Genomic DNA, 61,139 nt, shown 5'->3' on the forward strand with positions numbered 1-61,139 from the left:
ATGGGTTTAAAATATTTTACCCTATATGCTGTTCCCGTAAAAGGATCGCTGACGCTTCCACCTGTATATTGTTACTAAAAGAAAAATTTACCTGTAATATATTTATTCATGTTTAACTAATAAAGTTTTTATGATTTTTATTTACTCGCCGCCATGCCCTCCGATGGACATATCCTGTATTCGTGTTAGAGTTGAAGTTTGCCAACCATACATGGCTATACATTATCTTTACATACTTCGGTATGTGACATAATATGAAACTAAAACCAAGAAAATATTTCAATTTATATTTTAGTTATACGAATATTAATTGCATAATTTTAAAAAGTCTAGATTTTATGTAACTCTGTCCAATTCATAATTCGTCGATTTCTATTTCGTTACATATTTAATTATACATTAAATTAAAAATGATATATTTTTCATACCACAGTGATTTTTTGTGTTTTAGAACTAAAATAAGAAAAAAATATTTTTTTTAGGTTTTGTAAGAATTTCGATAAATCGTCTATTAGCATCTTCCTATATTCCCTACAAAATTTCCAAAGTTCAGTAGTTGTGGGTTCGATGTTCAATCGGAGGAATGATTTTCATTTATAATTAATTTTATTTTCGCCGTAAATTAATAAATATAATTATTAATTGTTAATTTACGGCGCATAACCTAAAATGTAAGAAGTTATGCAATTGCACAACATTTTAAATAACCAATTGCAGACGATTATAAACATATAAGGATTTTTTTCAGCTTCCCGCTGTATCTTAAGCTTAGTCTCGAGACACTCCACTCTCAACTTTCCGCTGAATTTTGGAGGCATTAGGTGTTGAGTGACGTAATTCAACACAACGCTTTGCCTCGGTACCAGAGGGAAGAAATGACAATATTAAGTATTTCATTTCCTCAAGTGGAGCTAAGAAAGGAAAACATTAAATATTTAATTTCCTCAAGTGGACACCCAAAAACTGTCGCGCTTACAGTGACACACTTGTGACTGGCCTCACAGGATTCCATAATCAATATTTTAGCATAACTTTATTAAATCGACTTGAGATTTTGACTTTGTAACTACGTTATAAAAGTTATGAAGCTTAAGTGACAGTAATATGGTATCACCGAGCTGGTCTGATGATGGAGCCAAGACCAAGCATTCCCAGCATATTCTTCACTTATAGCATTCGATATAGTAATGTATATTATTAAACTTTTTGTTATACTATATTTTTTTGTATATATTCTAAAACCGCCTACATAAATGAGACCTACACCAAAATAAAAAATATGATAAATAGTTACAAATGAGAAAGTCAAAATCCACTCATCTCCCTCTAAAACTTCTGCGGAACACTTTAATCGGCTTTGACATGACGTCCACTAACATTAATAATAATATAGACGATATTAATAATATTTTTGTTGTAGCGAACATAATCATGATATTCATATAATGAAAAGGAGGCACACGCACAGGTCTAGAATATACGACAGTTGTGAGTTCGATTTCCACTCAAAAGTATAAAAAGTTGACATAAGGGAATTAGACCCTCGTGTCTTGAAAACCACTACTTATATAAATTAAGGCATACATTTTTATCAAATTACAAAAGAATTGCATTCCAATACGACTTTGAGTTCATATTTTTAAACATTTTACCTAAGTGTTATAAAGGTTCGATATTTATCTTATCTAGTATAGCTTCAAACCTACTGGATATATCACTTTAAACTTTCACTCTCGCCGAGATTGGCGAGATTGAAGCACGTACCGTTAAATTATCTCGAATAATAATTATAACTAATATGAAATTACAGCTGTTTTTTTATTGTATAACAGCTAACTAATTAAATATATACATAATACATACTTCCTCTTATATTATTAAAACGAATGTGTAAATATACAAGAAGTACCCATATTAAATTAATTATTTATGTATTGAAAAGAGAGACCAGTTTCCGGTAGAATCGATGGTTGCATGTTCGATTCTCGCCTAGGGCAATTATTATTGCCGTTGAAAAAAAATAAGTAAACATAGTTATATTTTTCAAGAAGGAATACTCGAGGCATTAAAAACAGTAAATGATTTTAGGAATTTAAATCTCGGCTTCACACATTCTCTCTGAACGATTATTCATTTCAGAAATAACTAACTTATCAAGTTAATAGGTGGATGTGGGTATATATTTGAATTATATTTAAATGAGAAGCATAACTCAACGTCGAGCAGCTAGACTGTGCGAGTTGAGTCACGGAACATAACGCCGTGATTAAATTTAATTAATAAAATATTCTAAATATAGCGTTTTTCTCTGGGTATTTATTACATGCACGAATATTATGTTAACAGTGACATATGGGTAGTGTATTAATTATACCTGTTTCTGTTTACCACAAGCAATTAATATTACTAGCTGACCCTTTGACACATAAAATACGCACTTTATGCAAAATTGTTCATATATTGTCAAATATATTAATATAGTAGTGTGTTATATTTCGCTTCGCATTGTATTCCGCACACAGCAGGGCTTTCAGGCGGAATTTGGGAACCTAGTGTTATGACACTTCCGTTTCTCACTTTCCACCGTATTCTAAAGGCATTTAAGTTGATTGGCGTAACTCAACGCCGCTCTTTAATACTATTTATTCCGACACTAGATCGAAGAAATGAAAATATATAATATTTCATTTCCTCGAGTGGGAATCGAACTCAAAACCAGTCGCGTTTACAATCACATCACTGCGCTACGACTGGTCTCTTATATACCAATATATTAAAATACTAATTAATTTGACATGCTATTTATTCCGCCATGTTAATAACAACCGTCGCTATGCGACCGTTGCTTTGCAAAGTTTGTTGTTAGAAAACGTCACCCAAAATGAGCTTGCTTAACGCATCTCTCTATGGAAAACTGAAAATAATTTCATAAATATACCTATTTAACAAATATTCGTATAGTTCAAGCGGGCGTAGCCGAGTTCGGGTCCACTAGTTAATAATAATTTTAAACTTAAAGCTAATAAATGATAAAAAGCTATCAAAATTAAAAACGTAAACAAAACAGAAAGCCCGATGACGTAAAGCGTAACCCGTGAAGCTGAAGCATAGACGTTGCGCTCGCGCAGAACTCAATCAGTTGACAGTCAGATGTCGAGAGTGGCAATGAGTGTTTGTGTGTTGTGCTATAGCTAGTGACTATTTAAAAAAGTAAGCTTTTATAAATATATTTTTAATATTATTTATTATTACTAACATTAAAATTTTCCCGTATAATAATATTTTATGACGTGCACGGTATAAGAACTTAATTTTAAAGTTCTATAATAATTTTCTAATTATCTAAGATAATATTTTTTTTATTAAAATATTTATTATATTTTAATCAAATGCTTCTTATTTTTCTTTAATATACAATATATTGAGGTAAACAATTAATGAATATTATTATACTTTTTTGTTTGACGTTATAAAACATTAAGCATATATAATTGTCTATTTGGTGCAATAATTAGTGCTTTATAAAAAGAGGACACTAGCAAATAAAGAACAATAAATATATACAACTTAGTTTTAAAAAAAAACTATGGTACTATCACATTAATATAAATAACCTAGAATAGATAAATATATATATACCGATAGTAATCAGTTCTTAATACTTCACTAATTTTAGTACGTATTTGATGTTTATCAAAATGTTAAAATATTTAAGTTTGTAACGAAAATTTTTGAATAGAATATGTCCAAGCTTCAACGATTTGGCTCTTAAAGCTAAACAAAAAGAAAGTAAGATAGATAGATTTACATTTCCTCGAACGCTATATAATACACCGGAATAAAATATACGCTACTTCCTTGTATTCAAAGCTATACATAAATAGCGACCCCAAACGCATTAAGCTTATTGTTACATTTTTAAAAATCTGGGGTAGGCAGGACGAATCTACTATTAAGAACTCTGTTCCCAATTTTCCGCCGTATTCTGGAAGCATTTCGGGTTGAGTGGTTTATATTCTTTTCATTTCCTCTGGTGTGGATCGGAACCCCAACCAGCCTATTTATAAACACACACTTGGGCCCCTACGCCACAACTGGCTCTCTATATCCTCTATTTCCGTAAAGTTTCAGTTAAATGAGTTCAGTAGTTTTGTTTGAAAGTGGAACAAACATCAATCCTTACTAACTTTCACATAATATATATTAGTAGAATAGGATAATCATGGATGAGTTCAGTTGTATGGCTCAAAAACGAATAGGAAAACTTATTTGAACCTCCTATTTATAAATAAGATGTTTTGAATAGTTGTGCATCCTTCAGTTTAATATACTACGATTGAAAATTCAAAGTACACTCGACATGAATGGATTATTTGTATACAGTGAAAGAAAGTGACTCTCTTATGAATTACTAAGCAAAACGGTCTAACTAACAATTTATATATTAATTATAAATATAAAACTTTGAAGTCCTTGTTGCCCGGTGGCCCACGGTTGTTACATTCCCACTTGAGGAGATAAAATATTTAATATTTTAAATTACTGTCTAAAGTGTCTCAGCACTAGGTTCCCAGGTTCTCTTTGCTATCCGTCTAGGGGCTTATAGCGGGAAGTTAAAAACATATTTAAATGTTAAACTTTCTTTTAATTAGAGATTAGCAGATTCCTTGAGGGGGTTGAAGAGTACTGAATATTTCTGAAAATACCTACAAAAATAAAAAAATATATATAATTGGACGTTTTATAATTATGTTCTTTGAAAATATAACCTCTATTTTTGTTACATGCATTAATTTGGTCACATAACATAATATTCCAATAGGACTCAAATTCGTAAATTAAGTGAGTTTTCACTATACCTCTACAACTATTTAAAATTAGGATATACATTTACATACAAATACATTACAAATTATAAGCTTTATCCACAAGAAAAAATATATCAGTTATGCCACTTCACTTCACTTATCGTTATTCAATGCTCAATGATTTTCACAAATAATTACTTACTCACTATTCAAGTTCCTGAACTTATTAGGTCAAAGTGCTTTTACAATCATCCTGGTATTTTCATCAACTTGTTTGAGAGAGTATGCTTGTAATGCTTATCCACTTTGACGATATAATATGTACATTGAACATGTAATATACAGGAGTTCTCACATATAGCAGGTTAGGCAGAGGAAACGTAGTGTTAATACACTCTGTTTCTATTACGATATATCCGTTCCCCAGTTTATGTTGAATTCCGATGGCATTGCGTGTTGAGAGGCGTAAATCAACGCCACGCTTTGCCTCGTTACCACCTCCTTACCCCAATTTTTTTATATGTGTTCTGTATATATTTATATGTATAAGCAGAATATAATAAATGGGCAAAATAATAAAAAATATTTTATTATTTTGTCCATGACAAGATGAATCTCAATACTGTGCTAAAGTCATCAATCGAAGATAGCAAGAACCCATAAGTGTGCCAACCGTAAAACAACAATTACAGCTTAGGGCTTTCACTCATACTCAAGTATTGTATAATATATTTTTGTTTCTTTTACTTTCACTCCACAGTTGAGTGTTTAGTTATAGAGGACAATAGATGAATGTTCTCTTCCTGAATAGAATGGACTTGTTCTTATATGGGTAGACGATTTCTATGCCTAATTCTTTTTCTTTATTTAATTTATGTATTTGGTAAAAGCTCTTTTTTAACTTTTAAATAGAATATGAATTGACTTGGTCTATCGATTTTTCATCCTCTCAAGTATAAAATTTCCGAGTTTCTCTACAAATTAATCACTTTACAGTTTTACCATTAAAACATCAAATTATTATATAAAAATAATACTAACAATATTTTTGACCCCAAATTCATATTACCGTCTTTAACCCCAAAGATATTTAGATATAGTAGAACCGTAGACCCCTTAGATATCGTGCGTAAAGTTATAAATTTGGAGTGCCTAACCTATATATTTATTTTCTATATTAATTTTATAAATTATATTATAATTGAAAAGATTATTTAGTTGAGCGCTCTTATTTAAAGCAGAGCTTCGAATTGAAATTCCTTTTTGTTGAATAATCCGTTTATTAGAGAAGGCTATATTAAATTACGTTAATTATTATTTAATCATAAATTACTAAATATAAAAATTTGGCCACGCGGGTAAACTCTCTGTAATATTAAAAAAAAATAGGAAAGTAATAAACTATGTCACCAAAATATATTTTTGCAAATTTCGGGGAATCTTTTTAATAAAAAAATCTATAGATACGCTTTTAACAAAAAGGAAATAAAAATCCATAGAGTGATTGGAAGTTGGAAGTTTATATGCTAGAGCTTTTTTCATGGGAATTTAATGTTTTTATTCCTTTAAATAATAATATAGTTAAAAAAGGTTGTCATTTCCTAGTCAAACTTTATTGGATAAATATAAAAATGTTAACTAATAATATTTAATTACCTTAATATTCTTCACATAATGGTAATTTTACCGTAATAAATTTCATAATTTTGACGCCATTGTCGCACATATGGGACTTGTCTACACGCGATGTTTACATATTAAAAACCCACTTGAGGGAATATTTACATTAACAATATATTCTTCATATTAAGCTGCATCCTTTTTCCGTTATATGCCTAGGTTAATAAGTTCGATCCCCACTCGAGGAAGTGAAATATTTCTTTGCCTTAATATTTCCATTCCGTTTTTCTTTTTTAAATTATAACTAAAAATCTCCTAGAAATACCAAAATAATATAATATTATACTTTAAATATTCATAATAATATTATACCATTTTCTTACTAGCTCTTCAAATAATTCAATGGTTCTCCACTTTACTTCGCCATTTACTAAGGGAGCCTTGTAACATAATTGCTTTATTATATAAGTGTTTTCTCCATGATTCAGCCATTGAGTGAGCCAGAAAGATATACTTTCTCCGTTAAATGTGTGACAGGTTAATAATTCTTATAATTATGACTGTTTATAGACATAATGGCGCAGTTGGACTTATCTTATTCAAAACAATGGTTGTAGATTTGTTTTTAATGGAAAGAATTAATTATGTTAATTTTCTCGCTATTGTAAGAAAAAATGCGTCGTTTCCACCCGTGTAAATAAAACTTTATACTGGTATGAGATTTTATCATCATAGCCTGTCCTATATACCAGATATAGCGTGTTACAAGTTAAAAAATCTCAGCATATTTATAGTTTAAGATGGCCGTTGATCTCAAATAAACGTTGATTTTAAATAATATTTTAGTTTATTTTGGCCAAGTTGTAAGGCAATATATATATTTACTGATATAGAATGTATATAAGTTTTATATAAACAAGAAATAAATAAAAGATATACAAATGAAGAAAAAATCATAATAAAAAAATATAATTTATATTTCAATAGAAATTAATATGCTTAGAATATACGATGCATACGTAATGTTATAAATATTTTATCTATATTATGTATAACACAAATATAGTTACATAGCTATGTCAATCAAATGTCAGTGTCAATGGTTAAATTGAAAATTCCTCCATATATCAAGAATTCAATTCAATTCAATTGAAAATTTACATTTTGGTATCACGTAAAATTTTAAGCAATAATGTGTTATAAATTGTTTGTAGGTATTTTGCTCCATTTTTTATTATTAATAGTATAGAATGTACAAAAAAATAATATATTACTACTTTTAATAATAAACTTTGAATATACAGTTACATCTTTTTTTCATGCCATTTTTTCATATAAAAAAATCAAATTTGGCTTAAAGAAATTTACATTTGAAAAAAAAATGTTTAATATAATAGCTCAACAGTAATTTCATAATTATAAAAATATCATGTTTTTATTTAACATATGATTCAATAAGACAGCTTTCAACTTTTTTCTCCATCTCTTGTGCGACTAAAGCTTTCCATCTTACCTCCAGACATTATGCATAACCCTGCAATGAAATGAAATGAAGCGGATGGCACCAGTGTCTTAACGTCTTCATTTTCCGCCTAATTTTCGAGACATAATGAGTTGCGAAATTCAACGCCGCGCTTTGTCTTTCAGAGCAGGAGAAATATCTATTATGTCGTAGTGACGGGAACTTCCAATGTGGCAAACAAAAATATCTGAATAATTTTAATATTTTTTATATATAATTGTACTAAAAAACTTATTTTCTTCCAGTTTTGCGGCCCGCATACACCATGGCAACTATAGTGAACTCTACACAGAGCGTCCTGAAGGACACGTACGCCTACTATTTATGGACCTTGTCGCTTTCTGGTAAGATATTGTAAATGTTTTGAAATTTTTAACATCACAGTCGATGTTACTAAAAAACTTTATTTTTTCATTCATATCATTCTCCAAATGTGTTAGAGTAAACAGGAATAAGATAGTAAAAGGCTAGTTAAAATTTTGTTCTCCATCCATGAAGAAAAAGAAGATTTAGCTTGGAATAGAATAACTAAATTCATGATTTGTCTAATTTTAAGTCGTTATGAAACAAAACCGAAAACCCTTACTTAAAAACCGTCTAAGAGCCACGATTAAGTTATTTATAATATAATATTAGAAACATATATTTATGTATTTTAAATAAACATATATGTATTTTGATTTCTCCGCAAATTAATGTTATTGCCCTTGCTCTCATAATACTTAATAACATATCCATTTACACACTAGCGTCAACTAGTTTGCTTGTCTCGCTTATATAAGAGAGATATTAATAGTAACAAGAACCTCCTGCAAGATGAAATTGCTTGATGAAATACATTTAACAAGACTATTTATTAATAAAATAATAAATAAAAATAATTAATTATTAAAATGAATAAATTAAATAAATTTTCACGCTGTTTTCGATAGCACAACACAGTAGGCAAAAGGAAGACATATAGGGGTAAAATACTTTATACTACTTTCCCCAATTTTCCTACCATTTTTTGAGACATTTGCACTTTATCTTGTAGCCAGAGCGAGGAAATTAAAATAATTTATTCCTCCAAGTGGAAATCAAACCTACACACATTATTATTACGTCCTCAATTAATATAAATCATAGTTAAATATCAATCAAAAATCTCAATTTGTAAAAATAAAACAAAATATTTGTTGCAGACAAAAGGACAGAAGGATGGCCGCTCGTAGATTCTCCAACGCCCACAGTTATCTACACGTTAATATATCTCTTCATAGTATGGATAGGGCCTAAACTCATGAAGAACAGACGCCCGTTCAAACTGAGCTGGCTCCTAGTGCCCTACAATTTAGCCATGGCGGCGTTAAACGCATATATAGCAGTCCGGCTACTAACAGCGTCGTTTAGACTTCGATACAGTTATATTTGTGAACCGTGCCGGCAGAAGTACGATCCGGATGAAATGCAAGTGAGTATTGAATTGTCTGACTCTAGTACGGTAGTAGTAAATTACCCCAAAACAACAAAGGGCAAAAAATAATTTATAATTTCTTCTAGTTATTAAGAAAACGTAGCGAGATTTGTACCCGCTTTCTTAACGCTTTCTTAATAATAACACTTTCAAAAATGTTAAAAATATTCTTTTATTTCTTTTTAATTTAAAATCCAGCTGTATTTCTCTGCCTAGCCTGCATATAACAGGCTCTAATTGGTATATGTCTGGAGCGTCGTCGTGGAAATACTCCATTCCCCACTTTCCGTCCAATTCCGTCACAATTTGTTAAGTGGCGAAACTCAACGCCGTTCTTTATCTTGTTACCATGTAGGACATGAAAATAATTCATTTTTTTCAATAGGAATCAAACTCGTAATCCTCATGCTTGCAGAAAATATTAACAATAATTAGAAAAATAGCAATGAATAAATTAAAAATAGCTTATAATAGTAATGCAACTATTTAGAATCTGAGGCTGAATTTAAATAATTGAATAAGTTAACAAAAACTTTTAAAAAATATTTAATACGCAATCCAAATTCCTGCAAGTCTCGTAAAAGTAGATACCTTACTTAACTATATTAGAATTAATATTAGTTTTCAGGTATATAATATCGTAAATTTAACGATAAACTAGTTTACCGCTCGAAGGTTAATGGTTAAACAGGTTAAACATGGTAAAATATAGGTCGATTCTAATACAACTATAACTCAAGTGGAGTGAAGGTAGAGTCTCCTTAGATATAGCCACCAGCTGTGGAGATTAATAGTAACAATTTTGCTACAAGAGGCTCAATGTAGCGGAACATGATTATAAAAGACAAATGATAGTCATTCGTCGATCTCGGATATTTCTTAATGATTTCGCTTTCTGTAATTCTATGCGGTAGTATAACTGTATTTATGAAACCAGTGAAGTCGTGGCTTAGAGGCACAAGGGTCTGACAGAAGGATAGGTTGTGGGTTCGATTCCCACTCGAGGAAAGGCTACGCAACGCCTCCAGAATTAACACTTGGTTCCCCCTGCTTGCCCTGCTTTGTGCAGGATATAACGTGAAACTAAATAAATTATAAGCAAAAAAACATTTTTAGAAAAAGCTTTTATTTAAACGCTCTAAAAAGAAGAAAATAAAATTTGTCTTAAATTTTAACTATCAACTCATAACCTCATTGTACACAATTTATATGATCATAAAAGCTTGTCGCGCGATTTACTTGTGTAAATAAACTATTACTAATTTAATTATATAAAATCTGCTAAGTTTCAATTTTTAAAGTTTCAATTTATTTAAAGTATATATAGAAAAGTAATCTTATTTATATATTTTATTGTCAAATAATTTATTTGACTTCTTTACTGTTTATTGGTGCTTAATATTTTTATTTGAAAAAGAAATGTGAAAATGTTTTTGGTACTTTGAATAATGGAAAGCAATATTTTAAGTGTAAACTGTATGTGGAAAACCTATGCATAATTAAGATTTCAATCCAATTGTACATATATGAAATTAATATAGTTTTGGTCATATACAATTAACATTAAGCGCTTGTAACATAAAAACAATAAACTGAGAAAGCTCGCTAAGTAAAATTGAAGTAAGTAATAATTTTAACTAAATTTACTATAAGTTTTCTATAACAAAAACGCAAGATCATCGATATTAAAATAAAAACAAGGAATAATGTTTACTTTCATATTCGTTGCAGAGAATTACTAATGCCAAAGCTATCATTACAAGTCGTTAGTAATTCTGTATCTATCCACTTTCATCAAAATATTGGAATCAGCGGACTACATTTCTAATAACATTTCAAAGTATTCTGAAGGCAGGAATCTCGATTGCTTTTAAAAGATTTATGTTTTCGCAGAAGTAAACATTGTACTGATTTTTTTTTCTTTTCCTAAAAGACTTTCGCTTCCTAGTAAAATAAAAAGAGGGAGATATAAATAATATAAAAAATTGAGGAAGGAGATGAAATATTTTATTTAAATTTATATTTCTATTTCTTCGCTCTGGTGTAGGCGCAAAAGTGCGGCGTTTAGTTCCGCCACTCAACACGCAATGCCTCCAGAATTCAGCGGAATGTATAGAATGGAGTGACTTGAACGCTAGCTTCCCTTTACCAAACGTGAGGAAAAATATGTAAAGGTAACATAACTGCAGTGGATACCTTAGTTTCAGATCCACACTATTATTTGTATCATCAACAACTAATTGGCTTGTCACCTATTTACGTAAGGCGAGATATTATAAATTATCGATATCTTGATTAAGTTTAAAACTTCTCGATTGGTTAGCAACGATAAATTAGTTCAGAGATCCCTTAATTCGAGACATGTCCTTTGAACCCGGAAACTCCCAAAGCCTTATCGTTAGAGGTATTCTATTCGAACATTTGTTAGGCAGTAGTTAGGCCTTTTTTTATTTTCACGCTATGTAAGATTTTTTCTTTATGACTAACTGACACTAAACGCGACGATTGTAGGCTCGATTTCCAAATGGGGGAGATGTTTTTTTTATCATATAAAGGTAACTAGACGATGTGCCATGCTGCTATCATTCAAGGAGAAAGAGAATGTTTTGAAGCCTCCAAAAAAATTAAAAATATATTTTAAGACTTTAACTACAATATCTTTTGCAGATAACGAATGCTATGTGGTGGTACTACTTTTCGAAACTTCTCGAGTTCTGCGATACATTCTTCTTCATCCTAAGGAAGAAAGAGGAACAATTGACATTCTTACACGTTTATCATCACTCGACGATGTTTGGGTTCTGGTGGATCGGCATTAAATGGGTGCCAAGTGGATCGAGTAAGTTTTTATATTTTTATTATTTGTTTAATGGGCCTGAGCATATTTTAATTAACTGTTAAAATGTTAGGCTACTGTTAAAACAACCTTAATTAGAAAAACTTATTACAGTAAAATTGTAACCCTTATATTAAATGGTATTCTGAGTAAACCTGCTTTCACAGTCGGTGGTACCTTTATAATATACATTCAACAAGTTAATTTGAAAAAAGAATATTTTAAACTTTAAAGTGGCGCTATTGTATGACTGTAAATGTGAAAGGTTGTGGGGTTCGATTTCCACTCTAAAGATTTTCTATTTTCGATTTTCATTCTCTCACTTTGCCTCAATGCCTCTAGAAGTCGGTCGAGAGTGAGGAAAGGAGGTTTTTTAATAGGTGCGGAGTGTCCTCATATTAGGTTAAAGAGGACGATTCCCTTTGTCTACCTTGCTAAGTGCGAGATGTACTTAGCGTGAATATTTCTTTTCAGCGTTCCTCCCCGCAATGGTCAACAGTGGCATCCACGTTCTCATGTACACGTACTACGGACTCTCCGTTTTCGGTCCTAGAGTGAGCCAGTATTTGTGGTGGAAGAAATACTTGACTATCCTTCAACTGGTGAGGCTAATTTTGGTTAATTATTTAATAAATGAGAAATTTAATATATTTCGAAATATCTGATCATATTCACCTAATTCTAACTTAGTCTATAATAAAAGTAATAATATTTTGATTGAAAATTTATTAATTTAAGTTAATAGGTAAGTGTAATTCTACATTATGTAATTATTCGCGCTTACCGTTCAAACTTCGAAATATTACTTGTCTTGTAACTCAACACCACACCTTGTCTTGTTATCAGATTAAGAAAATGAAAGTAATTAATTTTGCCGAGTAGGAATCGAACCAACAACCGTTGACCTTACATTTGGACGCTATACCACTGCGCCATAACGGCATTAAGAATATGATAATAATAAACAGATACAAAGATATACGTATATACTCGTATTATGGAGAACGAAACCTATAAAAGTTATATTTTGGCAATGTTCGTCGTGTAGTAATTGGAAAATTAAAATGACACAGAAATAGAGACATATTTACTTATGTTTTATCTCTGCAGTTCTATCTTTTATTATCGTCATCGGCGCAGTAACACAACGTCTATCAGAAAACAGCATTAGCTGTAGGTTCGATTTCCACTCGGGGAATCTTATCCAATAATAGAGTTATTATTATGATTATGGGATAAGAAACAAGGCGACGTTGAGTGTCGCTATCGTAATGTTTCAAATCGGAGAGTGGAGATTGGAAAGTATTAACACTAGATTCTCTCTGCCTTTCCGGATATTGCCGAAAAAAATGGCTTATTTCTTGTATAAATAACCTTTTTAATATAATGTATTAAATATCTTATCTTATCTATATATATGTATTAAATTATTTATTTTTTCCAAATAGATCCAGTTCACATGTGCCCTGATACTCGGCGTGAACGGCATCAGAACTGGTTGCGAGTTCCCGCTGTGGATGCACTACGTACTCATCATATACATGATCTCCTTTATTGTCCTCTTTGGTAATTTCTACATGAAGGCTTATCTTGCTAAGGTATGTGTTTTCTTTTTTTTCTTTAACACGCTTTAACACTGTTATGCGTTCGGTTCCCACACAAAAAAATGTATTATTTTCGTGAAAATATTAAATATTTAATTCCTTCGTTCTGGTAACGATGCAAAGCGCGTTGTTGACTTCCGCCACTCAACACGCAATGGCTCCAGCATTCGGTGGAGGTGAAGAACGGTGTGTTTTAACACCAGCTCCCCTCTCCATATCTCATTGTTTGGGAAAAAGCGTGAAGCTGCTTATGTAGATTTGAATAATAAACAATATAATTCGTAGATGCTCTGTTTTTAACCTTCATATAATTATTAATTCTTATAATACTATCCAAAATCTTATACATATATGTTACAAGACACCAACAATAATAGTTACATAAGGAAATGAGTGAAAGTGTTATATGTAACTGCCACAGCCGGTTGTGTTGCGTATAACATTTTACTTTCGAGCCAGCATCCGTGGCGATCTCTGCTGACACGGTCAACTTAATGAATATTAAGGCGGCACACGGCGGCTTCGCTGGCTTTATGTCTTACACGAAGTATACGTGGAGAGAATGTATTAGCTAGTGTCAAGATATTCTGTCTTCATTCCTTTTATCGGTGGATCTCAACGCCGCTGTTTGTCTTGCTTAAATAGATTTTAGCATAGCATTATGCTTGTGTATTGAGATGATATATGTAAAACACACATACTTAGGTCGTCGTTACACATATGAGACGGTTGTGGGGTCGATTCCCACTCGAGGGAACTTGGCGTTGGGTTCCCCTAATTCACATGCAATGCCATGACAATTGAGAGTGCCGAAAACAGACTGACTTAACACTAGGTTCCCTGGTCTTTTTTATAACATGAGGCTTTCGAAATTAAACTGACATATCCTGAATAATTTTCTATTCATAAAAAATAATAATTATATTAAATTTTAGAATATTTTTTTTATTGCCATTTTTTTGGCAAAAACCAGAATCTGTAGAAATTATGTTTCGCACTTACATGTTGGGGGCCACACCAGGGGCATACAGTCTTCTCTGATTCTACTATTATTTAAATAAGTATTATATGAAAAAAAAAAACTAGATTTCGTTATATAAATATTGAATTCATTACCTCTCGGTTTCATGGTGAAAGTTGGTGATTTAATTTAATTATATCTTAGTCGTAGTAAATTATACAGGTAGTAGGTAACTGCAGGATAATTACTCGAAGCTATTTAAAGCAGATCAGTATCTTAAAATTGCTTTCAGTTATGCTACAATAATGCTATACATAATGCTATACATAATGCTATACATATCGATTAAAGTTTTACAATTGTGGTTTTGATTTAAAAGACTAGTTTTTTTATTGCAAAAAGAAACTGCGGCGTTGAATTTCGCTGTTATATATTATGGAGATATAATTTACAAAGACTAAAATTTAATATGGAAAAAATAAATCTCTAAAGATTCTCTCTCTCTCTCTCACTTATTGTTTTCTTTGTTTAATGCTCTTTTATTTGTTACAGGGTAGCAAATGTATGGAAGTGAGATACGGCCAGTGCTTAGACGACGAAGAGACGATTCGTAAAAGAAAACTAAAGTCTAATTAAATTGTAATCATTAATTATTATTTATTTCTTTAGAATAATTATTTTATTGAAGGCTTAATATGTTAAGTAATAAACAAATATATATTAAATAATAAAGTTTTTGTTGGGACGTTTCGTTTTATTATGTTGATAATACCACTTTCTTTTGTATGACAACTGTTTTCGAAGCTTATTGACATTTGTTCTTGCATATACTCGTATTTATTGTATAACTTGTGTTTTTTTATTTGTGCTACTTAAGTTTTACTAACTGCTTTAAAAACATCATCTCTGCCTTGAGGTCGTCGTTAGCGATACAGCATTTAAGCAAACGCGACAGTTGTAAGTTCGATTTCTACCTCGGGGTAATGGATCATTATTTCTTTGTTCTCGTAACAAGACAAAGCAATGTTTTGAGAAGTGAAAGACAGGTCGTATTGACACTAGGCTCTCTCCACTTACTCTGCTACATGAGTGTATTTTAAATAAAGTGGAGTTATATACTCCACTTTATTTATTCTTGACTTGGTATTCTAAAAATTAGAAGAATCTTAAATTAGCAAATCATTAATTAATTTTGACAAACAGAAACAATTAAATGACATAAAAAGGAACAGCCTTGACCGACAAATTAAATTATCCCGTGAACTTCCTTTGATATTTCCTTTATTATTTATTTATATAGGGTGTCTCGAATTTAGCTTAGTGAGTGACTTATTTAATTAATCTAATTATATCGAAAATATTGGAAATCTCAGTAGGAAATATAAAGGATATCGTCTTAAATGTTACTTGAATTATACTAAGAAACTGAATTTGTTAAACTTATAATATTTGTGTCAACATAAATCTTGACAGAGGCCAATCGTGACCCAAGGGCATAAGCGTATGTAGGGAATAGTAGTACGCTAGTACCTTAACACTAGGTTCCCTTTGCCTCCCTGCTATTTACGTATTACAAATTAAAGCTAAAAATTACAATTACAAATTAAAGCTATATATTTTTGCCAAACTAAACTAAGTCTTTAGCTTTATACATAAGTACATGTATATCTTACTTAAAAAAATAAACTAAGTACATAGGCATAAAAATAATTAAAATCAAACCAAATTTGAATTTTTCAATACGCATTTATTAATTTAATAATAAAGAATACAATATTACATTTGTTGGCACTGCGCCCGGGCCATGTAAGCTACTTTCTGAGCCCGCTGTACCACTTCCGGGCATCGTTTGCGTCGCACCATCTTGCAATCTTGGAAGTAACCTTCGTTTCTGGGAAACCCATTGCTGCTGTCGCTGAATGTGACTAGACCTAAAATTTATATAAATTACTTGCTAACGGACTTCGGAAAGGAGGAAGTAGTAGTTTTTGTATGTATGTACAGTAGATTAGTTATTTTTAGTATTTTTAAGGAGTTTGTCGTTTTTTTTTTGCGAGATATGCATAGAGATCTTAGTGTCTACAAATAACATTTTAGTGAATGCTGAGTAGTAGAGTAGTAAAAGGAGTTGAACCTGCTACGTGCAAATTTTTATCTTTTCTAAAAAGTACGAACACAAATAATTCACAAATAAGTTACTTTACTATATTTTTTTATATTTTCATATTTCCAAAGTCAGCGAAATTGGATTAGATATTCAATATCTTTGGTCGTTCGTGGGCTTTGTTTGCGTTCAGTCAGGAATTTTCCTAATAAAAGTGTGCTATTTCTCCTTTTTTATAGTAATATTTATTCATAGCGGTATTCCTTTATTTTTATTATTGTTGTTATATTCATATTATAATTCATATTTATGTTTTTAATCTACTTTGTTTGTAAGCAGAGAGAATCTTGTTTTAAAACATACAGTTCGTACGTATCATCTAATTTTTGAGACATTGCGTGTTAAGTGCGGAACTTAACGCCACGATTCGTCTTGTTACCAGAGGTAGGAAATAAAAATTATTTATTTCCCCTAGTGGCAACGGAACCTTCGAGCGTCGCATTTATAGTCCGCTGTAGGAAAATTCATCAGATTATGTTTTAGGTTACTTGATGATGACATCGTTTTAAAGTCATTTTGTATCTTGTTCCATGAATAATACATTAACAATAAAATATTCATATGGATATTGTATTGTTAAAACGGAAGTTATATAACTTCCGTTTCTTATTAACCCAAACTTTCTACTGAATTAATACAAATTCTCATATAATACGTAGTTTATATCTTTTGTAATTTGATTTTGTGATTATACATTATTATTTATTTCAGCTTCACGCTGTATCCCGCCCACAGCAGGATAGGCAGAGGGAACCAAGTTTTAAGACACTCCGTTCCTCACTTTCCACCGAATTCTGGAGGCATTACGTTTTGAGTGGCGGGTTTAATTTCCACTCGGGAGAATGAAATATTTATTATTTTTATTTCCTCGCTCTGGTAACGACACAAAGCATGGCGTTGAGTGCCGCCACTCAACACACAATGCCTCAAGAAATGTTAAACATGCTTGTGCCCCTGTGCCTGGATTGGCCTTACGACTATTTTAAAAATATTATTGCTGTATTTTTTTTTAAATAAACGTAAAAAAATTATGAATTACGAAAAAAATACTAGGACTTCTTCCTACCCTGCCTTTACTGGACCACGTTTCAAACAAAAATCTATATTAATATTAAATTAAATAATCACCTAGTCCCCACACACGTCCTCCGCGGAATTCTCCTTCAAACTTCATGCCATCTGCTCGCCAGAACACGCCGTGTCCGTGAAACCAGCCTTGCATGAATTCACCTTCATATCTATAAAAACAAAGAAAATTATTTATAAATTTCAGTTAAATATCGAAGCTTTTTTGGGTTCGAACCGGCAAAAATTAGACAACAGAATGTCTTAGTAAGTTTTCAAATGTCATAGTACAGCTTAAAGGTATAAAAAATATTGATCCTACTATAAAACATAATTTTGTGTGAGTGACTTGTGAATTATACTTATAAAAAACTTTTACAATACCAAAAAGATTTATTTAATATCTATTAGATATATATAGATAGATACATCTAAGATATTTAATATTTTATTTTCAAAACTAAAATCTAGACTGTATTATAGAAATAGAAATCTAAGTTAAATTAAATTCTTTCAGGGAAGCTTTCAAAGGAATGCTATATTTGAAAAGCGGAAAGGAAAAAACTTATATAACAATCAACAATATTAGAGACACTGGTTTCAATTTGGAAGTACATAGTTACTGAAAAACATTTTGAGAAATATTTTCTTTTGTTTTAATAATATTTTACAGAAAAAGGTAATATTGCATCGCCTATTTCACTAAAATAGTTTTTTCATAAGTTTATATTGCTTATTTATTAAGATTAAATTATTTTAAAATTAAACCGCATAGTATCTGACCATAAACGTGATGATGGGCCAGTCCCCACCAGGGCTTTAATTTCCACTTGGATTCATTATTTTAATTTTTTCGGTGTCCTAAAAAGGTAACCCTTTTGGTAATTTAACTTCTCCTATCGGAAATTTTATAAAGTTGTTGAAATTCGAACTGGCAACTATCAATTTTATTAAATAAAACAGTGTGAGTAATATCCTCCGCTTAATAAAATCCTGAAACTACTCGTAGTATGAAACCTGTTTTATATATGCGACACAATATACGATATGCGAAATTGCCTTTTTATTTTATGAGGCAGTATGTTTAAAGCGATGCTATGAATAAATTATATTAACAAATTTAATAATTTAGGACATCACGGGAACAGCGTGCTGCTGTAAGCGTAACGGTCGTTGGTTCGATTCCTGCTCGGGGATATGAAATGAATTCGATTGTAGTGTGGTCGATCAATACTCGAAAAAGTAAATTGTTTTCATTTCCCTATCAAGACATTACGCGGCGTTTAGTTCCACTTGACTTGGAAAAAGAACCTGTCTTTTGACTTATCCATCTGTCTACCCAGTTTTGTGCTGAAAGAATTAATTAATTAATTAATTAGTTATGTATAAGACCGCGAAACAGAAACTACTATGATTAATTGCTTAATAACATGAAGATTACAATTCTTAGAAGGTTCTAATTAATATGAAAACTTTTATAAGTAATAAATATTAAAGGGAAAGCTTTTGGTTTTAAAATATTCAGTATAAAAATTTTATTCGTATTAATTAATGTTAAGTTTCAAATGATCTTTTTGAGATCTGGAAATATTTTTGAGAAATTAAATGATGGTAGTTCTAGACAGGAGATCGAGATCGTTTATTATAAGCTCTTTTTTAACCGACTTCTGTAAGAAAAGGAGGTTATCAATTCGACTGTATTTTTTTTTTTTTTTTTATTTTTTTTTTATTTTTTTTTTATGTTTGTTACCTCATAACTTTTAACTGGGTGGACCGATTTTGATATTTTTTTTTTATTTGAAAGGTACAGCTTCCCGAATGGTCCCATTTTTTTTTGGTCCATGTCTGACAATGGTATCCATGAGAAAATCACATAAGTCTTAAATTTGCATTATGCATGTGCGCGACTAATAGCCGAATAACTCAATGTCGCGCCAACCGATTTTGATGATTCTTTTTTTATTTGAAAGGATACACTTCAAGGATAATTTGGTGAAAGTTTGGTTAGGTTTCGATTATGGAATCCGGAGAAAATTGAGAAAGTTTGTTTTTTTTGGTCAAAAATTAATTATACTGTAATAGTTACAAGCAAAAACTTTTTAAATTGATGTCAGAAGTGAGATTCCTGATCGTTGCATTTCTTTTCAACCAATCTCAAAAAAGAGGATGTTCTCATTTTCAACCAACTTCAAAAAAGGGAGATTCCGAATTCACCCGAATACTTTTTATGTTTGTTCTTGTCAATATACCAAAATGTAACTTTGCACAAAAATAATAGCTAATTAAATGAAGTTTTACATAGAACAATCACAACCACTCGTTGACAACCACTACCACCACCATCACCACTCGTTCAAGAAGCATCATTTTAAGATCTACCCATCACTAAAAATCGTAAAATAAATTAATTTTTAACAAAAACAAAAACCGACTTCTAACAACGAACTAAAAAGTGAAAAATAATTATATAAAGATTTTATAATTTTGAAGTCGGTGTCAAACCTTTACCTTTACCTTTACTACAATATCTAATTACTAAGCCTGTTTGTTTTACCGACTTCAAAATTATAAAATCTTTATATAATTATTTTTCACTTTTTAGTTCGTTGTTAGAAGTCGGTTTTTGTTTTTGTTAAAAATTAATTTATTGATTTGCCGTGTCAGTATGTGTTTTACTATATGCTTATTAAATTTTCCTTTTTTACCTTCTCCTCCTAATGCTATTGCTTACACATTAACCGTAAAATTGTTTTGTAAAGTGCGTAATTTCGTAATAACTTTCATGTGCGTAATAACTCAGAATCGGCTTAACCGATTTAGGTGCGGTTTTCACTATTAGATTCTGGCAAGCTTCCGAAAACATATAGGGTTTATTTTAGTGCAATCGGTAAATAAATAAAATGTGATGTCAATTTAAAGTATTTAGTTCGACAAATTTGTTAAATGCCGTAACAGTTATTTTATACAACTTTTAGTTTTCAATTTCATTATTAATATTTCTATTTCAAGACGTAGCCGTAGCCCCGCACGGGCCCACTAGTTACTACTAAAAACAAATAAATTTATATGTAAATTTACTTACTTTGCCCCATCAGGAAATGCCATAACACCCAATCCTGAACAAAGACCACTTGTCAAGGCACCATCGTATCTTGTACCATCAGCCAACATGAGGTGGCCTGTCCCATGCTTCTGGCCACTGGAGTTCCATTCACCTACATAGCGTGTGCCGTCTTCATATTTATAAGCACCCGTTTTTACTATACCAGCGTCGATTACTACAAAATATATAAAAAATATATATATTTTAAAAAAATATTATTAATAGGTACAATGATCGTGGATAATTCATTTCCCCAATCGCAAAAGACAAAGAGCAGGGTTAAGTTCCGCCAGTTAACAAGCAGTTTTCCGATTTCAGATAGAAAATGGAGAACTAATTTGACTGTAGATTTTCTCTGCACACTGTTATTACTGGAATATTCATTCCCACGAGTGGAAATATTATAAGTAAAATATGTTAAAATAACATATATTACAATGACAAATAATAAAATAAAGAGACCAATAATAAAAAAAATATTTACAAAAAGAAATAATACAATTTATGAAGCCATCGTGGCTGAAGAGGCACAAACGTGCGACTATAAATACGAAGGTTGCGAATTCGATTCTCATTTAGGTGAAAAAAATATTTAATATTTTCATTGTTCTGGTAACGAGGCAAAGCGCGGCGTAGAGCACTGCCACTCAACATTAGGTTCGTAGGTTCCTTTTGCCTGCCGTGCTATTTACGGGAAACAGCGTGAGAAAAAAAAAGTAAAATAAAATTTAACTTATTTTCTTTTCTTTCTCTTTTCTCGAAAATAATCGAAAATAATTTTAAATACTAATTTAAGGTAACTTACCGTCCGTCATGTTGTTTCAGTACCGACTGAACTAGCACTAAAAGGTTTCTTCACCTAATCCAATTTGTATAATACTCTATTGGTTAATCAGTTTATCAATTGCTATGTATAGTAGACAGAAAAAAATATTATGTGTGGCCGTAGTGGCGCAGTAGTACAGTGTCTGAATGTAAACTGGTAAAAGTAACTGGTAAAACGTAAGGTTCAATTTCCACATGGGGAAGTAGAGTTTTATTGTTTCCTCGTTGTGTTGAGAAGACAAAAGTCTTGAAAGTTGGTCGAACAGTAGAGAATTGCATCGGAGTGTCATAACACCAGGTTCCCAGGTTCCCTGTGCGTACCCTGTGTGAAGTTAAAACAAAAACGTATACCGTTATATCTACTAGAGATAGTAACCCGTAAGTAAAGTTAGGGCACACGAATGCCTCTAATAAGGATATGCCGTTGTCGACCATTAGCTCATTACTCCGACGTTAATTGAAGTGACTGCTCCGCGTGCGTCATTCTTACTATTGTTGTTTGATTTACTACCTTCTGTAAGACGTACACAGACGTATACGGGTTATATGGCTTAGTGGAAATAATGGGAAAATACTTGTTATTTTGTCTATTTTTTTCTGGGACCGATGGTGAAGTGATGCAGTGGCATAAGCATGTGATTGTAAACAGGATGGTTATGAGTTCGATTCCCACTCGATAAATGAATTATTAATTGTCCATTCCCTCGCTCTGATAACAAAGTAAAAAACGTTATGCCTCGAAGATTCGAAGTAAAAGTAGGGAACGCAAGTATTTTAATTAAATCGGAGAAATGAGATCAGTTTTTTTTTGAAAGTGGAGAACGCTCACCAAGCATACACTATGCGAAAAAAGGTTTCTGGCTCAAAAATAAATTTATTATGATTATATGAGGCTAAATGCTACACTTACTTACAGACCACAAAAAAAACATAATTTGAATGGAAAATTAGTTTTTTTTTTCTACCATATTAGTATATGTGTCAGTTAGTATATATGAAATCTTACAAGCCCAATTTGACCCACTTCCCAGAGTCCCATTGATCTGAAATTTATATTATGACTTCAGTTCTGGTGACAATAAAATTACATATAATCATGAAAATGATTAATAAAAAAAATTAAAACATAATACAGCGTTAAAAACATCTTGAAAGCTTGTTTTTTTAATTATTATTTTTTTCATTCTTCACATTCAAAAAGGTGGTTAAAAGTAAGTTATGATAATATATTAATATTATACGTCACAAACATGAATGAATTCACTAAAAATATGCCATATAAAAATATCAATTTTATATTTAAACAATCCGTAAAATTGGGATGTATAATACTCTCCAGTTACCGAGTGATTGGCAAACAACGCAGAGACGGAACTACTAGACTTAAAATATTGAAATTTTACATATAGAAATGGGGTGTAGACAAGCATTAAGAGAGTATTTCTTGAAATTCCTACGGGATTTTCCATTTTACGACATTACAGTCCACACAAACAATATACACATGAAAGTAGAACATGCTTTTAGAATTGAATAAAATCTTAAGACATAGCAAATATTTACCTAGAAATTAACAAATTAACTTATAATTAACAACTACAATGAACTGTAACGAGAAAGGTTCCACATTTTTATATTATAATTAAACAAGGACAAAGCCTTCTTCATTTCGTGAAATATTTGCGAGTAAATATTTTCCATCATAATGGAAGTGGAATCCAATAAATATTTCAATATTCAAATATTGTTTGTAAAATTCTTTGTGCATATCAAAGAAGTTTGTTTGACCTTATTTTATTATTAATTGTTGTGATAGCAAATTGTCGCATGAACTTTGATTATTATGGTTACTATAATAAGCATGAATTATTTAGCGAGCACTTGTGGCACAGGGGTACAAGCCAGCAAGGGTAAACATTGCAGGTCGTGGATTCGATTTCCACACGAGGAAATGAAATATAAAATAGTTTTATTTCCATTCTGGTAACGAGACAAAGCGTGGCGTTGAGTTTCGCCACTTAAAGCACAATGCCTTCAGAATTCGACGGAAAATGTAAAACGCAAATGCCAGTACTGTTATGCCAATACTGTAATATGCGGAATACAGCTATAAAAAATACTCCAATGGGAATCGAACCTATAACTATCGAACCATCCGACCCCACGATGACACCAAAAGCGGATACCAGTAGTATCCTCGTTTATATAAATCCTCATATCTCACCGGCACTGTAAGTGTCACCGTTACACCAAATGACCAATCTAACGCTTCCCGTCGCTGCTATCAGACACGAAATGCAACTGACCAGCCTGTTCATGATAGAAGTTCAAGGATGAATGCACTGTGTAGACCACCAGTTACATAAAGAAAAGTGTAAAAATAATTCTTTTTTATGCTATTCCGCATTCCGCTTGGATTACGTTAATATAAAAAATATTATTATATTTTTTTTTATGAAAAAGATAAGGTAAATAAGTTTACCAGCGTCCGCTACTTCGTGTAACGCCAAAGAGGCTTATATTAATATCATTCATATTATAAACACACATATAAATCTTCCTCTTGAATCACTCTGGCTATTAGTGAAAACCGCATTAAAATTTGATAAGTTGTATTAAATAGGCATATGTCGCTGATGAGGAATTTCTATTATGTAATATTTTGCGGAACTATTGCATTTTCGCACCCTTCTTATTATCAATCTCAATTTACACCAAATAAACATTTTTTTCTCAGCTTCGTTCCTTGCCTTTTCATGTGGGAAAAGGCTGGTAGACAAAGAACTATTTTCGCCCAATTCTTAAAACTTGCGGGAACATATAAATAATGCATTTCCCCCAATTGGGGATCGTATTCACAAATGTCATGCGTACAATCAGACTGCGCCACTGCGCTACGAAGACCTCACTATTAAATACGAATATTATCAAATCCACTACGATCGCCTTTAACTTACTTATATAGAAACTAAGTTAATACTTAGTTAATACTAAGTTAATACTTAGTTTCTATAGCCACTTCGTTCCTATTAATAACATTTTCCGTTGGATTCTCGAGGCATTGTGTGTTAATAGGGAAACTCTACGTCGCACTTTGCCTTGTTGCCAAAGCGAGGATGTGAAAAAATTAAATATTTCATTCTTCCAAGTAGGAATTGAACTCACAACCATCGTGTTTACAGTCATACTCTTGTGCCTTGTATAAATAATATAACCAATAAAAAGCTAAGATATTTACGTTTTTTCTACATAATTTTGAATCATTAAAATAATTTACATAACTTTAATGTGATTTCAAGAATGCCCCCTTTACGTCGATGAAAACCCAAGCTTGTATTTAAATTCAGGGTTAATTTGTGGCGAGACCCTTTTAAGGGAAAATATTATAATTTTGTGAATATATTATGAGTATGTACTCATATAAATTAAAATGTCTCATATTTTATTATGAGCTCTTGTGGCCAGTAGCCCAGGGCACAAGCGTGCGACTTTAAACGCCATAGACATGGTTCGGGTTCGATTTACACTCGAAGAAATTATATATTTCATATTTTCATTTCTTCCTTCTGGTAAATAAGCAAGTGGATAACGGTAGTAAGCTAACAAGCGTAAGACATAAGTTTAAATATTAAATTGCATTCCACAGTAAAACGTCGTGCCCATTTTCGAAGTTTTGCGTGTTAATTCGCGTAACTCAACACCGTATTTTGTAAACAAAAATCGAATCCAATAAAAAAGTTATAAAATATAAATTCAATCACGAACTACATTTAATAGACCATTGATATTTCCAAGCTTTTACATAATTTCATTACGAAACATTCGTCGATTTCATGGAAAACGGAAATTTGAAACAATGCTTTACATGAAAGTGGATAACTGAGATGGTATGGCGTTATATCGATTGAGACCAAGGTCAGACCGCAGTACAAAGCTGCTAACAAACAAAATAGATGTGATATGTTTTGATTTTTTTTTTTTATTTATTTCATATGGTAGTGTAAACAGTATGGCGGTGTTAAGTTACGCCACTCGCCACGATAGATATTTGATGATGCATGAGGAACAGAGTGTCTTAACACTAGGTTCCCTCTGCTATACTGTACGAAACTTGGAGCTCATTGCTCAGTCCAACCAAATTATAAAGCTAGAAACGTAAAATAAGTTCTGCAAGAATTATCTCATGCTACTTTTAAGTCCTTTATAAACCGTCATTTATGTGACTAATAATCTAATCCACTAACCTAATCCACTTCTAGGCGACTTGGAAACTTAATATTTGGAGACAAAGGAGACTATTATAGGTAGGGTAAAACCCGGATAGTTGCCTCGGACGGATACTTGCCTCAGTTTCAAATGCTCTATGTTAGACGTGTTTACAGTGTTTCTTTTTGATCATAATAAGAAGCGTCCCCCGCGTAGGCCTCGTTGCCGCATCAGCTGTCGAAGTAGGTGCACGAGTTTTGTCCGTGTGAGTAAAAATCTTCCGCGATGATACTTTGACGAGCGTCAGAATTATATTGGCAAGTAATCTCCGTTAAATATAATTATAACTAATTGCGGTTTCAGTAAAATAATTATTTCTTTGATTGCATTAGAGTTTAAATTGCACTGTAATAAACGTTTTCTTGTTAAATATGTTTTATTTATTTTGTAAATAAAAAGGGCAAGTATCCGTATCAAAAAGGATAGTTGCCTTACTGTCTTTTGCGGATTGTTGCCCTGGGGCAACTATCCGTAACTACACATTTTAACGAGCAAACAGATTTTTTTCTTAGTTATTTTTTTCATTTGGTTTTACCTTTTTTTCTTGGTGATATTTTTATTGGGCTCTACTATAGTTTATCTTAAATAAAATAAATTCTCAACAGCAAAATGCCTCGCAAGTATAAACGAAAGCAAGGCGTGGTGCCGCGCCACATCAGCTGGACAGAAGATAGCTTAGCACTTGCGTTCGAAGATCTAAATAAAAAACAAAAAAGTATCAACGAAATATCCCGGATTTATGGCATATCCTCTCGAACCTTAAGAAATTCAAAATAGCAATATCAATTAGCAAATTCAAAAAAATGAAATTCCAACAAAGAAGTTAAAGTTGATAATTATTGTGTAGAATGTTTTGAAAATTATAATTTAACTAAATCAAAATCAGATTGGATACAATGTGAGATGTGTCGAATGTGGTTGCATGAAACTTGTACAACATTCAAAAACCATTGCATGAGATGTGGCAAGTTGAAAACCTTGGCTTCTGGTAATAATCAATACTAATGCCAAAGTTATTCCCATAATTATTTTTAATATTTAAGATAAATACTAATATTTAATTATTTTTTTAAATTAAAAAATTACATGTTCAAATTTAAAATTTTAAAACCTTAGTACTTTTAAGTGTTGTTTAGGTAATAATTATAAAGGATCTCAGTAAGTAATTAGAACTGAATACTTATTTAATAGATGCTATGCCAAAGTTAATTCTTATTTTTATTGTTGTTCTACCTTTAAAATAAATAGTAATATTTAATTATTATTTTGGATACTTAATTACCATTTTGGAGTCTATTTTGTCGTAATTTATAATTATATTGACTTTGATTAATACTTAATGAAAGATTGTGTTCAATAACAAAAAATGATTACTTAAATTAATATAAGTTCGTTTTTATTTGAAAAAAAAATAGACAGGCAAGTATCCCCCGAACCATTTTTAACGTTAGGCTAGTATCCGCCATAGTAGGCAACTATCCCCTTTTTTAGAGGCCACGTAAAACAGGCTGTACTCAAAATTAATAATATTTATATTTGAAAAAATTGGCTAAGTTAGAAGATTAATATACTATGTTTAAGAATACACATTGAATAGGTAATGTAGTGGTATACATTTCTAACAAAAGAGCTTTTTCAAAAAGTGGGGCAACTATCCGGGTTTTACCCTATATGCACGCAAAAACTCAGTAAACCGATAATTAACTGGTAAAAAGTTTAAAATTTTTAAGCATGAGTTTTTTCCCGACTGAATACAAAGCTCGGCCACCAACCACCAATGTGGTACTCTCATTATTTTGTTAGTAAAGTCAGAAACGATGCATATTTAATATTTAACTTAACTCTAACTCTGAATTTATATTTTTAATAGAATCTACATTTCACTGTTATAGTGCAGTTTGTCTCTACTCGCAAATAAGAAATATTTATGTTAAATAAATGCGAACGTCGCAAAATGGTAGAAAAGTGAAAAACGGAGCCACTCAGTACTAGAATTTCTCTGGCAACTTTTAAATATACATGAAAATAGCAAAGAAAATGGTTACCTTTTTTAATTGGCTTCAATAACAAAGACAGGTTTTTTTAGGACGGTTGTGAATATAATGAACAGAGAGTGGTCAGCCATCAAAATATATTTGGTTATGAAATATATATTATTTAGCTTTTTTAACTTTAATTTCTTTCTCTAGAAGATTATTTTTAAAATTGTAAAAATAGTCTAAAAAGTATATTCTTAGTTTTTTTATTCTACAATACAACCTTGTTGTATTACAAAGGAATTTTAAATGATTGGCGTTTCGTTAATTTGCCTAAAATTTTGTGCCAAAACATTTTTGATTTCTTTTGAAGTTCAAGGTTATACCTTGTTTGATTTTATTAAGTGGCTAATTTTATCATCACTGTTGGAAATTTTTAGATTTCTAACAATAAATCATTTTATATTGGTGTAGTGTCTAACTGTAAAGATTACAGTTGTAGGTTCGATTTCTACTCAGAGCAATATATTATTTGTTTCCGTTTTTCAGATAACAAGGCAAAGCCCAGCGTTGCATCCAGCCACTCAAGTTTGGAAACCAGTGTTTGGAAAATAGAACCAAATTAAATAGTGTCTCAACACTAATGTTGAGGTTCTCTATATCCAAAGCTAAAAAATACTTACATTTATAAAAAGGCGTCTTTCAAATCTTCTTCTTTTATTTTGTGTTGAGTAGGAATTAAACCCATAATTTTAGCATATTATAGCCATAAAATATTTTATTTCACAAATTTATAATAATTATAATTTCTAGAAGTTAAATATAAGAAACACAATTCTTATAAAAAGAATCATCCGTACGAGACTTAATATAATCTCATTATTATTTAAATTCAAACGAGAAGAAAAGAAAAACCTCTTGAATACATATTATTTAATTTTTAGAGAAAAATATTTTAGATAAAACGAGATTTTTTGAAAGAATTTTTTTTTTAGATAAAATGTATTCGGGTGGTAGAAAAGCTGGGACGTCTGCTCTAAGTGCATTCAAAAACCACCAACGGATTAACCTACCTATATTTTTTGCAGTTATAGGTGTAATACGAGTTTGATGTAGAACAGGCAATGTCTAAAAAAATCTACTGTGCGTGGGGATCTGGTTAACACTAGGTTCCCTCTGCCTCCCTGCTATGTGAGTCAAAGCGTGGTAATGCAACAAAATAATCTTAGCAATTTAATGATACTTAAACTATAACTGTATAAATTTGCAACTCAAGTTTTATGACATATTTACGTTATTGTTTCTTAACATGAACCCTTAGTTCAACGTTCTAAAGCATTCGAGTCTTATATTGTGTATATTAATTTCATTGGTAAAATTTGTATTCAATTTAACCGGACCGAGGCCATCGATAATTAAAAAAAATCATAATTCTCTAGTAATCTATAACGTGCAACTGTAAAGGCGACGGTTGTGGATTCAATTCTGACCGGGGATAATGAAATATGGAATATCTTCATTTCTTTACTCTGGTAATGAGGTCAAGCGCGGCGTTGAGTTCCGACTTAACATGCAATGCCGAATAACGCGATGTAATACAAATTATAATTTATATAGTTTTATAGGCTATAGTCTCCCTCAACAAAAGCACTATCTAATATGATTTTTTTTAACTAGTAGTTTATGAGTTTAATATTAGTAAAGAAGATTAAACGATAATTTAATACACAACCAACTTATGTACAGCCAGACACTGCCATGCCATGATAATGTTAAACCCACACGTTTAAATATTTAAATAGTAAAATTATATATGTTCAAATATTTTCAGCACAAAATTTATTAAAACTTTCTCAATTAATTTAATTTAAACTTAATCATAATATTTTCATTGGATCTATTGCTTGTCTATTGCAAATTTATAAACAAATATGTCGATTAAAAAACAAATAGTTATAATTTTTTAGAATCTTAGATGTAGTGTAATTAACTGAAATTTTTAATAAACGGTACGGCACTTTAGATCCCATGATATAAAAACATGTATTGATAATTCATATTTGATATTGACTGAGGCCATTATGGCTCTGGGCACAAGTGAGCTACTGTAAACGTGTCAGTCGTGGGTTCGATTCCTACTCGGGGAAATGAAATATTAAATATATTCATTTCTTCTCACTAGTAACGAGACAATGGGCAACGTTGAGTTCCTCCACTCAACACGCTCATATCTCATGAATTCAGCGGAAAGTGATAAACGAACGTGTATCAATGGGAACGGAGTGTTTTAAAACTAGGTTTTGCCTACCGTGTCGGATACAACGTCTATCTATAAAAAAAACATAAATAGAAATCTATGTAATGTCTTAATTATACAGTCATCACATTTTTGTGTAGAGCAAGCTTTTTCTGCACATCTCTGCCCATTCTGCATAATCCTTATTACTTATGAAGATAAGACAATATATTTTGTTTGTAAATGTAAACATCTCTTTAAATCTACAATAGAAATAAAATCCAGAATAAAGTAGATTTTTTTAGATGTACTGGATTTTCTTTTCATTTTAAAACTTAAGCCGTCCTCCATTAAAACAAAGATAAGAATAATGCTAATGCTGTATTTATAAAACTATTATTATGGTTTTATTTTGTATATTTTTAAATAAATAAAATTGAGTTCTAGATTACAGAATTAAATATTTTTTTTCAATTGTTTGAAGGGCATCTGCTACCTACGAGGTAAACAAATGGCGCCCTATTCACAGCCAAATTTTCGTGTTGAGTGGAACTTAACGCCAGGCTTTGGCTTATTATTAGGACGAAGAAATGAAAATAATTTATCACTACTCCATTATGGAGAATCGTTTCCACAACTATTACGTTAACTGGCAGATGCTGTACCACATGAAAATCCTCGGTGAGCATGTATAAAGAGGTTGATGACAGCGAAAGAGCTATGTGAAGCTCGAAGTGTTCTGCCATTCTGTTTCTCTGGTTAAAACGTAAAAGTTAAATATTTTTTACTAAATTTAAATAAATGAAATGTATGCTACCTTTAAAATTCTCTAAGTTTGTAGTTAAATATACGAGTACTTTTATAATATATTTATATGTACTATATTTCTGGTAAATTAGTAGATTCATAATATAATATGAATGTTCATCAGTAGTTTTTCAACTGAACTTATGTGGTTAAAGACGGTATGCTAATCTTTTTAGTCGATTTCTAAACAAAAGCTTCTGAAATACATATAAACTATCACCCCATCTTGACTGACATCGCATGTCTCCAAGCATGGCCACCAAAATATTAATTAAATACAATACAAGTAAGCTAAGCGAACCCCATACCCTCAAGGTCGACGTTCAATGTCACCGTCCTGTCACGTAACCAAGCTACTAGTGCCGCAGTCGAATGTTATATTAGTAACACAGCGAGACGTGTGTTGATAACATTTTTTTGTATGTAAGCTTAGGTCTTATTTTTTTTAAAGGTTGTTAATATTTTTATTTTATGTTGTAGCGGCGTACGGGTACAGCATTGACAATAAACGTGACGGTTGTGGGCTCATTTCCCACTCGGGGGATTTAACCATTGGAAATAAGACAAAGACGAACAGATGGACAACAAAATGATCTATGTTAATATATTTACTGAAATTCTAATAAAGTAATGCTTTTAATATTAAACTAAAATCAAATATATCATTGATTTAAGTCGTTAAAAGTTAGTCAAAGTGAAAATATATTAGCCACAAAATTAAATTAGTGTGGTTTATAATCGGGCTCTTTTATACTGTTTTTTGAACCAAACGCCCGGAGTAGCCTCTAAAGGCACGCGTTTTGTCTTAAAGTCAAACTAAAAAATATGAGATGAAAAAGAAAACGAATGACTCGGAAGTAAATTACTTTTCAGAGACGACAGTAATCTTCTTGCAAATGTTTCATTAAGGAAGGTAGATTCCTTGGAAAAGGATTATTGTTTCTACATTGGATTCATTTAAGTTACTCTTTTTAAATTGGATTAAAAAATAAAAAAGACGATTTGGTGGTGCAAATTAATATATATATTTTTTAAATATAATATTTCTTTTTATTTTGACCCAAAATAACAAGAAATACTACATACAAAAAGTCGAGTCGAGCACTTACATTTTGTATGTAGTTTGTATTCTTTGTTTGTGTATTGTAGCTTTTCCCGTTACTACAGGAATTCGGAAAATGTATTAGTGTAAGGACACTCCCCAAGGAACCTATATGACAAATTTCATTTGTTCGTTGTCTATCACTTACTCAGTAACGGATGAGTTTTATATATAGAATGTTTAAGTATATTAAAAAGCGCCAGAATTATTTGAGATTTAATTTTGAAAGTGACATTATTAAGCTTTAAACGAGTACATAATGATGTCATTTATTAGATTTTTTCCTTATTCATATAATTGTTATAAAAATACGCACGTAACTTCGCCCCTTCGAATAGCAGTACAGAGAATTTTATATTAAAAAATGTTAAATAATAAGCAGAAGACGTTGTAGATAAGATTTAAATAAGATTAATTGTATAAGACATTTTAGATTGGATTAACTAAGTTCAATTATTTATTTTTTTTCAACAAAATTAAAAAAAAAACTTCAATACTAATAATAAACGAAAATTCAGAACATGCATATATATCGCTAACGTAACTGGGTTATCGATCACTAATATTTTATTTAAAAACGGTTGAGCACAGCTGGCAAGGCGTTGTAAGCACGCAAAGCGAGTTCTGCAACGACTTTTCAGTTAAAACTACCGCGGGATCCGTCCTGGCCGCCTACCGATATATCTAATATAAGGATTAATAATTGTTATATACAATATATATATACTATATTACATTAAATAAATATAAATTGAACTTTTTATATAAATAAGTATAATTTATATTAAATGAAAATAATTTGAATTATTTATTACATATATTTTAATAAAAATATTTAATTGTTATGTGCAAGTGCAGTGTAATGGTATTACGAATGGGAATATTCATAAATGGTAAGTTTATTTAGTTTATAATTATTAACTAAATATATATTTAGTTTATAACTTCTCAATGGAATCATTTTCGTATTTCAAACGGTTGTGTTTCAAACAGTTCACACTAGCGTCATCAGATCTTCTGTTTTTTTTAACTTTTGTCAATATTAATGCAGTCAGAGTTAAATTAAATCTTCTTACTTTGAACAATATTTATTTATCACACTCTGGGAAATAAGACACGGTGTTGAGTTACAGTACTAAATACGTAATGTCTTGAAAACGTATTTTTTTATTTATTTTTATGTATGCTATAAAACGAGATTTTCTGTGCGAGACGAGACGTACGTAGTAAGTTGAAACTATCGAATTAGAGGTCCTGAAATTTAAATATATCTCGGAATTATCGGTAATTATATATCTTTTGCCATATTAATTGATTATTTAATTAAAAGCTTTAAAATTCTATTATTATTTACCACTTATAAAATGTACTAGGGATGACTTTACTTTATAAATATTATAATATGGTGTTGACCAAGTATGAAATTTGTTGATATATAAGTATGACTAAATATAAATAAATTTCCATATATCATAGCAATCGCACTGATTAGTTATCTGCAATAGCATATTTATAAAAATTGTTTAAATAAATATTACATAAATAGTAGGTACATGAAAATGGTAACACAAAGAAACATTTGTTTACAATTGATTAGCTTCAATAACAGATTTATAAAGAAAATACTTAAATAATTATGCGCCGTCGCGTCGCAGCTTTGTGTCAGTATGTTACTACAAGCGCAGTGGACGTGGGTTCGCTCCCAGTCGGGGGACTGAATATATTTTTATTTACCCACTAACAAAGATAAAATTTAGAACATTAGCACACCCTGTACCCATGTGATTTTTAACGCAAAAAATATTGTCAATTATGGTTGTATTACTTGTGGGAACATAAGTGTCGTAATGGGAATAGAATATCTAAGCACTAGGTTCCCAGGTTCCCCCTGGTTAACCTACTATGTGTGGGTTACAGTGTGAAACTAAAAAAAACTTTTAATGGAAGTAATACGGTACAACTGTTACAACCTCAACGGTAGTTAAACGTGCTATCATCTTAAACAACTATGGCATATTTTTATTACATAATTTTTAAAGATGAATCTACTTAAAATCATTTTACTTAAAAATTACAAAGTTCACAAAGAAAAGTTCTTTTTGTGAAAAGCTTCTTTTATTATCAAACAGAAGCTTCTCTTAAAAGAACTTCATGAACGAGCTTAGAGGTATTGTTCTTTCCAAACATTTTTAATTAAATTATGAATTATTTAAAAAATACTTGCTCTAGTTTTTATTACATCTTGTTTTTTTATTGTATTTTCACTATCAAACTACTCTACATATTAATTATTCTTTGGTTAAACTCTAGTTCAACGAAGCGAACCTCAAACCTAAATGAACCTCTAACTCAGCTTAGCATCGGAAATTTCTAAATCTTTACTATTTTTCTACTAATATAAAGCTGAAAGATTTGTTTTGATGAACACGCTAATCTCGATAACTAATGGTTTAAATTAAAAAAATATATTTTTGTCTTGGACAGTTAATTTATCATGGAAGACCAGGTAATTTCATGCCGTCAATCATTTCAATATAATTCACTGTACCTGCCACCAGGGTTACTTCCTTAGAATATGCTTACTCTTATTTCACTCTAAATTATTTCTGCAAAATAAAAAAAACACACCTGTCCTTCTGTCATGTGTGAATACGTAAAGTGGTAGAATAGAAGAATGAGTTATTGCTTAATGACGGTTATTCTTCCATATGTACGGACTTCCTTATACGTAGGTGTCAATTGACGCTGCGGATATCGCATTAGTGTAAGAGATGACTGTAAAACTAGGTTTTTGAAAATGTTAAAAATTCAAAAATATTAATTTTTCGAAACGTCTAGATTGAGAAAAAATGCTAAGCTACGTTACGCCATTAATTTTGTTTAAAAGTTTCATTTACAAATAATTATTTATTGTAAATATAAAATATGCTTAGATATAGTAGACCATCTAACAAGTGTTTTATAATGGTTCAGTAAATTTAAGACAGTTAATAACAAAGTGAACTATAACTCAAACGTAATATATTTCGATTTAATATTAGTGATTAATTAATGATATACTATACATTGTTATTGTGTGTATGTTTTTGTCCGTTGTCCGTCTATGTAAATACAGCATTTAACAATCGTCTATTCGTAAAAAATTGACGGCTGCGTCTTTGACTATAACCTAAGACGTTTAAATGGCTAGAGTAGATATGACCTTGGAGATATTACCATGTTACTAACATGGCATAGTTTTCTTATTAGCTATAGTCAAATTTTAGACAATTTAAATTACCTAATACAGTAAATTAATATTATTTTTGTATTTTTAAATGATTAATGTTATTTTATTCCGCGTTTTATAAAATGAAAAAAATATTTATAAAAGAAATGTATATCGTGGCCAGTCGTAGCGCATTGTGGGTGCGATTCCCTCTCGAGAAGATGAAATATTTATTTTTTTATTTTCCCATTTCTTCGCTCTGGTGTCGAGGCACGTGCACGCAGTGCTTCCAGAATTCGGCGAAAAGTGGGAAACGGAGTGTCTTAACACTAGGTTACCTCTGCCTATCCTGCTGTGTGCGGGATATAACGTGAAGTTGACAATAAAATGTATAAAAAATATTGATGTTTATTTTTTTATAATATAAAAAATTCTCATGAAATTTTTTATTAATAGATTTTTTCTTTCTTAAACAGTCTTGAATTTATTACAGTTATAATGGAAATCTTATCAAGTTTATTCGATCTCAAATCCTAAAGCCTAAGCTCAAGAAACTCAATAATTTCTTACAAATGTCCCGGTTACATGATACGATTGCAAAACGATGTCCTAAGGGACTAAATCCATTCGATATCTAATTGAACTGATATTTTATACGTTTACATGACTAGCAAAAATGATATCGACGAAGCCACACTGGACATCGTCGATATCGTTTTTTAGCTTCACGCTGTATCCCTGTAAGAGGGTAGGCTGAGGTAAATAAACCTTAGGACTGTGTTTCCCACTTTCGGCCCATTTTTGTGATATATATGAAAATGATTTATTCCTACAGGTGGGAATCGAATCCATAACCGTTGCAAACAACCAGAGGTTGTCTATTTTCTATATTCTACAATTCATAAGTTCATGTTTGCAAAGATTTTAGCTTTAGGCTTTTAGCCCGCATTATAAGATAAACCTAGTACTAAAACATCTCGTTATGATTTTCCGCCAAAGATTTGTAGTGGATTCGATCCACTAACATCAATCAAGTGATGTTTTACTAAGCCACGGGGTGCATCTTGAAAATAATTCTTTGTAAGACGACCTTCTCATTGTACTTAAAATATAACTATCACAAACTGTCAGTGTCTAACAAACTCAAAGGCTTTTAGTAGACAGCGTACAAGTATTATAATTTGGTTAAAACCTACGTTTACCTACTTTACGTTTCAAGTTCGCTATCAGTAGATATGAGAAATGGAATGCCTTTAGTGCTCGATTAACCCCCCTAATAAATGATTATTCTCATTTTCGTGAGACAACATGCCGAGTTGAAGTCCATCGCTCATTGCGCCATGTCTAAAATTTGAGCGGAACGCGGACTGAACACTAACTTTCCTCTGTCTTCCCGGCCATTTGAATCTCAATGTATCACACACATAATAATAATATCGGAATAACGATCAATATAAACAAAGAAAGTACTCGTGGCTATTATCGATTCGTTATTAAATGATGTAGACTTAAATTTTATACTTGTATTTTTTTTGTTACGTTTTTTAATAGGTTCTTATCAATATTTTTTTTTCAGTTATTCTCTTTATTTTTTTGTTTTTTTTTTCACTTATCTATAGTTTTGAAACGGTCGAATATATCGGCGCGATGGTTCTATGTGCGATTCCCATTCGCAGGACTGAAATGTTTTCATTTTCTTGACTTTGGTAACAAAGCAATGAGAGGCTTAGAGTTCCAACCCTCAATGTACGCCATTACGACATCATTTGTATTTAATATAATTGTATAATATAATTTTTGATATAATTATACAATTAGGTATATATAAATTTTACATAATTATATAATAATCATATTTTTCGTAATCATTTCATGGATTTACATTTATTAAATGTTTAATCTATTGCAGGTAAGTATTAACTTAGGTTATCGCAGAACGACATGGCCTCTACATAATATACGAGAATCGATCCTTAAATCGATAGTCACGAAAGTAAACTCGCACGTGCTTCAATCGAATGCTAAATTATATACAAAAATTACTTATTTTTTCAAGAATTGGATAAGACGTTTCTTTTTGTGGCTGTCCTGGCATTGTTAAGATTCGAATTCTACTCGTAGCTATGATTTTTTTTCATTTTCTGACTCTAATAGTAAGATGAAGAGCAGTGTCTTAAGGTTTCCTAGACCTAACCCAATGTATGCAGTATACATCATGCTGTAAAAAAAAATATTTATATTAGTTTCACAACAAAAATATTCAAATATCGCTAATGATTGCTTATTAATTTAACTAAGCTTATAACTAAGTTTTTCCTTTTTGATTTATTGCCTCAAATTGAGATGGGAAATGACAAACGGAAATTTAAAAAGTATAACACATTTCAAACTTTTTTTTCCTTTCAGATAATCCATCGGCATTGGAATGACCTGCTACGGCTCGTTCCACAGCCTGCCCCCGTAGAAAATGGTTCCTTGTTGGCCAACTTTATTTTTCTTCTTAATATGGTAAGTGGTTTTTTTTTCTTAAGTATTATACTGGCTTTTACTTGCGGCTTTAGTCGTGGTTTTAGGTGACCCGACAAATTCTAAGTGCATTACATCGAAACAATTAATGTTATGAAATATAGATTTATTCCATTCGATAAATATTATATAGATAACAGCTGCGATTTTGGGTTCGATTCCACTCTTGAGAAAGAAATATTTTCATTGAAGAAATATTTTTTAGAATTTTTTTTTTCGAAAATTAGGCGATGTGGCGGTTAATAACGGAGTGTCTTGACCCTAGATTCCTTCTGCCTACCCTTCTAAATGCAGTTATGCAAGATACAGCGTGAATTTATAAAAAAATAGAACACCACTGGGTAATATAGAAATGGAAAACGGAAAGTAAATCAACAACAAAAACCATATTTATTTTATCCCTAAGAGTATAAAAGAATAAAAATATTTGAATGTATCATATTAGTTCCACAACACCATTTTCACATTTTCGTCCACATGTAGTATATATTTGTTTATGTAATAAATAAAATATTTTTGCAGCGCACTTACAGATGGAAAAAAACGGAAATTATCCAACTCTCCCGTTCTCCCTACATTTTTTATTGTTACTCCACTCTCATTAATCATAGCGCGATGTGGCCTTCCTAGATAGATGGACTCTCTGACATAAAAATATTTTTTTTATTTTGGACCAGTACTTCCTTATAGGAGTCGAACCCATAACTTGTCTGCATACTTACTATTCCACACAAAGAAATATATAAGTATACAAAACACCTATTCACATGTAAATTGACGAGTTCAAGGTCCCTTATCGTGGATCTTGCTAGGCGATTACAGCGCTGTGGCCGGTTAATAAATGACCACTGATAGCTATCTCACGTCCGACCTTCAATAGATAGGCTTACTTAGCCACTGTATTGTGTGTTTAATATTAGGATTTATGTGTGACTAGCAACTTACCCGCGGCTTCGCCCGCCTCAATTTATTTCTGTGTTATAGCTAAATAATACAAAATGCTTACATAAGTTAGAGCCTTTGTTTATATTTGGATATATTACTATAAAGTATGGTATATCTTCAGTACTTCTTGTGTGAAAGCAACATATCATTATATTTATGTAGTAGGTTTGTGGGATTTTAGACAAAATGCTATGAAAATTGATAAATTTACCATATAACAGGATAGACAGACGTAAACGGTTCTATAGTTTTCCACTTTTATTTTTCAAGTGCTTGAAATACCTAATAGCATACATTTATATAGAAGCCAGTCGTGGTGCAGGGGCACAAGCAAACGCTTACAGTCAAAGGTCTGTAAAGATTGTGGATTCAATTCCCCTTCGAGGAAATTAAATATGTAATATTTTTATTTTCTCCCTTTACTAACGAGGCAAAGCACGGCGTTAAGAACGTATAGCAAATGCGTTAAGAGATCAGCGGAAAATGGGCAACGAAAATAAAACAAACATTAAGAAAAACGTTTACAAAAAAAGAAACTAGTTATATATAAGCGTATATTTCATGATTACTTACACAAATGATTTGATCGAAAACAGCGAAGCTTCAGGGTAACCGCAACTAATTTCTTACGAGCAAAGGTGAAGGTGAACTAATGCCAATGAATCACAGTGATAAGAGATAACAACAACAACTCTAACACCTTTCAAGTTAAAGTAGATTAAACTTACGATTTATGTTAATAATGTTCATTAAATTGTATCTTTATTGGTATTTTCGGCAATTTGGTTCGTTAAATTGTCAATTTAATGTCCTTTCAAGTTATAAACGAAGCTTTGTAAGATGTCTATTTCGTTTTCTTTTTATAGTTCTTAAGTATTTCATTTGCTTTTTTATTGGTATGAATAAATAATTTAAATGTTAGCTTTCCTCTAATCTACTAGGTACGAGTATATACGAGGTCCAACTTTATTCAAAAGTTAGGACAAAAATTCGTAAAGTTATCTATATATTTTTCTTATTTTTTTTGTTTAGCGTCAGCAGCAGTATCCCGCAAACAGCAGGGTAGGCAATGGGAACCTATTGTTAAGACACTCCGTTCCCTATTTTCTACCGAATTCTGGAGTGCCGGAGAAACCGCCGACACCAGACCGAAGAAAATATTTCAGTTCCTCGAGCGGGAATCGAACTACAACCTCTCGTGACCCCTGAACCACTGGCCTCTATCATTTTACAATTCGTATTCACAAGTCATATTCATGACATCGGCCATTACCACCGAGATACATTAAGAGTTATGACATTCCTAACTTCCGTGCGACGAAATTCGTTCAAAAGGACAAATAAAAAAAAATGTAACAAATCTAAATATAGCTCGCGTGCCAGTAATATAACAATCGATGTACCTTGGCCCGGAAAACCAACGTCATTTGTGATATGCAACGTTTTAAACAAATAACGTGAACTAGTTCTTTATTCTTTGTAGGCCATCGTGGCGCAGTAAACTAACTGTATTACGATCATTGTGGATTCGATTCACATTTAGGAGAAATAATTTACTCGCTCTGGTAGGAAGATAAATTGCGGCGTTGAATTCCGCCATGTAAAATGTAATGTCTCGAAAATTAGGAGAAGAGTGGGAAACAAAGTTCTTAATAATCAGATTACATCTGTCTACCGTACTATATGCAGGATAAGTTTAAGTTGTTAAAATAATTTCATTTAAAATATATAATAGTCATGAAAATAAAAAAAAAACTTATTAAAGAGATATTATTTTTCTATACTAATGTATAGAAGAGAAACAAACAGAAGAGAGCAGACAGCTATGACAGCTCAAACTAGTGCATTCAAACACGCCATAGCTTAAAAGTAATACCGATTGTAGGGTCACCAACCTTTTAAATACACTTTTTATTTACTTGTATTTTTATTTATTAGTATTTTTATTTACTTGTACTTTTATCTACAAGTATCTCGCGTTTTATTTGAAGCAGAGACTTAACGTTAAGACATTTCTTTCTAGTTCTTCATTTCACACTTTAAAACCACAGATATACTATGCCAAAACTAGAGTTTTTTTTTTACGAATTAGGCGCCACATAAAAAGGATTAAGAAGAGCAAAACAAATATAACAATCACCCTTTAAATTATAAAAATTATACTACGATAGTTTACAATTAATTAATTTTCACATATCTTTTGTAATTGTTATTTTTGCATTGGACAGTTCTTTTAACGAAGAATTGTTTATGATACTTCTAAAGGTATTCAAACATATTTCATATTAAATATTTAATAATAATATTTAACGTTTTAAATAAAAAAAAAACTGTCTCTGCTTTAGCTTTTTACGTTTAACCAAGTCTTTGAATATATTACGACTAGCGGACGCGCGCAGCTTCACTTGCGTATTTAGGGGGTGAATTCTAATAACCCATGAAACATGCATTCAATGAAATATTTTTAAGAGTCTAAATTTCAAATTTTATAAAAATCGGTGGCTTATTAAAGATTTTTCCATACAAACTTTCAACCCCTTATTTGCACCCTTAGGGGGTGAATTCTAGAAAACAATGAAACATATGTTCAATTAAATATTTTTAAGAGTCTAAATATCAAATTTTATAAAAATCGGTGGCGGTTTAAGAATTTTCCCATACAAACTTTCAACCCCTTATTTGCACTCTTAGGGGGTGAATTCTAGAAAACCATGAAATATGTGTTTAATTATATACGTTTAAGAGTCTGAATTTCAAATTTTATAAAAATTGGTGACGATTTAAAAAAAACCTATACAAACTTTCAACCCCTTAATTGCACCCTTAGGGGGAGAATTCTAGAAAACGATGAAACACGTGTTCAATTAAAAATCAAAATTTCAAATTTTATAAAAATCGGTACCGATTTAATTTTTTTTCCATACTAACTTTGAACCCCTATTTCACCCCTTTAGGGTTAATTTTTTTTAAAATCCCTTCTTAGTGGATGTCCAGATTACGAAAGTAAACTTTTGTCCAAATTTCACGTTTCTACGCACAGCGGTTACGGCTATGCGTGCGTCTTACCTCAGTCAGTGAGGACAAGTCCTTTTATATATATAGATAACGTCAAAAGTGAGTAAAAAATAGCAAATCGAAATGTTTTTGAATTCAAATAACAATTAATAAATGATGTAATATAATTCCGCTTAATTAAACAAAAATATCCCACTATAAAGAAAATCCCAACTGCCGTGAAAGTATTCTATTTATGGAAGCTATAAATAGAAATACTATAGTTTGCATTATTAGTAAATTTGTACAGGAACTAATAAATTTGCGGATACCCTACTATTAAGCTCACGCTATGTTGGCGAAATAACAAAATCATTGACGTCACATCTTACCTAGTAAGTTTTAAGCCTTACTTTTAAAATAAATTTTAAATTTATATATTTTTATGACAACTTGAATTAAAAGTTATAGTTAGTTGAAACCAAATAAAATAATTGCTTGAATTAATTTTAAGAAGCAATAAAAAACAATAAAACAACAAAAACAAATCTATTCCTCAGAGACACTAGGCTAGTGTCAAAACACTCTGCTTTCTAAAAAATGTAATTTATGAAGATTTCTGAAAGATTCTACGTTACATATTGTATAAATATGTAAATAATTTTTTTTAAAGCTTCACACTGTATTTCGCACATAGCCGGGTAGGCAGGGCGAACCTGAAAACCGTCCGATTAAGATACGTTCGTTCCCCACTTTCTTCAGTAATTAATTAAATACTTTATTTATTTATTTTTAGGCTGTGCAATGACGTGACGTCGAAGAGGAATCACACTTTGAAACCAAGAGTCGTTCTACCAGAGAATTATGTTAAAGGTACCATTTTATTACTATCAGTATATAACAATATAAAAAGCTATTTTATTTAACACATTTATTGACAAACGTTTATTCCTTATGCTTAAACAGTTTTATATGTTTAGTAATAGCTTAGTATAGATTAAATTTACTTATGTAGAATATCTATCTAAATATGAGAATGCGAATATTTAGAATAGAATATTAATTTATATTTTATTAGCGATCCAAATACGGCTTCATCTGCTTACACTTATTGCTATTGTAGCCTAATTTCACAAAATCTTTACATAAATTATAGCCTATATGAAAATTCTGAAAATATTAGCTATATTACTGCAAAGTTTCATCTAAATCAGTTCAGTAGTTTTTGCGTCAAAGTGGAACAACATCCATTTTAAAAAACATTATATTTGTGACTACATATGAAATGGCCTATAACTATGAACGTCAACTAAAATATCCATATATACATACATGGACAATATGACCCGAGAATGTAATGTCTGCTGATCGCAACTATCATTAGCCAAGTAATTACGCTTATTGCTAATGAAAACAGAACAGAACAGCTATAGTTATCTATATAGTACAGTTTATACATTAGAGCCCAGTTTTGGCACAGGGGTACATAGGTGTGGGTTCGATTTCCGTTCGAGGAAATTCAAAATTTATTAAGTTAAAGTGAAACTTCACGCTGTAACCCTGGCTAGAAATCTAGTATTAGGATACATCGTTCCCATTAAAATACTTGCGTTTCCTATTTTCTGCCGTATTCTGGAGGCATTGTGTGTTGAGTGGCGGAACTTAACGCTTTTTATTGCCGTGTTATGTTTTTTACTTATTATTTTATTTGTTAGAACATTTTTATTTGTTTTACATTCTAATCTTGGAACAAATAAATAATGAGTGAGTGAGAATCTATAAACCACCATTTATGGCGATTCTACTACAAACTGTTAAATAACAAAATTCTTTGAAAGGATTTGAACCTAAAATTTTTAGGTACTAAATAAATATTTTTCTTATTTAATATACGTACATTCTACAACTAATTGCTGTTGTGTCTCGTATGAGACGCTGATATTTGTTATGAGCTTATTGATAATTCATATTTTAAAAGGCAACTATTGGGTTGTTGGAACTGCTTAGCTTAGCCCGTAAGACTGGCATTATCGATATTTTTGTATAAATTAAGTATTAAGTAAATTAATCGATATAGCATATTTGAATGATGAAGATTCTACCGAAGGTATATAGTATGAAGAGGTTGATAGCGGTGGACGAAGTGAAAGAATTATGGCGAGATCATAATATTTCACCAGAACATTCTATAGCTATCCCGCTAAGGTTAAGGCGAATAAATACTCACTGATTTAATATTTTAACATGTTATTATCATAGTATGTTTTCTTAAAAATAATTTCCATATTATTTTCTTTGCCAAAAATTGTCTTATAAATGCCTGTACTGAAGTACGCAATTATTTTACAAAGCCACAAGCTTATTCAATATTCCTTTTGAAACATTTTCTAGGTAGTGTTCTTAAAATATCAGTTTTTAGGGATTTGTACTTCAAAAGAAAAACGTCTGTCAAGACCATTTAATAAAATTCACGAACACTAAATCTATTGCTGTCAAAAACTCACAATTACGAAATTTGATACAAGGAAAAAAATAGACTAATAGTAATTTATAGATATTTCATAAAAAATATTTAAAACTTATTTTTTTAAAAAAGTGGTCGTCGTGACGCAGTGGCACTAGGGTGTGACTAGGGTGGACACGACGATTGTGGGTTCGATCCCCACCCGAGAAAATATTTTAAAATATTTATTTACATTTATATTTTCATTTCTTCGCTCTGGTGTCGAGGCAAAGAGCGGCGTTGAGTTCCACCACTCAACACGCAATGCCTCCAGAATTCGCAAGAAAGGGGGGACAAGACACGGAGTGTCTTAACACTAGATTTCCTCTGCCTACCCTGCTTACGTTGTTGCGACAGGTTGTGGGTTCCATTTCCACTCGAGGAAATGAAATATTTAATATTTTCATTTCATCACTCTGGTAATGAGGCTGGTTTGCCTCATTGACGCTGAGTTCAGCGACTCCTCTCCCAGAATTACCCTGTCCCCCTATGAGCTGCAATTTCGTTAGTATGGACTATAAACCAGAAAATCCTGTATTTTCCGTTCCCGTAGGAATTTCGGGAAATTCTGTCTTAATGTCCCCCTTCACTTCCCAAAGGTCAAGTGCCTATTTGGATTACGTGAAAAAATGCAAGGTTCTACGCTAGGTATCTTAATCTATACTTTATCGGTTAGTCAGCCAGTGACGCAGTAGATAACGGAATAAATATTATTTCTTTTTGTAGAAATGCGGCCTCCATCCAGGAAAGGTCAACCAGTGGTTGTGGAGTTCAGTATATACGTGGTCGACGTTAATTCAATCAATGTTGAAGATATGGATTTCAGGTATAAGAAAAATTGCAACAAACGTGATTGGGAATCCCTGAATTTTTGTCTTCTTACTCGTGTATTTATTGTATAGATGTCACAGCGGCAAGAAAATTACATTATCTGTGAAACTTTAAACTGTTTCACTATCACTGTTCATGAAAAATAACCTGGTGACAGACAGACATACAGCGGAGGCTTAGTAATAGGGTCGCATACTCATTAAAATTATTATTTATGACAACACAAATTTTTGAAATGATGATGATGAATAAATTATTTATGACAACACGAATTTTGATGATGTGAATAATAATAATAGTCACATAAAAGATAAATATTTATAGAGTAAAACTTACAAAATAAGAGAACATAGATTTTGTTTCTGTTTTGGCAGAGTGGACATGTTTATAAGGCAAACTTGGCGCGAGAGCAGACTGCAGCTACCCGAGGACATCTTCGAAGAGGGCGACGATCATGTCACCCTGCCTCCTGAATTCTTCGACAATTTATGGCATCCTGATCCATATTTTCTTAATTCAAAAGTAACCGGTATATATAAATTTGTTTTATATATTTTTTAAAGAAATACTTTAAGACGTGATATGGTAGTGTTTATACGTTCAATCTAGCCTTTGAAAATTATTTTATTTTTAAAAAATGGTTACGATAGTCTGTGGTTGGACAAGTTGCGGTGTTGTGTTTCGCAGTACTTGATTCTATATTTCTCTAAATAAAATAAAGGAAGAATAAAAAATAAATAAAATAAATAAAGAACATTGTATTTAATATAGGATTCTCTGCTTACTTGAAAATAATATGTAATTATAAATTAATATGTAGTAATTAACCAAGTCGAAGTTACAGGCACTTTAAACTTTGAGTAATAAAAAAAAGAAAGTAAAAAAATATCAATAGAAATATATAGAGGTAACGTAAATTGTTCAACTAAGCTGAGATAAGAATTCATATATTATACCTTTATAAATTTTTGATTTTAGGAGGAGCTTGCCACTTTTGTCATCAATCTGCTGGTACGGTGTTTGCTCCCTTTGTTTTTGTTAAATCACGTTATATTATTGGTGAAGCACTTCTACAAATTTTTACACTTTAAAAATAATTCAAATTTTATTTGAAAAAAGAATAATATTTTTCATAATCAAATAAATTTCATAATTAAATAATATGTCACAAATTAATAACTATTTCTATAATCATTTTATAACATAAATTATAATCATTATCAAAATTCAACGACATTAAAAGCAAAATTGGAGTAAATTTGAAAATGTAACTACATTAAATAAAAACACTCAGCTTGGATGAACAAATTCACAAAATACAAACATAAAAAGAACAATTTTTCACTAAAAAGCACTTTTTTAAACCCAAAAACAACATTTAAATAATACAACGATCTAGCACATGCAAAAACCTAAACAAAACAATTTATATAACAGCACCAGGTCAACAAGTAATTAGTGGAATAATTAAAATTAATTAAATATAAATATTTTAAGTAAAAAAAAAAATAACTTTCGTTCACAGAAATCGCGGAATTGACGCACAAATTTTCATCAGTAACCTTATACAGAAACCAGACGGTCAGATATGCTGCGAGGATGCACGCGATCATAGCATGCCAGATGGAATTTCAGCTTTACCCCATGGATATACAGTCCTGCCCGATTTATATAGAAAGTTGTGAGTAGACTAATTAAGTAAAGTATGTAAAGTAGTTTTCTTAATAGGCGTAAGTCACGTGTTGATATTTAGTTTGGTTGAACCTTTGTTTACTAAAGGGTTTTTAAATGGGTTGGATATTGATATTATATTCTAAGAAGTGTTTTTAGCTTCACGGTGTATTTCAGCAGAGGGAGCAGAGGGAACCTGGAAACTTAGTGTTAAGTATCCATTTCTCATAAGGACGCTCTGGTCCCCACTTCCACCGAATTCTCCGATAACACTTCACTTACAAGAGAGAGAAAATAATAATTTTAAATCACTTCTTCCCATGAGTGGGGATCGATAAAAAACGACGGTCTCTTGGTAATTATATAATTATAAAAAAATATTATTTTTTCTGGTATTGAAAAGAGATGAAGAAAGGACGGAATGTAAGATCAGTGTAAATGGAAAGATATTAGAATAAGCGTATTAGTGGTATATTTGAGAAGTATGTTCAGCAGAAATGGAAGATACGGGATGGATATGGAATGGTGTATTGCTGCCGGGAACAAAAAATGTACAATTATATCATTAGATGTTAAAAATGTATCAAAATAGGGACCGGAGTGCCTTGTCACTATGTCTCGGCCTACTCTATTATACGCTAATTTACCGGCATACAGCAGAGTAGGTCGAGATAACATTTAAAAAAACAGGTTAAAAATACCTAATCATTAAACATTTAAAACATTATCTATACATATAATTATTACAAAAAAAAATTCCCAGTTTCATACAGTAATCAAAAAGTAAGGTTTCGATGGAGCGACGCGGGCGTGACGATCAATCCTGAACTAAAATTATTGCAATATCACATCGGGGAGCCTTTGCGATTGGAAGAGACGAACGGATACATGATTGATAAAGACGGTAAGTTTAAACGGTTTAGGTACTTATTATTAATAAAAAAAAATATATAAGTACTAAGCCATTAAGTTTTTCTTCCTGTGTTCAAGTGTGGAATAACAGTCGAGAATGTGAAATATTTATTTACGTTTATATTTCCATTTCTTCGCTCTGGTGTTGAGGCAAAGCACAGCGTTGTGTTTTGCCACTCAATACGCAATGCCTCCAGAATTCGGCAGAAAGTGGGGAAAGGAGTGTCATAACACTGGGTTCCCTCTGCCTACCCTTCAGTGTGCGGGATACAGCGTGAAGCTGATTTTTTTTTAATAAATGTTAAAATATTTCATTTTTTCATCATACCAAGTCATCACGTAATTATGTTATTACATAGTTACGAGTACATTAAACACTTTTTAATTTTCTTTATATTTTAGGCAACTACTCGCGCCTTGTCGTCTACTTTAGATTTGAACGTCAAATCGGCCACCATCTAATACAAACGTTTGCACCCTCCTCGCTAGTAGTTATGCTATCTTGGTTCAGTTTCTGGTTGGACCTAGATGCGATTCCCGGCCGAGTCACTCTGCTAGTGACCTGCATGTTGACACTAGTCACTATGTTCACCGGGCTAAGAGCTGATATACCACCTGTTGCTTATGTTAAGGTAATTAGATTTATATAAACTAAATATTCATCATATATTATGGATTTAAGTTCCAACACAAAATATAAATAAAAGAAAAAAAGTAAACACTTAAGCAATAATAGTCCAAAAAAAATTTTTTTTTTATTTCTATTTATCACACTAATCTCATAAAAGTCTTTTCCGATTTAAATTCAGTTTTTACCGTTGTATTGTTGAAAACTCATTACAAATAGTGTTTATTTTATTTCGATCAGTTCATACATAAATGTCAATGTCAAATATTTTGTTAAAATAATAATTTTACTGATTTGGCTCTTTAAAATGGTAAGATTATAAGGATACAAGAGTAATTTAGAAAATAAATAAATATATAGTTCAAACGAGGGAAGCTTCAAGCGGGTCGCTAATTCAAAAGAAAAACATTATTTTCAATTAGCGACCGCTAGCGGGTGTTAATGTTTTTGAGGGTTGTGCTTAACACAATGCCAGTGTTGAAATATCAAATACTAAAATTAATACTAAGATACTCTGCTACTACTTCTCTGTCACTATTTACTATTTCTTCTCTTCTACTCTCTTACTGTTTCTTCATTTTTTCATATAAATATTTATGTTTCATAGGCATTAGATCTCTGGATGGCCGGCTGTATGATGTTTGTGTTCGCTGCGTTAGGAGAGTTCGTTGTTGTGAAAGTACTTGATAAACAATATCAAATGAATAAATCTAAAGCTCAAGATTCTTTACCTAGGATCATACCAGTGGTGAGTAATACTTTTACTTAATAAGAAAACATATTAAAAATTATGAACGTAGCGGGATTTGAACCCGCGCCTCTGGTTCAATTTCTAAAATTTTTATTCTTTTAATAAATATTTTTCTTTCCTAACTATGGAATAACACTTCGAAAATGTAAAAAATGGGTAGAATTTTTACTGAACTAACTCATACAGCAGGGTAGGCAGAGGGAACCTAGTGTACTACTACTATAAAACTATCACTTAAAAATCAATATAGTTGAACTCGCACTGTACTAACAATACAAATAATTATTAATTAATAAGTATAATTATGAATTAATTTCATCTGTAAGAATTGCATATATTTTGAAAAGATTCCTTGCATTTATATTATTCCACAGAAGCATTAATGATGTTTTGTTTTTATTAGGTTGCTATTTTGAGGTGTTGCTAACATAGAGATATCTATACAAAAAAGTTATATTGAAAAACAATAATACCAAACACCAAGTTTTCTGATTCCTCAATCTTGCTTTCTTTTCAAAAAACTTTTTTTAATATTTATTTATGTAAACGAATTGAATAAAAGAAGTATAATTTGTCCCTAAGCTCCCCCATTTCTTGGTTACTTTATAAGGATTATTTAAATATCGTATTAGAATACCCCTTCTATAAGAAATGATATACAAATCAAGATACACTCTCTTTTATTGGTCGTAAAGAAAATTGAATGTGACATTATCTGAAGAATAGAGTAAAGGAAGTATGTGATGTTAGTACACGGTTATAAAGACTTCATGAATAGAACATAAGAGTTTACTCTATTTTAATATTTTTTTAAAGATTTTAACTGTTATTTTAGAAAACTATAATTTTAATATTTTTTATAAAACGCTTTAAAGTTTGGATGCACCGAGACTTGAACCCTCTTGGAAGATCCAAGGGTTTCCCAATTTCATTGATGATTTCATGCTACGGCCTAAAATTATTTACTTCACTTAGTATAATGATTTTTTATCACACTGTATTTGTTCGTCAACACCTACTTTATTCCTGCATTTTTTTGTTCAAGTTATGGTTTTAGAAGTGTGAAGTTAACATTAATAGGTCTATCAGTAAAGTTAATTAAGAGAACTTGCGTTCATGAGCCCCTCATCAATGTCAATTAGATGTCATAGGATAGGAAGAGCGAGGAAAGGTCATTTCCTGAGTGTAAATATTCTTAAAAGAGTAGGGTAGGTGAGGCAGAGGGACCCTAGTATTATGACACTTCATTACCGTAGTTCAGCTAATTTTGGAACAATTGCATGTTGCGTAACTGTACGCTGCGCAATGTCTTGCTACCAGAGCGAGGAAATAAAAATTATGAATTCTCCCATTAGCTATAGAACTAATTAAAAAATAAGCTATTAATCAAAAATTTATATAAAATATTAATACTTATTTTAAAAAAATCTTACAGCGCTTAAACGGTGAGAAAGGGTCCTGCGGTACAGTAGCAGCGTGGGAAGGCAGTGGGGTTCGATGTCGTAAAGTAGACCTCACCTCGCCCACGTCCCCCGCGGCCACCACCCCCGGCGTGCACTCTGCCCCGGGCGCCCCCACACATTTAATGGGCGTTGAACGACGACAGAGTATATTGCAAGTACGCAATGTTTTTTTAGCATAAATCTATTTGCATAAATTTTAATTTTTTACATCAGCTTCACGCTGTATAATGCACACAAAAGCGTAGGCAGAGGGAACCTTGTGTTTAGACTTAGTTCCCTATTTTCCGCCGAATTCTGGAGGCACTGCGTGTTGAGTGGCGTACACCAGAGCGAAGAAATGAAAATATAAATTTAAATAAATGTTTATTTCCTCGAGTAGCGATCGAACCCACTACCAGTCACAACTACAGGCCCACACTTGTGCCCCTGCGCCATGACGGCCTCGAGAAATAGCACGGAAAGACAAAAAATTAAAGCTAAGGTGATTTTTTTTCTCATATTCTCTAAATGAACAACCGAGTTATAATACAGAAATATAACAATATCGCTTTTCTATTTTATAAATATTCTTAAATTTAAATATCAAAGGTGACGACTGGCCGATGAAAGAATGCCGGCCGTATTGTAATGAAATTGTTATATTTCCAGCCATTTATAGTGTTCTTTCATATAAATTGTAAAAATGTAGTTACTTTTAGTTTTTCTACATGATTGCTAATATTACGAGGCCAGTCATAGCGCAGGGGCACATGCGTGTGACTGTGAAAACGACAGGTTATGGGTTCTATTACAACTCCTGGAAAGAAAATATTTAATATTTTCAATTCCTCGCTCTGGTATCTAGGCAAAGCACAGCGTTGAACTACATTTAACACACAATGTTGAAGAGAAAAACCTTAATATATTTTTTCTTTTAACGTAAAGGCGTTATGCGAACTAATAGTTTCAGTTGACTAATCCAAGAGTCAGATGTTCATATTCTACAATATTTTTTATACAAACTTTCGATATATCCATATTTCATGCTAAAAGATTCGTTTGTTTAATATTAAAAGCTAACTGCCCCTGCATTTAAAGAAACTCTTAGAATATACCATGTACGTACGTTCACATAGTTTTCATAATTTTCACGCGGCCGAAGCCGCAAATGAAAGCTACTTATAGCTAAAGCCAGATTTCTGTTAATGAGAATCGTTCGTAATATTAACGAGTTGACCAAATAAAAGCGTGTTAATGCATACATAAATATTTTAATGTATTCATTAACACGTTTTTATTTGGCCGACTTGTAAATATATTATATTAAAATAAAAAATCTGAATTTAACACTTGGATTATGATAATTCTATCACCATGAAACTTGGCAGTTATACAGCTTAAGTGATAATAAATAAGAACTCTTCGGTTCCATAGTCCAGGACCTGGCCTCATCTTGAGTCCACTTGAGTTATGCTTATATCATTTATACCTTTCCTCTTTTAAATAAAAGCGTATTTTTAGCTTAGGTAAATATTTAAAAATGTATTCTTCTATATATTTCAGGTCGCGTGGTTAGACGCCGACACGGGGCAAGAGAGGGTCCTATGGAGAGAAATAGATAAGCTATCAAGAGTAGTATTCCCCGCACTGTTTTTGCTTTTCGTTACAATGTATTGGCCTGTGTTACTGTTAAAGACGAAGGCTTCGTCATAACAATGTTGTACAAATATATGTTCTTAAAAAATAACTATTATAGGTTTTATTGGTAAATATATGTATATTTATATTGTCAAATTCTATGAAAAAAATCTTAAATCGATATGAGCATTTTTTTATTAATTGGTAACCGACTTTTGTATGATAAGGCTCGTGCCTCAGTGACACACTGGCGCGAATCTTGATTTTTGAGTTTCTTCGCTCTGATTAGATGAAGAGCGGTGCTAAGTTCCGCAACTCAACACGCAATCTCTCGTAAATTGGGTGAAAATAAGCAAAAAAATCAATCGTGAAGAAAAAAAAGTTTCTTTCCTTTTTTACCTATTTATATTTACAAGCTCGGTTAAAAATTAAAAAATAAATAAAAAGTGTGCCTAGATTTAGTGTAGTAGGTAGGTACATACGTACAATATACGTAAAAGGTTAAATGTAATTAATAGATCTATAAAACTAGTGCTAACTTAAGGTCCACTTTATGCCTTATTTACTTTAGCCTTTATAGCCTTTAGACATATTACATTATGTATTTCTAAAATATATTAAATATAGGCTGACTTGTTTTTTTTTTTCATTTGCTATTTTACAACAATTGTATAGAAGTGTATGAAAATTTACATACTTATAGTTTATACAGTAAAGGAGTGCAGAAAGCCTATATATTTAACTTATATAAGAACTGAAGAAATGGCGTTGGGTTACGCCATTGCGTAAGTTTCGAATTTCGAAGGAAAGTAAAGAATTTTGCTCTGCTGCCGGATTTGAATTCACAACTAAAAGTATGAACTTTTGTATATTATAAGGTAATAGAAAATTAATTATATACTTAAAATGCTTTTTGTATGTACAAAAAACGCACAAGTTGTTGTTTCAAATATAAAAATAATATGCACAATTTCTATATTCTATTGTTATATAAATATTGTTAAATAATATATACATATTAATATAAATTATAAAGATTTTAAGTTGTGATATAATACAATATCAAAATAGTGATGTAAGTACATCGTATTAAATATATAGAATATAGAATTACTGTGGCTTCGCCTTGGTGCTTTTTACGAAAGTTTTACCGAAATACAGCTATAAATATATTTATAAATGTATATATCACTCAAAAACTAAATAAATCTAAGGTACTATATAGTAACTGTAAACCAATATTTTTTGTAATTTGTTGAGTTTTTAATTTTTTTAAAGAAACTTCTTAAAACCCTCAACAAATTAAAAATGCTTATAGTGTTTAAAAATATGAAGTTTTGGAAAACGTCACATAAAGATTACGTTTTTGTACAAAAATTAAGCTTACAAAATCTTTTTAGATAACACAGTAGTATTTTTTTTTTTAATTAATTATTAACAACAATTAATGAATTAATTGTTGTTAGAAAGAAAGTGACCTAACTTAAAGCTACCTAAACCAGAACTAGACCTAAATTAAAATTAGTGTATCTTTAGTTTTGCTAAATAATAGTAAAATATGCCTGTTCTAAGATTCTATACTGTATTCCCATAAATTTATTATATTTGAGTTACGTCCCCTTTATTCTAGCGATGTAAATTTTCTAATGTTTAAAGCAGCTTTAATTTATTGTGATAGTTTGTTGTTGTATTGAAATATGATAATGTTATTAGAATATATTTAAAAGTCTATTTATTGTTAGTGATTCGCTTTTATGACTGATATAAAACTGATTTTAAGTCAGTTATTAATTTAGAAAAAAGAAATCAGAGTTTAATTTAATACTACAAAAAAAAATGTAATAAGAATAATTATAAAAAAAAAATTAGCTTTGGGAAATCTTACGGTTTTTACTCTTAAAGCTACTAACAGAATAGTTAGTTTTTTATTTAAAGTTAAGGTATAAATATTATTTTTAATTCACATTTAGTTTAGTTCCAATTAAATAGAGAAAAACTGGAAGTGAATTCGGTTCCTGATTAGGTCAAATATTAATAAATATTATGTAAGAGATTTATTTAGCATACGACTTAGTAAAAGCTTTACAGACAAATGCCTATATATGTACATATATCAAATTCCCAAGAAAATAAAATATCTTGAAATATTCGTTGACGTTATTAATAAAAAAATAAATTATGAAAGAACAACGAATTATTATAAGAATTATTGTTTACTGTTGTCAGATGTTCTAAAAGGAGCCTTAAAATGTAATTGAAGTAACTATAATTAAATTTTCGAAGTAAATCGTTTTTAATTTATCTCTTCTTTTGTACGCAAAGAGAAAGTTCCAGACTGAAATTGTTTTTGATAGTTACACTATAATTAATTTATAATAAAATGCCTAACTAAAATTATCTTTAAAGAAGTGCTATTATAGCATAATATTATACAAGTGGAAAAAAATGTTGGCATGTTGCAGCAATTTTCAGAATAAATCTAAATAAGAAGTACGTTCGTGACATAAGGACACGAGTAAACGACTAAACATAATAGGTTGCGGGTTCGATTTCCACTCGAGGAAATCGAAGAAATTAAATATATACATTTTGTTGCTTATACCAAAGCAAAGGGCAGTATTGAGTTTCGCCACTCAACACTCAATGTCTTAAAAATAGGATCGTCCATTAAGTAAGGAATAAGGAAGCAAACGAAAAAATAGTTAAATATATTGTGCTCTGGGTTTCTGTACTTAACACATTCTGAAATCAGTTATATGTAAGATAGATATTAGAGTTCTACTGCATTCATCGTTTTAATAATAAAAACATTCTAAAACTTAAGAACCAGTGATTTCTAAATACTTATACCTTTTTTTTTATTATTTTGCCGTAGCGGTTGTGTGTTCGATCCCCACTCGAGGAAGTGAAATATTTATTTACGTTTATATTTCCATTTCTTCGCTCTGGTTGCTAGGCAAAGCGCAGCGTTGAGTTCTGCCACTCAACACGCAATATCTCCAGAATTCGGCAAAAATTGGGGAACGGAGTGTCTTAACACTAGGTTTCCTCTGCCTACCTTGCTGTGTGCGGGATACAGCGTGAAGCTGATTTTTTTATAGCGTGATACTATCGAGTATAAACAAACATAACAAACTAACTAAATACAAGTAACAAGTGGAGGTAAAGTACAGAACTATGTCATGGTTGCTCTAAACAATGCCTTCATGGTACATGATTACGTAACTAGAGATGCATTGTTGGCGAAATATTGATATTTTAAGCTATAAACTATAGTTAGCATTAGAAAGACCTAATTAGCCTTTATTCATTATTGGTTTAAATAATTTTATATATAATAACTTAGGAACAAATTTAGATTCTAAATGCTTATTTATCCCTTGCCTAATAATATTAAAAGCGTTGTTTACTTCCGGTATTTATTATATAATAAATATTAAATCAAAGGAAAATGTTTAATGGAGGTAAGGTTCACTATGAAAGCTGCAAACTAGGATGAAAAAAATTGTTATAATTCTATTAAATATAATCTTTGTATATCACCTATCTATATAAAAAAATCTACATAAAAAATTAAGTTAACTTAGTGAGGACGTTGTTGCTTATGAGCATCGTCTGACTGTAAACACGACAGGTGTGTATTCGATGCTATCCTGAGGGAATCATTTATTTTCCTCTCCTCGCTGTGGTAACAAGATTAAATGGACGAAAAATCGGAAAATGAGTGTCTTAACACTAGGTCCCCAGTGACGAGACACACCAACACCTGTGTCTATTACTCTGACGATGGCGGTGACGCAATAGGCAACTTCATCAGCCGAGCGGTGGGCGCTTCATTTACGGAGGTGGTGGAGGCGAACCTAAAAGGGGCAATGTCACAAAGAGACGATAGGGTGATAGAGGCACTGATCCAAAAACTTAAGGAAGGCGTTCTGCATAAGCCAGGCCAAATCTAAAATTCCACACCTATATACATAATAATTATACAAAAGACTATAATAATTATACAAAATACTATAATAATATACGTAAAAAAAAAAAAAAAATTGTCGGTAGGGGTCTCATCCAACCCCTCTAGTATAAGCTCTAGATATAAGTACAGTTTAAATTGTCCCAAAATTAAGTACGCCACATTAAAAGAACTTTCATAAAATAAAAAAAGGCACGGGCAACTATGCGCCCGTGGATGTAGCTGTTAAAATAAAAAAAAAAAAAAAAAAAAAAAAAAAACACTAGGTCCCCTCTGCCTACCCAGCTTATGCGGCTGTATCCTGTAAAAACAAGTTGACTCAGTAAATTATGTAACCTTATTTACCCATAACGACCCTCGTTAATATAATGACAGCCGCAACCAACAGTTTAAGCCAAGCGAGCAACGAATATTTGTTTTGCCCTCACAATTTATTAGACTATCGGAAGGATTCATCAATGTGATTTAAATTACAAACAGTTGCTGTTTTATGGTAGCTTCAAATTGTATTTTCATTGAAAGATAGGCAGAGGGAACCTGGGAACTTTACTTCATTTCCCCAAATGGGAATCTAACCAGCAACCGTCACGTCTATAGTCACACGCTTGTGCCTTTTCACCACGACAACCTCAGAACATCTTTCTTAGATTAGATGAGGTGAGATATCTTAGCACGCTATCTATACAATTGATTATCAATAGCGTATAATTCTTGTATAATAACTATTAAACACGCTAACTAAGCACGACCGACTTCGCCAGTGTCACGTAGATTAAAAAAGATATGAAAAAGGTTGATTAGCAACAAGAGTAGGTATTTTGTTATCTTCACGTACCCGTTTTATAATAAAATATAGTGATGGATGTGTAAAAAAATTATTTATTTAATTTTTTATTTTATTAATTTCCTCGCTTGATCGCGCTCTGGTAACGAAAGCATAGCAAAATGTAGCAATGCGTACGTCTTAATGTGGACGGAGTCTCTTATCACTAGGATCCAAGGTTTCCTCTGCCTTCCATGCTATGTGCAGGATTCAGCTGATATGTGGTAGGTATGATTAATAGTATAACAAACTCCTGTAAGTTTGATTTCTATCAAAATAAATTAAATAATTTTAAAAAGATAATATTAACTAACATCTATTTTTGAGCTGAAATGTAATTTAATTAGAACCTATAAGTAAACCATAGAACATTTTACCATGGTGCCGATTAACACATACTCACAGAAATCTCCATCGCTTTGCACCAAGCATCTAAGGGTAAAAATCTTTAAAAATTAATTATACTTTATTAATTATAGTTAAATAGTAATAGCTGTCTCTAAGCATGGCTATTACTGGTTACTAATTAAAAATACTGTTTATCATAATCCTAAGAAAATCCTAAGAGTCCACTGCAATGTGGCACCACATTTGGACAACCAATACCGCTATGTTCCAAGAAAAGTATTTTTCTTTATGAAATGTGGAATGTATATTTAAATTAATATTAATATTTTATAACGTATTTTTGTCTACTTTTAAAATATTCTCGAACTATTTTCTACATATCAGCAGTTTGCAGAACTGAAACTAAAGTCACATCTTTTGTTTTAACAAAGTGCAATGACACTAAAACACTTGTCAGTCTTATTCTAGCCGTGTCGTTCAGATATTATAAATAATTTTCCTAAAATTTTATCTAATACAATGTTATGTTTTTTGACTTTCCATTCTAAACTTGTAAAATATTTAATCTATATATATATAAAAAAGTAAAAAAAAAATTTTAAGTTAAACGGTTTTATATTGCAGATAAATGTACTAAAAGTTAAAAAATAATTTCATAGAAATTATGATTACTAAAATTTAATCGTGGGGCACGTCCAATATCTACAATTGAAAGACATAGCGTGAGACTTCACCCACCTAGTGGTAAGTAGCAAGTGTCCCCACGATTTTATTTTAGTAATCATAATTTCTATGAAATTATTTTTTAACTTTTAGTACATTTATCTGCAATATAAAACCGTTTAACTTAAAATTTTTTTTTTACTTTTTTATTTTTAAGTTTTTAGTTTTTATTTCTCATGCTATTCAATTCGTTGAAATGAGGCTCGATGTCTCATTATTGCAAGGTTAATGGAGAATGTTACGAACGACCCCCCCAGAGGTCCAATAGAGGGACAAGGCTATGTACAACAAGATATGCCTGAATCTTGAGGGGAAAAAGCTAACGACATATCATTTTTATCCACCTAGTGCCATACAGTTCTCGGCGCGCTTTTACCTTTTACCTTGGGTGGTACCCCTAGCGACGTATCATTTTTAGGCACCCTATAGCCACACAGTCCTCGACAGGATACCAGATCTTGACTTAGGTGGGAGATTCATATTGTAATTGTGTATAGTATACTGTATTATACTTACCAAGCCCTTTATTTTGATACCCATATTGATGAGATGGAAAACTACATTATCCGCCATTTTGTAGCAGTGGCCATCTTTGATTTTGATTTTGTATAGTGCACTGAATTCTACTTGACAAGCCCTTTCATTTGATACCCATATTGATGGGATCGAAAAAACTAACTTGTACGCCATCTTGTAGCGGCGGCCATCTTGGATTTTGATTTTGTATAGTCCACTGAATTCTGCTTGACAAGCCCTTTCATTTGATACCCGTATTGATAGGATTGAAAAAAACTAACTTGTCCGCCATCTTATAGTGGCGGCCATCTTGGATTTTGATTTTGTATAGTCCACTGAATTCTACTTGACAAGCCCTTTCATTTGATATCCATATTGATGGGATTGAAAAAAACTAAGTTGTCCGCCATCTTGTAGCGGCGGCCATCTTGGATTCACAATAATATTGAATATGGATAATTGTATTGTCACCAGAATCAAAGGCGTATACCAAATTTCAGATCAATCGGTTAACGGGAAGAGGGTTAAATTTCAATTACTAAATTTGACCCAAACAAACAAACAAACGGGGTGAGCTAAATAAAACCGTTTAAAAATCGAAAGGTCACTCACTCATCACGAAATCGCAGAAACTACAAGTGCTAGGAATCTGAAATTTTGCATAGTAGTTACTTATAGGACGTAGGTGCTCGCTAAGACGGGAATTTGCAATATTCGCCTTCTAAGGGGTTGTTTTTGGGGTCGAAAGTTTGTATGAAACTTCGTTACTACAAATGGAGTCTCAAATTTTGCATAGACGTCACTAGGACGTAGCCATGGAGACAGAAATTAATAATAACATAGTTCACGCGGGTGAAACCGCGAGCGGGCCGCTAGTATTTAATAAATATAACAAATAACTATGAAGTGCCGGTCAGGATTCGTTCCCGGACCGATCTCATATTATTTTATAAGAAATATTCTTACATACATAATTGGAACTGAACTTGGCGAAGATATGATCCATTATGAAAGCTCTCATTGTTTCTCATTTAAGAATATTTTGACAGAGTGTCTTTATATTATGTTTTTATACATTCTCTACGTAAAGCCTTTAAAGTATATATAGAAGGAATGCATACAAAATGGACGTTTTTAGTAGGGTATCTTAGATACGTAATAATTAACGTCTATACAAAGTAAATCCCCGATCCTACATCAAGAGGCTATTACTTAACTGTTGGATTAAGAAAGGAAGGTATTTGGGTGGTACAAGATGATAATATATGTGTATGTATATAAAAGATTTGGTGAGATTTCTTTGTTCTTAGGGTTTCGTACTTTTCTTAGAGTTTGATCTTATAAGGGTAATTAATTATTCCTGAAAAGGTGCGGAACCTTAAAAGTAATCCATACAATCATATGTTTAATTTTTTAACGATAAATAATTTACTAATTAATCAATTATACTAATTAAATCTTGATTTAATTAATGATAATTAAGATATATTTTTTTATTTAATATAGTATAGTTATTTCATGTAATACGATAATTAATTAACAAAATTAAATTAATTTATTAAAAGTCTTGAAGCCGCCATGGCTCGGTGGCACAAAGGAGTGGATGTATACATGACGGTTGTAGATTCGATTCTCACTCGGGGGATTAAATATTTGATGTTGTCAATTCCAAAAGTGGCAAAGTATGGTGTTAAATTTCGAAACTAAACACGCAATGTCTCAAGAATCCGCCGGAAACTGGAAAACAGAAGTATCTTAATAGGAGCGGAATGTCTTAACAATATGTTCCTAGGTCATCTCTACCTAACCTGCTATCTGCGAGATACAGCGTGAAGCTAAAAAAATGTTCTTTTACAGGCAGAATCTAGTGAAAGAACTCTCCGTCTTAATACAAATATTGCTAATTAAGCCACTCACTTAAACTAATGGTGTACATTTATTAGCTCATCTGTTTACAATTCAACTTTACAATTTCCTTTCCTCGGACTTGTAACAACAAAGAGAATTTAGTAACTCACCTCGCAATATCTGGAAAAATGGATGATTTAAGAAACGGAGTATCTTATCACTAGATTCCACCAGCCTACCCTGCTATACGCGAGGTAGTGTGACTTTAATTAGCTCTGCTTACCTCTTTCGCCTCGTTCACTGTCATCGACCTCTTCCCATGCATTTTATGTTACTTTTCTCCAGTATCTTCAAACTGAGAACTCCCTCTACCTCTCTTATCATTATATTTTAAATAAATATTACATTGCTATATATAAAAACATAATATGTTATGCCAAAGAAATGCTTCAAAATAATCGTTTAAATAATAAAAATGCATACAAAATCACGTGCTCGAACTAAAACAAAG

At 31.4% G+C, this 61,139-nt stretch overlaps 3 protein-coding genes across 5 annotated transcripts; 2 read left to right on the forward strand and 1 right to left on the reverse strand.

Moving 5' to 3' along the window:
* The first annotated feature begins 3,094 nt into the window (after positions 1–3,094).
* LOC146530226 (very long chain fatty acid elongase 4-like) lies at positions 3,095–15,552 on the forward strand. The gene is made up of 7 exons (XM_085201149.1): positions 3,095–3,210; positions 8,196–8,294; positions 9,135–9,403; positions 12,074–12,245; positions 12,717–12,844; positions 13,691–13,840; positions 15,360–15,552. The coding sequence occupies exons 2-7, from the start codon at positions 8,216–8,218 to the stop codon at positions 15,441–15,443; spliced, it is 882 nt and encodes a 293-aa protein (XP_085057275.1). The 5' UTR covers positions 3,095–3,210; positions 8,196–8,215; the 3' UTR covers positions 15,444–15,552.
* Positions 15,553–16,533: 981 nt separating this feature from the next.
* On the reverse strand, positions 16,534–22,081 carry rtp (MORN repeat-containing protein retinophilin). The gene is made up of 4 exons (XM_085201150.1): positions 21,945–22,081; positions 21,119–21,314; positions 18,100–18,209; positions 16,534–16,738 (listed from the first exon to the last, which is right to left on the reverse strand). Exons 1-4 carry the CDS (start codon positions 21,952–21,954, stop codon positions 16,584–16,586), a joined length of 471 nt encoding a protein of 156 aa, XP_085057276.1. The 5' UTR covers positions 21,955–22,081; the 3' UTR covers positions 16,534–16,583.
* A 10,902-nt stretch (positions 22,082–32,983) lies between these two features.
* Positions 32,984–54,687, forward strand: alka (glycine receptor subunit alpha alkaliphile). 3 transcript variants are annotated; one of them, XM_085201151.1, is made up of 12 exons: positions 32,984–33,244; positions 37,966–38,067; positions 42,821–42,897; positions 45,254–45,353; positions 45,733–45,887; positions 46,337–46,369; positions 46,884–47,039; positions 47,793–47,933; positions 48,344–48,573; positions 49,177–49,317; positions 50,756–50,938; positions 52,326–54,687. In XM_085201151.1, exons 2-12 carry the CDS (start codon positions 38,027–38,029, stop codon positions 52,473–52,475), a joined length of 1,407 nt encoding a protein of 468 aa, XP_085057277.1. In that variant the 5' UTR covers positions 32,984–33,244; positions 37,966–38,026; the 3' UTR covers positions 52,476–54,687. The 3 variants fall into 3 exon arrangements, with proteins under 3 accessions (XP_085057277.1, XP_085057278.1, XP_085057279.1); XM_085201152.1 differs by lacking the exon at positions 46,337–46,369 and having other exon boundaries at positions 32,985–33,244; XM_085201153.1 differs by lacking the exons at positions 32,984–33,244; positions 42,821–42,897.
* Positions 54,688–61,139: the final 6,452 nt, after the last annotated feature.

The sequence above is a fragment of the Heliconius melpomene genome, chromosome 17 (assembly GCF_056956725.1).
Source record: "Heliconius melpomene rosina isolate 202511_hmr_F chromosome 17, ASM5695672v1, whole genome shotgun sequence".
Classification (NCBI taxonomy): Eukaryota; Metazoa; Arthropoda; class Insecta; order Lepidoptera; family Nymphalidae; genus Heliconius; species Heliconius melpomene.

Coding starts and splice junctions, on each gene's coding strand:
- alka (XM_085201151.1), top strand. CDS start 38,027: ATGGTTCCTTGTTGGCCAACTTTATTTTTCTTCTTAATATG. Junction 48,574..49,176: donor CACCTGTTGCTTATGTTAAG/GTAATTAGATTT, acceptor TATGTTTCATAG/GCATTAGATCTCTGGATGGC. Junction 50,939..52,325: donor GACGACAGAGTATATTGCAA/GTACGCAATGTT, acceptor TATATATTTCAG/GTCGCGTGGTTAGACGCCGA.
- rtp (XM_085201150.1), bottom strand. Junction 18,210..21,118: donor GCATTTCCTGATGGGGCAAA/GTAAGTAAATTT, acceptor TTGTTTTTATAG/ATATGAAGGTGAATTCATGC. Junction 16,739..18,099: donor AGGACGTGTGTGGGGACTAG/GTGATTATTTAA, acceptor TATAAATTTTAG/GTCTAGTCACATTCAGCGAC.
- LOC146530226 (XM_085201149.1), top strand. CDS start 8,216: ATGGCAACTATAGTGAACTCTACACAGAGCGTCCTGAAGGACACGTAC. Junction 9,404..12,073: donor ACGATCCGGATGAAATGCAA/GTGAGTATTGAA, acceptor TATCTTTTGCAG/ATAACGAATGCTATGTGGTG. Junction 13,841..15,359: donor TGAAGGCTTATCTTGCTAAG/GTATGTGTTTTC, acceptor TATTTGTTACAG/GGTAGCAAATGTATGGAAGT.